Here is a 71,751-nt window from a genome sequence, read left to right as displayed (position 1 = left end):
TGCCACTAGATCATAGTCCCATGTGGCGACTTGAGCCTGCATCTCACCAACTTTATTTACAACGCTCCCTGTGTTTTTTTTATTTATTCGCTCATGGGATGTGGGCGACGCTGGCGAGGCAGGCATTTATTGCCCATCCCTAATTGCCCTTGAGAAGGTGGTGGTGAACCGCCATCTTGAAACACTGCAGTCCGTCTGGTGGAGGTTCCCCCACAGTGCTGTTAGGAAGGGAGTTCCAGGATTTCGACCCAGCGACGATGAAGGAACGGCGATATATTTCCAAGTCGGGGTGGTGTGTGACTTGGAGGGAAACGTGCAGGTGGTGTTATTCCCATGTACCTGCTGCTCTTGTCTTTCTAGTTGCTAGAGGTCGTGGGTTTGGGTGGTGCTGTCGAAGAAGCCTTGACGAGTTGCTGCAGTGCATCCTGTGGATGGTACACACTGCAGCCACAGTGCGCCGGTGGTGAAGGGAGTGAATGTTGAGGATGGTGGATGGGGTGCCAATCAAGCGGGCTGCTTTGTCCTGGATGGTGTCGAGCTTCGTGAGTGTTGTTGGAGCTGCACTCATCCAGGCAAGTGGAGAGTATTCCATCACACTCATGACTTGTGCCTTGTAGATGGTGGAAAGGCTATGGGGAGTCAGGAGGTTAGTCACCCGCTGCAGAATACCCAGTCTCTGACCTGCTCTTGTAGCCACAGTATTTATGTGGCTGGTCCATTTAAGTTTCTGGTCAATGGTGACCCCCAGGATGTTGATGGTGGGGGATTCGGCGATGGTAATGCCGTTGAATATCAAGGGGAGGTGGTTAGACTCTCTCTTGTTGGAGATGGTCATTGCCTGGCACTTGTCTGGCGTGAATGTTACTTGCCACTTATGAGTCCAAGCATGGATGTTGTCCACGTCTTGCTGCATACGGTCTCGGACTGTTTCATTATTTGAGGGGTTGCCAATGGAACTGAACACTGTGCAATCATCAGCGAACATCCCCATTTCTGACCTAATGATGGAAGGAAGATCATTGATGAAGCAGCTGAAGATGGTTGGGCCTAGCACACATCCCTGATGAACTCCTGCAGGAATGCCCTGGGGCTGAGACGACTCGCCTCCAACAACCACTACCATCTTCCTTTGTGCTAGGTATGACTGCAGCCACTGGAGAGTTTTCCCCCTGATTCCCATTTACTTCAATTTTACTCGGGCTCCTTGGTGCCACACTCAGTCAAATGCTGCCTTGATGTCAAGGGCAGTCACTCTCACCTCACCTCAGGAATTCAGCTCTTTTGTCCATGTTTGGGCCAAGGCTGTAATGAGGTCTGGAGCCGAGTGGTCCTGGCAGAACCAAAACTGAGCATCGGTGAGCAGGTTATTGGTGAGTAAGTGCCGCTTGATAGCACTGTCGACGACACCTTCCATCACTTTGCTGATGATTGAGAGTGGACTGATGGGGCAGTAATTGACCGGATTTGATTTGGCCTGCTTTTTGTGGACAGGACATACCTGGGCAATTTTCCACATTGTGGGGTAGATGCCAGTGTTGTAGCTGTACTGGAACAGCTTGGCTGGAGACGCAGCTAGTTCTGGAACACAAGTCTTCAGCGCTACAGCCGGGATGTTGTCGGGGCCCATAGCCTTTGCTGTATCCAGTGCACTCAGCCGTTTCTTAATATCACGTGGAGTGAATCGAGTTGGCTGAAGACTGGCTTCTGTGATGGTGGGGATATCGGGATGAGGCTGAGATGGATTATCCACTCGGCACTTCTGGCTGAAGATGGTTGCAAACGCTTCAGCCTTGTCTTTTGCACTCACGTGCTGGACTCCGCCATCATTAAGAATGGGGATGTTAACAGAGCCTCCTCCTCCCGTTAGTTGTTTAATTGTCCACCACCATTCACGACTGGATGTGGCAGGACTGCAGAGCTTTGATCTGATCCGTTGGTTGTGGAATCGCTTAGCTCTGTCTATAGCATGTTGCTTCCGCTGTTTAGCATGCATGTAGTCCTGAGTTGTAGCTTCACCAGGTTGGCACCTCATTTTTAGGTACGCCTGGTGCTGCTCCTGGCATGCTCTTCTACACTCCTCATTGAACCAGGGTTGATCCCCTGGCTTGTTGGTAATGGTAGAGTGAGGAATATGAAAGGCCATGAGGTTACAGATTGTGCTGGAATACAATTCTGCTGCTGCTGATGGCCCACAGCGCCTCATGGATGCCCAGTTTTGAGCTGCTAGATCTGTTCTGAATCTATCCCATTTAGCACGGTGGTAGTGCCACACAACACGTTGGATGGTGTCCTCAGTGCGAAGACGGGATTTCATCTCCACGAGGACTGTGCGGTGGTCACTCCTACCAATACTGTCATGGACAGATGCATTTGCGACAGGTAGATTGGTGAGGACGAGGTCAAGTAAGTTTTTCCCTCGTGTTGGTTCGCTCACCACCTGCCGCAGGCCCAGCCTGGCAGCTATGTCCTTCAGGACTCGGCCAGCTCGGTCAGTAGTGGCGCTACCCAGCCACTCTTGGTGATGGACATTGAAGTCGCCCACCCAGAGTACATTTTGTGCCCTTGCTACCCTCAGTGCTTCATCCAAGTGGTGCTCAACATGGAGGAGGACTGATTCATCAGCTGAGGGAGGACGGTAGATGGTAATCAGCAGGAGGTTTCCTTGCCCATGTTTGACCTGATGCCATGAGATTTCATGGATTCCAGAGTCAATGTTGAGGAATCCCAGGGCCACTCCCTGCTTGGATTCCAGTTGAAGGAGCTGTCCACGACCGACTGTTACCGAATGGCACATTCCAAGGTCCAGGAGTATGTTCTGAGGGACGCACTGAAGTGAGGTGCTGCCTCCGTAAAGGTTCTTTGAGGAAAGGCGACCATGTAAGGACATGTCACTTTGTATGGTACAGAATGTATTAGAAGATATGTACTGTGTTTTGAATTGTAATAATGAGGTCCTGGTTTGCACGATCTGTATTGTAATGTCTTGAACGGTAATTGTGACATTTTCATTGAAATGTGTGTATCATTAAATTTTATGAAATAAAGCATATTTTGAAATTTTAATAAAATCTTGTGGCACAAATAGACCAATCACTAAAAGTAGCGACGCAGGTTTACAAAAAGGCGAGTCAAGCACTGAGGTTCAATTCTAGAGGGATAGAATTGATAAACAAAGAAGTTATGTTCAACTTGTGTGGAGCCTTGGTTCGGCCGCACATGGATAATTGTGCACAGTCTCGTCTCCATATTATAGAAAGGATATACAGGGATTGGAGAGGGTGCAAAAAAGATTCACAGGGATGATACCAGAACTGAGGGGATACCCTTATTCGGAAAGGCTGAACAGGCTGGGACACTTTTCTTTTGAAAAGAGAAGGCTGAGGGGTGACTTGATAGAGGTATTTAAGATAATGATAGAATTTTGTCGGGTAGATGTAGAGAAAATGCTTCCACTTGGGAGGGAGTATAAAATTAGAGGGAGTAAATATAAGACTGTCACTAATAAATCCAATATGGAATTCAGGTGAAACTTCTTTACCGAATGAGTGGTAAGAATGTGCAATGCGCTACCACAAGGGTAGTTGAGGGAAATAACGTAGATGTATTTAAGGGGAAGCTAGATAAGCACAAGAGGCATGATGGAATATCGCATCCTGATAGGGTTAGATGGAGTAGGGAGGGAGGAGGCTCGTATGGGGCATACATGCTGGCATAAACAAGTTGGGCCGAATGGCCAGTTTCTGTGCTGTGGTTTTGAAGTAACTCGATGGAACTCAATGTACTATTTCGAGGGTGGTGGAAGAGCAGAGGGACCTGGGGGCGCACATTCACAAATCTTTGAAGGTGGCAGGGCAAGTTGATAAGGTGGTTAAGCAAGCGGATGGGATACATGGGTTTGTAAAGAGGGGCATTGAATACACAAATATGGAAGTCATGTTAAACCTTTACAAAAGGCTGGTTAGGCCTCAGCTGGAGTATTGTGTACAGCACTGGGCACCACACTTTAAGAAGGATGTAAAGGCCTTGGAGAGGGTACAGAGGAGATTTACCAGTGTGATACCAGGGATGAGGGACTTCAGTTATGTGGAGAGACTGGAGAAGCTGGGCTTGTTCTCCTGAGAGCAGAAAAGGTTAAGGGGAGATCAAAAAGAGGTAATCAAAATAATGAGGCGTTTTTATAGAGCAAATAGGGGTAATTAAATATTTGGATTGATAACCAGAGGTTACAATAATTGGCAAAACAACTAGAGTGGAAATAAGGAGAACATTTTTCACACGGAGTGTTGTTAAGCACTGCCTGAAAAGATGGTGTCTCTTTTAGAGGCTGTCTTCGTGTCAACATTCATATTTTCACTGGGAAACTGCAGGAACAGAGTGAAACGGGTCAGCTTGTGTCCCTGGATTCAATGTATAATGTGGAGAAATCTATAAAATTTATAATTGAATCGGCAGCAGTGAACATGATCAATACAATTATATGAAAACTGTAAATGAAGCGCTCATTGTTGGACCAGTCCTTTCTGAGCACAGCTTTTAACTTTATTCCTGAGAGAAGTCTCATTAAGACAAGGTTCTGAACTTTGAGAAGTTTGTGATATATCCACGTCATCATTTACATCGGAGTCAAAGCTGCTGATGTGGCCTGTTTGTTCAAATGACTGTAACTAATAGCAATGATCAGGGGTATAACCGTGTCAGTGGAGATTTACCCCCTGTATAAATCAGGGATCGCTGTAATGAATCCACACAGAGTGCCTGCCGGAGCTGCGGTTTCCAGGCCAACAGAAATCATTGCTTCTCACAGAAATGGGATATTCAGTAATGTATCTGATAGAATGTATTTATTATCCAGTTCTCGCAGCCGTTGGAGTTCCAGGTAAGCCATTATCTCAGCTGTTCATGGTGTAAATCGGTATTAACTCTGCTGCTGTAGATGGCATTCTATTTTCTCCCGTCGTGTATTACACAGTGGACTGTTCTGTCCTAAGTCTCTGCTCGTTTGGTCTTGGAGCAGCTGCATTACTTGCATTACGATCTTGTATATCCAACCGTGGCATTGTTACTGGATTATTCTCTGTACTTAACTTATTAGAATCAGGTGTCTGGGCTCGGAGCTGGTCTCAGACCATCAGGAGTTGTTAACAGTTTCATGTTGTGGAATTAACCTGTCCTGGAATATTTTTTCATCAATGTGTTTTCTGTGATTGATAATGAGACAGCTCACGGTCTCGGTGTTACAAGGAGGCAGCGCAATGTCCTCCCTCCACAATAACATGGTTCAGTTTAACTGGGATTTCAACGTATTTATTGGTTATCACTGTTATGAAATATTATTTCATTCTGTTTGTATCTGACGCCGCATCAGATGTCTGGTTACTGAACTGTGTTTGCTGCTGATTCTTTCAATCTCATTCTCTGCTTCACTGTGGATGAATTTACTGTAAAATGCAATGTTTTGAGGTCATGTTGCACTTCATCTGTTGAAATAATGAGCATTTCTATTTATCTGCAGATTATAAGCAGCAGCGGTGATGTTGGTGTTTTGTTAATTGAACAATGCCGCCATCTAACGCTGTACTTTATAATTACAGGAGAATGAATTTCAATTATTGTGAGAGGTGTGTCTGGAAGAGGGATTCGATTGTCTTTATTCCACGCATTGTAGATGAAGTGAACAGTGTAGGTGAACAGGTGGAACCTTGGATGATCTGTAGAAACATTAAACTGTTCACAGAGGCTTCAACATTTAACAAACTGACACTGAGAATAGAATCGTTGGAACACGGGGCTGGTGAGGAGAAAACAGTCGCAGGGTGTAAGGATTTACTCGGAAATGAAAGGGGCATTGAGAAAGAGTAGAGACAGTGCGGAGAGATAGAGAGGAGCGATAGAGATCGCGACTGAGAAGGAAAACGAGAGGGACGGTGAGAAGGAAAGAGAGGAAGAGATAGACAGAGAGAGAGAAATGCACACACGGAGAACGAGAGAGGGGAGAGAGACAGAGCAGCAGCGGTGTGAATAATTAATCGGAATGAACTGCTGAAACTTCTAGTACAATTATGAAGAGGAAATGTGACTTGAAGGTTTTATTAGGATGTTGTCAGATTGTGAGAGTTTTATTGTACTCGCGTCTCGTGTGTTTATCACTATCAGATCCTCAGTCTGTTTATTTGAATGTTCCTTTCACTTGTTTACTGATTGAAAACATAAACATAATTGAAATGTATTTAAAGAATAGGATCATTGATTTCTTTATCGCATTGAATTATGGGGATATTGCAATCCAGAAGCTATGTGTCAGTTTTATTTAATAAAGAATGAGGCGAATTCAATGATTGTATTTTCATGTAATTTTAGTTGAATATGCAAAGTAAATTTATTGAACACGTTATGTAACCAACGAGCGGTTCATTGTCACCAATAACCACAGAAATTAATGGTTGAATTCATTAATTGGATTGTGTGAGCTGGACCTATAGATTAGATTTCCTCCAACACCCTCCTGCAGTCTCTCCCTGTGAATCCCAGCCTCTCCTCCCACGGCATTGACTCCTCCGTCTCCTCATCCGTTCCTTCACTTCATTCGCTTTCCCAAACTATCTGCTACTGATTCCCCTCCAGCTCATACATGCCCTCTTCCTTGGTCTCCCTCCAAAACGCACTCGTTCGCTCGGCCTCCAGTTGCCTCTTCTAATCCAATCCGAAGCCTCAAACTCACCCCCACGGATCACGGTCTTTCCCGTTTTGTGCCAGCCCCAGTCGGCTCTCTCCACCCAGAGCAACAAACCTCCCCCTGTCCCCTCACCTTCTCGTCCCTCGCTCACTTTCCCGTCCATCTGGAGCCCAAATCCGGATTTAATCTGTTGGATTCCCGGTGTTTATTTCCCTCCTCCCTTCCCCACCGGCACGGCCCCCTTCCAGTGGATCTGGTGCTCACTTTATTCACTCTCAGTATCAATTTCCTAATTCATTATTGATCATTGTGTTTAAAAACATTTCTCTGTCCGAAAACGCTGCCCAGGTCAGTGAACCAGTTTCCACCGTTTGATTCAGCATCAAAGCTGGAAATTTCACCCCAGATCCTGTCAAACTGCCGCTTTGTCTCCAGGTCTGATCATTAATTTCTCTCCTTCCGTTTCTCTCTCTTACAGTTAACTTGGTGGCGATTGTGATCCTGTCCCGAGGAAAGTGCGGACTCTCCAAATGTATCACTCGCTACCTGGTGGGAATGGCGGCGGCCGATCTCCTGGTCGTTATCACTGATGTCATAATGTGGCGCATTGTTGAGATTTATTTCCCAGTTTCATTCTTGACCATTACCCCCGTGTGTCGTTTCATTCTCAACCTGAGTTTTGCAGTCACAGTGGCCTCTGTCTGGTTTACAGTGATTTTCACCTTTGATCGATTTGTGGCCATTTGTTGTCAGAAGCTGAAAACAAAATATTGCACCGAGAAAACGGCGGCTGTTGTTATCGGGGTGGTGAGTGCGCTGAGCTGTTTACTAAACATTCCCTGGTACTTTGTAATTGACCCGGAATATATAATGGACAATGTACCCCGGGGTTGTGTCGTGAAACCGACCTTTTTCACTTCACCCGCATGGGCAGCGTTTGACTTGTTTAATCTTGTGTTAATGCCATGTCTTCCATTCATTCTGATTTTGCTGTTCAATGTTCTCACCGCCAGGCACATTTTAACGGCCAGTGAAGTCCGCAGGGGACTCCGGGGCCGCAGCAATGGAGAGAATCACAAGGATCCAGAGATGGAGAACAGAAGGAAATCCATCGTTTTACTCTTCAGTATATCAGGCAGTTTTATATTGTTATGGAGCGCAGAAGTTTTTTATTTTATCTCTCTGCGTATAACAGACGCCCAGTTCTATACGGTCAGTGACATTGAGTCAGCCGGATTCATGCTTCAACTTCTCAGTTCCTGCACCAACACGTGTATTTATGCTGTGACCCAGACTAAATTCAGAGAGGAGCTGAAGAACGGTGTGAAATACCCACTGAATCTAATTGTTACATTAGTTAAATCATAGAAACGTCTCAAGACTTTCCATCCGAAATTACATAAAAAGTCAATTAGAGTTTCACGTTTGGCGGTGGCCTAAGACGGGCGGTAGCGGATCGGGCGCCCGTTATTCACCGCGCCTGATTTTACTATCTATTGACATCAATGAGTTCACTAAAGTAACTGATATCAACCGAATACTTTAAATAAATTTGGAAATAGCAGACAGGAATTATATTTTACCGGACAAATGCGGTGTTGTGAAATGATACAAGATGTGAATCTAACATGAAATGGTTCGCTGTTACTAGTCTGGAAATAATATGATTTCAATATTAAATGTTTAATCCTGAAATGTATAAAAACAAATCCTCCTTTTCGGTTGATGATTATTTCCCATCACACACACTGCCCGGTGGGATGGACTGAGGTTGAGCTGTCAGGGTCAGACAGCGTCCTGTTCATTGGGACATTTGTTTTGACCATAACAGAATAATAATGGACCAACACCCGGACCGTTACTAACCGGTAAAATATTAATGTAATTTCAAACTCCAGTGGGGAGTTGCGGAGATCGTTTCCTCTCTGAGCTGCTGTGCAGCAATTTTTCCTGAACATGGAGTTTAATGGGACGTGAGGGTGTGCCTGGTTACACCGATCTATAAGGAGATCTTTCTGAGATGATCAGGAGGCGGGAGATTTGTCATGGCCGCAGCAGGCCAAGGGAAAGCTCTCCCGCTCCTCCTTGCCCCACAAAATATAAGTTAAAAAGAAACTATTCAGTGTTCCGGACCACTCAATGCCCATCGATAGGGCGGCTCCTCCTCCCATTTGTAACTAACATTATGTGGTGTCCCGTGTACGTCATAATACACTGATTTACATGTTACACGTGGTCTGACCCGGAAACAGGTGGGTGTTGTTCCAGCCGCTCTCCTCAGGACCCGACCCCCGGTGACGGAGGCAGGAACTCCAACGTTAAAGGGGCGGTAAGTGACCTGACACCATTTACGAGCCTCGACCAACCCATTTCCGCCAGGCTGGGATGCTTAAAATCGGCCACACCTTCCCTGACCTCCGCCTTAGTTTCAATCTTCGAAGCCCACAGGCTGGTCCATTTTCTCAAACTGCACCGGTTCACAACACGTGGAGGGAAATTTTCACCATCGCAGAACTGGTGGAGCGGATCAACCGCCCCTAATAGAACCAGCCCGATTTTAATTTCTGCTCTTTCAGTTTACCGCCCAGGCAGTGAAGTTGAAATTACCCCCGATGTCGCTGATCCCAATGTTCGACAGGTGCGTCAAAGAAATCAGACAGTGTTTGCCAAACATTAACATGAATGTGGGTTCATGAATCAGTATATTCGGGTAAAAGGTGATAACCCCCCTCCATAGAGACAAGACCCCTATACCATTGAGGTGAAGAGGGGTTCACCCCAACATCCCGGATAGACAGGACGCTGTTCTCTCCGGGCATTTCCCAGGGACGAACAGCAAGACAGATATCAACTGCTACTGGAAGACCATCAACTCGGCGAAGGAGGCCCTTTGTTCCGCCCGAAACCAACTGGTCTTCAAGCTGAAGGAGCTGTTCACGACCGAGTATTGCCACCTGGCACACTCCAAGGAGTACATGCTGTGGGACGCACTGAAGCGAGGTGCAAAGGATCTCTGGGGAAAGGCCACCGTGTAAGGCTATTTTACCTTGTATTGTGCAGCATGTATTAGAAAATATGTTCTGTGTTTTCAATTGTAATAATGGAATCGTAGCGTGTACGATATCTCTTCTATTGCTTTGAATTGCAACTGTGATATTTACATTGAGCTGTGTGCTTTCATGAATTTTATGAAATAAAGTATATCTTGAAATATTAAGAACATGTTCCTGTCTCACCGTGCCTGTTATTATTGGACAGTGAACAGTGGAAATATTGACGGGCAGTAAAGATGTGGGAGCTGTACAAAGAACATCTATTGCAGGCAACATGTGAGAAATAGGAGTATTTTCTTAATGGTGAGAAACTAGGGACTGCAGAGGAGCAAAGTGGTTTGGGTGTCCAGGGACACCAATCACTAAGAGTTCGCGCACATCCACAAAAAAAAAATCCCAATTTCTCGTCTGTCATATCCCAAGGTATCGCTATCAGATACTGAGCCAACTCTCTGGAGTTTGCTGATACAATCAGGCCCCACTGCCTCCCTTGCTGGTCCATTCCATACATCCAGCACCATCTGCCTTAAAATGCATTCAAGCACTGTGCTCATCCTGTGTCTCAGGGAGAGAAGACTAATAAATCAGGAGGACCCAGATCATCAGCCTAATGTGAGTTTGGACATTTCAGTTTTAATTCAGCTTATTGCATTTGCAATTTTTTCTCTTTTTTGTACATTTCTATTTTTATTTCATGGTTGCAGATTTTGCATTTTTGAACAAATTCTCCAAAACCTGTGCGCAGTGAGTGCTGACTCCGGGCCCTTTGATTGACAGCTCTCTCCTTCACCCCCCCGCCCGCCCCCCCACCCCCGCACCCGGCCATCACTCCACCCCCGCCAAACGCCTCCTGGGCTGACTCCTCCCATCACGTGACACGCGGCAGCGTCTCTCATCTTTGCGCGTTGATGTCACGACGCGTACGTGCCGCATGCGCAGCGCGGTCCCTCTGCCGCGTTCCCTGCGGGCGGTGCTGTGGGCGGGGGCGAAGCCCACAGAGGGAGGGCCGGCACCGGGAGTGGCCTGAGAGGGGAGAGCGGGGTGGTGGGAGGGGGGGGGGTGACGGGGGAAGTTACTCGGGGCCTCCTGCGGGCCCCGTGAATCTCCACTCTGTCAGCGGCCGGTGTCGAGCTGGGCTCGGGGGGGAGTCACTCTCCCGCCTCCCCGTCAAACGGGCCGTGGGTCGGAGCCCAAAAGTGAGCGAGAATCAAACAGCACAGAGAGAGGCCGCTCGGCCCATCGCGCCTGTGCCGGCTCTGTGAAAGAGGCCGCTCGGCCCATCGCGCCTGTGCCGGCTCTGTGAAAGAGCGATCCCATTAGTCCCACTCCCCCCTGCTCTTTCCCCACAGTCCCGCAAATTTCCCCCCTTCAAGGATTGACCCGATTCCCTTTTGAAAGTTATTATTGAATCTGCTCCCACCGCCCTTTCAGGCAGTGAATTCCAGATCAGAACAACTCGCTGCCAAAAAACATTCTCCTCATCTCCCTCTGGCTCTTTTCCCAATTCCCTTCAATCTGTGTCCTCTGGTTACCGACCCTCCCGCCAGTGGCAACAGTTTCTCCCCATCGACTCCATCAAAACCCCTCCTCATTTTGAACCTCTCTATTAAATCTCCCCTTAACCGTCTCTGCTCCAAGGAGAACAATCCCAGCTTCTCCAGTCTCTCCCGGTAACTGAAGTCCCTCATCCCCGGTACCATTCCGGTAAATCTCCACCTGAACCTTCTCTGCTCCAAAGAGAGTAATCGCAGCTTCTCTATTCTCTCCACATAATTATTATGATTTATTAAGTGGGTTGTGCTGGGTATCTGGAAGCTGTAATTCGGTGAGTAGAAAGCAGTGGGAGGATAAGTCTGCAGATTGATTTTAGGAGATGGTGAAGATGGTGATCGTGGATTCAGACAAGGGAGGGAGGTGGTCTTTGAGACCGTCCGTGCTCTGTTGTAAGATCTCACTGTGTGTCTTGTTCCAGCCGTTCCCATTTGAACCTGTGACCTGACTGGCGGAGTCTGCGAACTCGACTGCTGCTGTGAACCTGACTGTTCCTCCGCGGACATCAATGTCTTCTCCACCTGTCTGCCGGGCAGTGAACCGTAAGTTTCTGTTCGTGTGTTACGACATTGGCTCCCGGTCCGGCAAAGCCTCGATTTTAAAATCCTCATACTCGTGTTCAAGTCCCACCATTGTCCTCTCCCCCTCCCTATCTCTGTAATCTCTTCCAACCGATTTGATCTCCACGGACAACCCCATGCTATTCCACCCTATCATGGATCCTAACCCACCCATTTATCTCCTCCACAGCCCATGTATACTGGAAGAACAGTCAGTGCTGTGACACTCAGTCCTGTTATGTGCACAGGCGGTGCTGGGACACTCAGTCCTTTAAGACACATACTCAGTGCTGGAACAGTCAGTCCTCTCACACACACACAGTGCTGGGACACTCAGTTCTCTGATACACACAGTCAATGCTGGGATACAGATTCCTGTTATATCGTCAAAGCTGGGACACTCAGTCCTGTTATACACACAGTCAGTGCTGGGACACTCAGTCCTGTTCTTCACAGTCAGTGCTGGGACACTCAGTCCTGTTATGCACACAGCCAGTGCTGGGACACTCAGTCCTGTTATGCACACAGTCAGTGCTGGGACACTCAGTCCTGTTACAAACACAGTCAGTGCTGGGACATTTAGAACTTTTCCATATACAGTCAGTGCTGGGACACTCAGTCTTGTTGGACACAATCGGGTGAATAAATAACTGCAAACAATGAATGAAATCTCCAGGACCTGATGGTTTCCACCCCAGGATATTAAAGGAAACGGGGGGGAAATTGCAGATACATGAGTCATAATTTTCCAAATCTCTCTAGACTGAAGAATTGTGCCTTTGGAGATGAAAATTGAAAACCTCACTCCGTTATTTCAGAAAGGCGGGATGAAGAAACCAGGAAAATACAGATCTGTCAGTTTAAGGTCAGTTGTGGGGAAGTTACTGGAATCTATCATCAGAGAAAAAACGATTGAGCACTTGAACAAGTCTTAGCTGATTCAAGAGAGTCAACATGGATTTGTGAAGGGCAGGTCATGTCTGACTAATCTAGTTGGATTTTTGAGGTAACTAACAAGGTGGACAGGGGAGCGTCTATGGATGTTGTCTGTATGGACTTCCAGAAGGCATTTGATAACGTTCAGCACAAGAGATTAATAGAATCAATAAAAATGCACAGAATTGAAAGTGACCTTGTGACTTGGGTTGCAATTGGTTGGGAGGTCGGAGAAGAGAGTAGGGATAAAGGGAACGTTCGTTGATTGGTGGGATGTGAGAAGTGGTGTCCCCAGGGATCTGGACTGGAGCCTCAGCTTTTCCCCATATTCATCAATAACTTGGATGAAGGAATAGAGAGTTGTAGATCCAAGTTTCCAGGTGACACTAAGTTAGGAGGCACAGTAAGTGGTGTAGATGGGAGCAGGAAGTTACAAAGAGACAGTTTAAGTGAATGGACAAACTGTGGCAGGTGGAGTTCAATGTGGGGAAGAGTGAGATCATTCACTTTGGAAGCAAGAAGGAAACATTGGAGTATTTTCATAAACTGAGAGATTGGGAACGGTGGAGGAGCAAAGGGATTTGTGTGTCCATGTACACAAATCACTAAAAGCTAGTGCACAGATAAAAAAATCACAGACTAATGGAATGATGGCCTTTATCTCGAGGGCTGGAATACAAAGGGGAGGAAGTGATGCTTCAGTTCGACAGAGCCTTGGTCAGAGCCCATCTGGAGTATTGATCCTCACCAATGATATATTGGTCTTGGAGGGGGGACAGTGCAGATTCACCAGAATGGGACTGGGGCTTGAATGGTTCAATTATGAGGACCGGTTGCATAAACTTGGTTTGCATTCCCTTGAGTTTAGAAGGTTGAGGGGTGATCTGATCCAGATATTTAAAATTATAAAGGGATTCAAAAGGGTAGAAATAGAAACTATTTTCTCTGGTGGGGCAATCCAGAACAAGAGGACATAAAGTTAAATTTAGAGCTTGGGCATCTAGCATTGAAATCAGGAATCTCTTTTTCACACAAGGGTAGTGGAAATCTGCTCAGGCTAATTGAAGTGGACCCTGTGATATAATAGAATTTTCTGTCCTGTCAGACTTGGACATCTTGTAGATCCATCTTTTAAAAAGGTGGAGGAACTCAGGTCTAAGATGGATTCCACTCACTTCATCATAAGTCCTCAATCACCTTGTCTTATCATCGAGATATCAAGGACAAGAAATACTGTGTTTAAAAGAAAGCTGATTTATTTGACACTTGTACAGAATTCTAATACTGCAGTCCAGTGAAATGGGTTATTAACATCAGAAACAACCCCCAACTGCCAGAATGAACACGGTTCAGTCCTGGATCTGATTAACAGCAGTAATAACAGCAGAATCCGACCCCTGCAGTCACATGTGAACCCACTGGTGTATAAGTAGACTGGATGACAGAGTGAATCCCTTCCCACACACGGAGCAGGTGAACGGCCTCTCCCCAGTGTGAATACGTTGGTGTCTCAGTAAATCCCTTGTTCTTTTAAAGTTCTTCTCACAGTCAGAACATTCAAAGGGTCTCTTATCAATGTGAACATGTTGATGTTCAATGAGGTAGGATGACCGAGTGAATCTCTTCCCACACACGGAGCAGGTGAACAGCCTCTCCACATTGTGAATATGTTGGTGTGTTTGCAGGTTGGATGACTGACTGAATCTCTTCCCACACTCAGTGCAGGTGAACGGCCTCTCCCCAGTGTGAGTACGTTGGTGTGTCAGTAGATCCTTTTTTCTTTTAAAGCTCTTCTCACAGTCTAAACATTTAAAAGGTCTCTTATCAGTGTGAACGAGTTGATGTGTCAGAAGGATGGATGAATGAGTGAATCCCTTCCCACATACGGAGCAGGTGAACGGCCTCTCGCCAGTGTGAATTCTCTGGTGTCTCAGCCGGTGGGATGATCGAGTGAATCCCTTCCCACACACGGAGCAGGTGACTGGCTTCTCCCCAGTGTGAATTCGCTGGTGTATCAGTAGGCTGGATGACTGAGTGAATCCCTTCCCACAAACAGAGCAGGTGAACGGCCTCTCCCCAGTGTGAGTGCGTTGGTGTGTCAGGAGATCACTTTTTCTTTTAAAGCTCTTCTCACAGACGGAACATTCGAAAAGTCTCTTATCAGTGTGAACAAGCTGATGTTCAATAAGGCTGGATGATTGAGTGAATCCCTTCCCACACACGGAGCAGGTGAACGGCCTCTCCCCAGTGTGAACTCGCTGGTGTGTCAGCAGGTTGGATGACTGAGTGAATCCCTTCCCACACTCATTGCAGGTGAACGGCCTCTCCCCAGTGTGTCTGCGTCGATGAGTTTCCAACTGGGACGGGTAATTGAATCCCTTCCCACAGTCCCCAGATTTCCACGGTTTCTCCATTGTTCGGGTGTCCTTGTGTCTCTCCAGGTTGGACGATCAGTTGCAGCCTCGTCCACACACAGAACACGTGTACGGTTTCTCCCCGCTGTGAATGGTGCGATGTTTTTTCAGGTTGTTGAACTGGTTAAAGCTCTTTCCACAATCAGTGCACTGGAGTTTACAGAAGTCCTCACTGTGAATAAGGAAAATAAATTCAGAACAGGCAATTCCAGTTCCTATGGAACATTCTTCCTGCTCATTCCCCCAGACTGTAAATCCCAGTCTGACACACTCACCCTCCTCCCTCTGCTGAAACCCAAACCTATCGCACCATCGCCAACATTTGGGTTGGGTTGGAGGCCTTGAATCTGAGTTGTGAAATATAATTGGAGAAACATGATTCAATTTAGAAAGTAAACTATTCAAAATCAAACAACATGGATTATTGTAATTGTTATAGTCCTTTCACGCCAAGTGGGAAACAGGTGATGTCTGGGCTGTGGCTGAGTGTTTGTGCCTGGTTACACAGCGTGTCCCTCTCTCTCCGCTTCAAATTCGCTTCCTTTGTCTCACGGCCTCATTCACACATCCAACTGACTGGAGCCCTTTAAAGCTCCTCTGAAGCCGTCGTTTGTTTCTTTACTTGACCCATTACCACCCTCCTTGCCTTGCACCATCATCCCTTTTTTTGCTTTATCACTCCTGCCCTCCACACGATCACAGACCTTCCCTATTGTTCTTTCCCTCACCGCCCCCTCTTTCCCTGCCTCTCTCCTTGCTTAAAAACTGTTAATTCTTACACTTCTTCAAGTTCTGACAAAACAATAACATTAATCTGAAACGTTAACTCTGTTTCATTCTCCGCGGATGCTGCCCGACTTGCTGAGGATGTCCAGCATTTTCTCTTTATATTTCACATTTCCAGCATCCGCAGTATTTTGCTTTTGATTGGTGAAACCTCGCCCTTCGAAACCCCATCACAGAAATATCGGCGTGAGTTATACAATGGCGGATAACCTTACCCAAAATGCCCCGCGCGGTAGAATACGGTCTATCTCAATTCGAAGGGGAGCAGCGCGCAGGAGCAAGAAGGCCCAATGACCGGAGCATGCGCGGTGCTGGTCCCGGACACTGAGCTGGGCCGAGCGGAGTCTGAGCAACTCTGAGTGCGGCTCAGACGCTGAATCACAGCCGGGGTGCCCGGCGGACGGGCGGGCGGGGAGCCCCTGGCAACATTAAAACCCTCACCCAGCGCCTCCCCCTTCATACCCGCCGCTTCCCGGTTTCTTCTCCCGTTTCCACCGAGTCCGACTCGCAACAAACTCCAGGAGCAACGCGCTCCCAGAATGCAGGCGGGCCTGGGGAGCATGCGCAGTCTGAACGGAAATATTGGCGCCTTGGAGATAGAGGGGTATCTGGGGCGCGGGGGATTGTGGTGCCTTCGGCCGCCATTAGTCGCCGGGCTTCGGTGAGTGTTTTTTTGCCCGTGTCGCGCACAGAACCGTGTTGAGAAATACGGACTGAGGAGTTCAGAGCCGGTTTGCTGAACAGACACTGATCGTACAATGTGGAACAGTGTTTCTCAAAGCTTTTTCCTCCTGACCCGTTGGAAGAAAAGCCCTTCCCTCAGGGACCCAAAACAATAATATCTTCTGACTGGAGTTTTCATCAAATCTCAATAAAGGTCAGGACATGCTAGCTCTTCTCTTCACTTCACTTCAAGTATTAACTAAAATTAGACATCGACGTTACTTGAAAAACATTTTAAATACAGTATAAATACAGTAAAAGATCAGGATCAGTTTTACTTACTTAATATGAGAGGTGAGTCTGCCTGTTGTTCATGATCTCGTTCCAATCTGGATCAAGAGATGAAAGCGCTCCACGCATATCAGATGCGCTGTTGAGTCGGTTTCTTTCTCTTGTTTTTAACCTTCTCAAAGTTGAAAATCCCAGTTCGCACATGTCGGTTGTTGTGAACGGCAGCAACAACAGAACACTAATCTTACGTAATAGTGGATAATCTTTGAAAGCATTGATCCAAAAAGAAGACAAACTGAATGACTTGTGGCGTGTTTTCAGTGTGCTCACAGGTGAGTCGCACCAACTCGTTTTCTTGCTCAGGCATCAAGTTTAGCTTCAATATTGATTCAGGATTTTCGAAAGCAAAAGTATCTTTCACCCAACGCTTTTCCATCAAATTTTCAAAACCCTCTGCAGGGAAGTAGCGACCAAAATGGTCAGACAGAGCAGCGAGATTTAACTGTATGACACATTTAATTTCATTCCTTTTATCTTCATTGATGCTGTTCTCTCCACCCCAAAGGGCTGTGGATGTTCAGTCGTTTAGTGTATTCAAGATTGAGTTTGATAGATTTTTGGACAAGGCAATCAAGGGATATGGGGACAGGGCGGTAAAGTGGAGATGAGGTTGAAGATCAGCCATGATCTGTTGAATGGTGGAGTAGGCTCGAGGGGCCGAATGGCCTACACCTACTCATATTTCATGTGTTATTATCCTGCAAGAGGTGCGGTGCCCAGAGCTGAACACAGTACTCTATAAATGAGGTCTAACCAGAGTTCTGTGTAACTGTGACATGACTTCTACTCCTTTTTATTTTATGTCCTTTGAGACAAAGATCAAAATTCTATTACCATATTAACTTATTTTTGCACCTTTTAGTGAATTCTGTACTTGGTCTCATAAATCCCTCTGCTCTTCCACAGTTCCTACTTTCTTGCCAATTAGAAAATACTCTGATCTATCTTTTTATGGTCCAAAGTGGATGACCTCACACTTCCCCACGTTGAACTCCATCTGGCACAGTTTCACCCACTCACTGAATCCATCAATGTCCCTTTGCAACTTTTTGCTCCCATCTATAATGCTTACTGTGCCTCACAACTTAGTGTCGTCAGCACATTTGGATATAAGGCTCGCTACATAAGAACGTAAGAAATAGGAGCAGGAGTAGGCCATAAGGTCCCACGAGCCCTCTCTGCCATTCAATCAGATCAGGGCTGATCTTGACCTCAACTCCACTCTCCCTCCCTATCCCCATATCTTTTGATTCCCTAGAGTCCAAAAATCTATCGATCCCAGCTTTGAATATACTCAACGACTGAGCATCCACAGCCCTCTGGGGTAGAGAATTCCAAAGATTCACAAATATTTGAGTGCAGAAATCTTTCCTCATGTCGGTCCAAAATGGCCGATCCCTTATCTTGAGACTATGAGCTCCAGTTCTTGACTCTCCAGTCAGGGGAATCAGCCTGTCAGCATCTACCCTGTCAAGCCGTCTAAGAATGCTATACATTTCAATGCGCTCACCTCTCATTCTTCTAAACTGCACAGAATATAGGCCAATTTTACACAATATTTCCTCATACTACAATTGCAGCAAGAACTCCTTACTCTTATATTCCAACACACTTGCAATAAAGGCTAACATATCATTTCCCTTCCTCACTCTCATTGGACCCTTTGTAGCTCACTATTTCCAGCATGTTTTTCCTCTATTCCGTCGATAGGGAAAAGAAATGAACGTTGAAAACATTTTAATATCATTACACCCGTTTATGTTTTGGAAGCAATATCCCACGGAACTGCATCCAATTCGATTGCAAACTTCGAGTTTCTGAAGGAAATAAACTAATAAGAATAATTAATTGCGATGGCCGGGAATCGAACCCGGGTCAACTGCGTGGAAGGCAGCTATGCTCACCACTATACCACCATCGCTACGCATTAATGGTAATAAAAGAGTTCCCAAATATCAGAGCCTGAACAGAAACTGCAGACTGTTGGATTTTGTTCTTCATTTTTCCTGGTTTCTGACGGATCCTTTCTCGCTCTGTTGCAGTTCCCGTCTCCGCCCAGTAGATGTCGCCAACTCCCAATCAACGGAAATTACACAACAGCCAGTAATTCTTCACCTGATATCGGCCGCATCACCCATTCAGTGAGGTTAAATAATTACATTAAATCATTACGGAGACCGGACTACCAGCTGGGCACGAATGGCTGCTTAATATTCAAGTCTATAAGATCTTTAGAAAGGACAGAGAAGTCGGGAAAGGAGGGGGAGCAGCAATATTACTAAAGGACAATATTACAGCAGTTGAAAGATAGAATATCAGTGAGGGTGAGCGGGCAGTGAAAACACTCTGAGAGAGACCCATCACAATTGCCCCCACTGTACTCCTCCAGAAGGTATAAGAAGGGCGAGTGCGGGAGGATTTCTTCATTCGTTGTGAAAGTGTTTGTGAGATTGTGGAAATGTCTGGAAGAGGAAAAACCGGCGGTAAAGCTCGGCCAAGGCCAAGTCTCGCTCATCCAGGGCCGGACTGTAATTCCCTGTGGGCCGTGTTCACAGGCTCCTGCGAAAGGGGAACTGCGCTGAACGTGTGGGTGCCGGAGCCCCGGTCTATCTGGCTGCTGTGCTCGAGTATCTGACGGCTGAAATCCTCGAGCTGGCCGGCAACGCGGCCCGGGACAACAAGAAGACCCGCATCATCCCCAGACACCTGCAGCTGGCCATCCGCAACGACGAGGAGCTCAACAAGCTGCTGGGACGGGTGACCATCGTTCAGGGCGGGGTGCTGCCTAATATCCAGGCCGTGCTACTGCCGAAGAAAACCAGCAATGTGAGCACCAAGAGCAAGTGAAGCGGCCAAGATTTAATCTGATAACCCAAAGTACAGGACCAGCCTTATGGATATCTTTGAAGAAGGAACAGAACGTGTGGACAAGTTGAATGCAGTAGATGCAATATATTTGGATTTTCCGAAGGCCTTCGATAAGGTACCGCATTGCAGACTCATGGCTAAGTTCAGAGCACGTGGAGTCAGGGGACAGGTGGTCGAATGGATAGCAAGTTGGCTACAAAACAGAAAACTATGAATAGAGGTTAAGGGTCGCTACTGAGACTGGCAAAAGGTGGGAAGTGATGTTCCAGTTGCTGGGACCACTGTTCTTCACAATTTACATTAACAATTTGGATTTGGGAATCGGAAGTAGAATTCCAAAATTTGTGGACGACAACAAATTGGGGGATGTAGTAAAGACAAAGGGAGAATGCATCAAAATGCAAGAGGACATTAATAAACTTACAGAATGAAGAATAAGGAGGTCACACACTGCTTGGATAATAAGAGTCTAAACGGGATAGAGGAGCAAAGGGATCTGGTGGTACAGATATACAAATTACAAGAAGTAGCGACGCAGGTCAATAAGTTCATAAAAAGGAAACTCAAACACTCGGATTCACTTCGTGAGAAATAAAATTGAGAAGTAAAGAAGTTATCTTAAACTTGTATGGAAACTTGGTTAGACCAAACTTGGAGTATTGTGCACAGTTCTGTTCTCCATATTATAGAAAGGACGGAGAGGGATTGGAGAAGGTGCAAAAATGAATCTCATGATACGAGAAATGAGAGGATATTCTTAATCAGGAAATGCTGATCAGACTGGGGGTGCTTTCTCTGGAAAAGAGAAGGCTGAGGGTTGACCTGATGGAGGTCTTACGTTAGGGTTTCATAGGGTAGACATAGAGAAAATGTTTCCACTTGTGGGGAGTCCAAAACTAAAGGTAATTTATATAAAATAGTCGCTAATGAATCCAATAGGGAATTCAGGAGAAACTGATTTACCCAAAGAGTGGTTTGAATGTGGAAAACGCTGCCACAAGGTTCAGACAAATAGCACAGATCCATTCAAGGGGAAGCTAGATTAACACACGAGGAAGAAAAGAATCGAGGGGTATTCTGATAGAGTTCGATGAATTAGGGAGGGAGGAGGCTCGTGAGGAGCATAAACGCTGGCACAGACCAGTTTTGCCGAATGGCCTGTTTCGGTGCCTTAGCTTCGATGTAACTCGATGTAAAGGCTCTTTTCAGAGCGACCCACCGTATGTGTGAAAGGGCTGGTTACTGTCTGAAGGGAGACGCTGATATCATGACACCAGTGTTGCTTTGAGCTGATTTTGTCTCGTTGTGGAAGAGATGAGGTATTAATGGGACTGGAGTCAGGGCACCGACCACAGTCCGGTACTTTAAGCGGTGACTTATGGACCCCAGTCCACATATCACCAGATTTCTTGTATTTATTTAAACTACTTGCCATGCTGGGCTCGTAAAGCATCACCAGAACTGATCAACTAACCTTTCTGCATCTGTGGGATTCAGCGCTTCGCTCCATTTCTGTTCTATTTTGTTGGACTATTTACATAACGCATCAAACTTACTGGAGAATCATTGAAATGTCACTCTGTACAGAAACAATTAACAGTGAATTGCCTGGTGCCCAGGAGATCAGAAACATTACTCGCCTTTCGTTCTGTTAACAAGTAAACCGTGTTTGGAGTCCACCGACCCGCGTTGGTTCCATGTGGGGGATTAAACAGATAAAGCGTGAGGGGAGGAGTCAGAGTGACGGACAGAGCGGAGAGCGGCCTCTGATCTTCCAGCTCCACCTCCAGCTTTTTCCATCCGCCAATTTCAAACCGTTTATCGATAATAGAATCGAAACACAGCGCTCCTCACAAACCCTTACAGACTCGGGCTTCATATTCGAGTATTTCCAGAAACCCGGAGCTTTTAACTAAGCCCCGTTACAATTAACAGTCAGTAATATTCCTGCCTAAATACAGTCCCTTCTTTAACAATTCAACCCGTCTCCTTCCATTTCAGTCCCAGACCCGATTCTATCTCCCCACACATCCCCTCCCAGACGGGTTCAGCTGATTTGAAGAATCTCGTGTGCTGGGATTTGAGTTGTGACGCGGAGTTTCTCCGCCAGTGTTACTGTCTCACAGAGACTCTCGCCCTGAATCTGTGAAAAGAGAATGAACATGAACTGGGACTGGAGCCGAACACATCCCCAGTTACAGTGAGGCCCGGCCCGGACATCTCATTCTCTCTGTTTTATATCAGACAGTATCCCATCTTCATGTCCAGCATTCCAGAGAGACAAACACACACTGACAGTCGTACACTTCCTATCAGTGTGTTCATATCAAGCTCAATAGCAGCATCACACATTCATATCGAGCACCGGAGAGAGACTGAGAGAGAGGGCGACAGACACGGTGAGAGAGCGGAGAGACAAAGTGACACAGTATCAGTTGCAGACTGAACTGTAAAGTTTCGTTTTATCCAGAAAGATCCCATTGGAGAGACAGAAGATGCAATCTCATCTCTCACTGATATTGTACAAGAGGCAGACACACTATTAATCCCGCACAAAGAATGACAAAAACATTGGGCCACTTTTAACCCTCTCTTGCCTGTTGTACTATATTCTGTTTTGCAGCAAAAGGACGTTTGGTATTACTCTCAGTAATCGAGAGTTTCAATCTGATTAAATTAATCTGGGACCGGTGCTGTTGGATATTATTCCTACACGGTCCCAACAAACATACCGACTCACTCTTTCCTCCCATGTTTCTCCAGGATTGGTTTGAGAAATCCTCCCTCCAGTTTCTTCCTCACGCGTCAGTTTTATCAGTAAAGGGACTAAGAATGAACAGAACCCATTGGCTCATTTCAGAGCCGCCCACTTTATCTCTGAAAGGCTCTTTACCATCAAAAGATACCGAGAGAAACAGCAGGGATGGAAACATCTAGTTTAATAGTTAGAGATTGTAAAGTCAGTCTGGATTCCAGCGTTAGGCACTGGTGGAATCCCATCTGTTTTCCATTCTGGTGCCTGCTCCTGCACTGCCTGTGGACCCCATTCCCTCTGACCTTTCCCCCAGACTCACTTCCTTTGCTCAGACTCTGAAAAATTCCAATTGGGGAAAGTTTCCATCGATTTTTGTATTGGGAATTCAACCAGATATCTGCGCATGCGTGACTCAGCCCCGCCCCCAGCGCTGATTGTTGGTGAGCAGAAGAGCGCATGCGCGCTGCCCTCCCCCAGCTCGGCCTGTGGGCGCCATTCCCTCAGTGAGCGGAAGAAGATGGTTTAAAACAGCCGGGAATGGAGAGATCACGGCCCCCGGGGGAAGGGAGCAAAGAGCAGCCTCGTTACAGCAGCTCATCGCTTCGGGACCGTGTCCGCAGATGGGCTCAGAGATCGGCATTGAGTCCGGGGGAAGGTCAGGGGGAGTCCGGGGGCTGTTTGTAAGAGGCGGAGTGGATCAGGAACTGGTCCCGGAACATGGAGTGAGCGGGAGAAGGGAGAGGTCATTCTCGGGCTGTGTGTGTCCAGGGTGTGTCCAGGGGAAGGGAGACAGAATGGGAAGAACGTGCTATTTAAAATCATTGCTGCTTTCTCTCCCCAAACCAGTAGTGAATGTTCCTGGTTTAGTTCCAGTCTCACCCTGTTTATTGTTATTGTAAACAATTTTACAACACCAAGTTATAGTCCAGCAATTTTATTTTAAATTCACAAGCTTTCGGAGACTTCCTCCTTCCTCAGGTAAATGTTTCAGGAGCTCCTTGAAGCCTATGCATTTATACATATAGAACAATACATGGTGTTTACAGACTGCCCCTGCAACTGCCCGTTGCCAAGGCAATCACCGTGTTCAGACAGAGAGGTGTCACCTGCAGAACCCCCGAATACACATTCAACAAAAAAACAAACAGGGAAAAAAAACAGAGAAAAAAAACAGAGAGAGGCAGAAACATCCGGAAGGCAGAGAGAGCCAGCAAATGACCCATTATATTAAAAACAGATAACATTTGTTCGCTGGTGGGGTAACGTGTAGCGTGACATGAACCCAAGATCCCGGTTGAGGCCGTCCTCATGGGTTCGGAACTTGGCTATCAATTTCTGCTCGACGATTTTGCGTTGTCGTGTGTCTCGAAGGCCGCCTTGGAGTACGCTTCCCCGAAGGTCGGTGGATGAATGTCCATGACTGCTGAAGTGTTCCCCGACAGGGGGAGAACCCTCCTGTTTGGCGATTGTTGCGCGGTGTCCGTTCATCCGTTGTCACCGCGTCTGCATGGTCTCGCCAATGTACCATGCTCTGGGGCATCCTTTCCTGCAACGTATGAGGTAGACAACGTTGGCTGAGTCACAGGAGTATGAACCATGCACCTGGTGGGTGGTGTCCTCTCGTGTGATGGTCGTATCTGTGTCGATGATCTGGCATGTCTTGCAGAGGTTACCGTGGCAGGGTTGTGTGGCGTCGTGGACGCTGTTCTCTTGAAAGCTAGGTAGTTTGCTGCGAACGATGGTCTGTTTGAGGTTGGGTGGCTGTTTAAAGGCGAGTAGTGGAGGTGTGGGGATGGCCATAGCGAGGTGTTTGTCCTCATTGATGACATGTTGAAGGCTGCGGAGAACATGGCGTAGTTTCTCCGCTCCGGGGAAGTACTGGACGACAAAGGGTACTCTGTTGGTTGCGTCCCGTGTTAGTCTCCTGAGGAGGTCTATGCGATTTTTTGCTGTGGCCCGTCGGAACTGTCGATCGATGAGTCGAGCGTCATATCCCGTTCTTACTAGGGCGTCTTTCAGCGTCTGTAGGTGTCCATCGCGTTCCTCCTCGTCTGAGCAGACCCTGTGTATTCGCAGGGCCTGTCCATAGGGGATGGCCTCTTTGACGTGGTTAGGGTGGAAGCTGGAAAAGTGGAGCATCGTGAGGTTGTCCGTGGGCTTGCGGTAGAGTGAGGTGCTGAGGTGCCCGTCTTTGATGGAGATTCGTGTGTCCAAGAAAGAAACTGATTCTGAGGAGTAGTCCATGGTGAGCTTGATGGTGGGATGGAACTTGTTGATGTTATCGTGTCGTCTCTTTAGTGATTCCTTGCCGTGGGTCCATAGAAAGAAAATGTCGTCGATGTATCTGGTGTATAGTGTTGGTTGGAGGTCTTGTGCAGTGAAGAAGTCCTGCTCGAACTTGTGCATGAAAATGTTGGCGTATTGGGGTGCGAATTTGGTCCCCATGGCTGTTCCGTGTGTTTGGGTAAAGAACTGGTTATCGAAGGTGAAGACATTGTGATCCAGGATGAAGCGGATGAGTTGTAGGATGGCTTCCGGAGATTGGCTGTTTTTGGTGTTGAGTATTGATACTGTCGCAGCGATGCCGTCATCGTGGGGGATACTGGTGTAGAGTGCCGAGACATCCATCGTGGTGAGAAGTGTTCCTGGTTCAACTGGTCCGTGGGTACTGAGTTTTTGTAGGAAGTCTGTAGTGTCGCGACAGAAGCTGGGGGTTCCCTGTACGATGGGTTTCAGGATGCCCTCGATGTATCCAGAGAGGTTCTCACACAGGGTTCCGTTGCCTGATACGATGGGACGTCCGGGTGTGTTGGCTTTGTGTATCTTTGGGAGGCAGTGGAAGTCTCCCACGCGGGGATTACGTGGGATGAGAATGCGAAGGATGCTTTGAAGGTCTGGATCGAAGGTCTTGATCAGTTTGTTGAGCTGGTGGGTGTGTTCTTTGGTCGGATCTGCGGGTAACCGTCTGTAGTGTTCCTGGTTGTCCAGTTGTCGGTATGCTTCTTTGCAATAGTCTGTTCTGTTCTGTATGACTATGGCTCCTCCTTTGTCCGCTGGTTTGATGACGATGTTGCGGTTGGTCTTGAGAGCGTTGATGGCGTTGCGTTGTGCTCGGGTGACATTCTGGACTGTCTTCTGAGTGCGGCTGATGAATCTGGCATTGACGCATTTCCTGACAGCTTGAGCATACATGTCCAGCTGAGGGCAGCGACCCTCCGGAGGAGTCCAGTTTGACTCTTTCCTCTTCGGTTGCTGTACCGCGGATCCCTCTGTCTGCTGTTCCGGATCGTCGATTGTCTCATTGGGTTCGCTGCTGAAATCTTGGGGTTTGTGGTAGAATTCCCGGAGCCTCATTCTCCTGATGAATTCCTCTGTGTCCGCCGCGAGACTAGTGGGGTCCATTTTGGTAGTGGGGCAGAAATTGAGCCCTCGGCTGAGAACTTCGATTTCGTCTGGTTGAAGGGTGTGGTCGGATAAATTGACAATAGACTTCCCTGTGGTTGCAACCGTGGTACCAGGGGAAGCTTGGTCGTTGCTGGTGGTGATGCCGAGTTTCTCAAGCTTCCTGCTCTTGGTTTTCATGTAGGCAGCGTAGTTCCGTTGCCTCGTCTGTTTGGCGGTATAACGTAGCTGGTCTGCTGTGTCCTGAGTACAGGTTGAGAGTATGGACTCTATCTTGGTTTCGAGGTTGTGGCGTCTGCTGTAGAGTTGGTGTATGAGATGGTTGCGGAGTGTGCGAGAGGTACGGCGGCAGAGTCTCTCAGCGTAATCCGAGTTGTATGTGGACTTGAGTGGGTTCGTGATCTGGAGTCCTTTCGGGATCTTGTCTGCTTTCTTGCAGCTCTGTAAAAACTTGATGTCTGTGTCTAAATGCGCAATCTTCTTGGATATCCTTTCCACTGTGAGCCGGCAGTTTGTGGTGTCGATGGTAGTCATGATGTGGAGATGCCGGTGATGGACTGGGGTTGACAATTGTAAACAATTTTACAACACCAAGTTATAGTCCAGCAATTTTATTTTAAATTCACAAGCTTTCGGAGATTTTCTCCTTCCTCAGGCAAATGTTTCAAGATCTCCTTGAAGCCTACGCATTTATACATATTGAACAATAATAAATGGTGTTTACAGACTGCCCCTGCAACTGCCCGTTGCCAAGGCAATCACCGTGTTCAGACAGAGAGGTGTTACCTGCAGAACCTCCGAATACACATTCAATAAAAAAACAAACAGGGAAAAAAAACAGAGAAAAAAAAACAGAGAGAGAGGCAGAAACATCCGGAAGGCAGAGAGAGCCAGCAAATGACCCATTATATTAAAAACAGATAACATTTGTTCGCTGGTGGGGTAACGTGTAGCGTGACATGAACCCAAGATCCCGGTTAAACTGGATGTTTCCATCCCTGCTGTTTCTCTCGGTATCTTTTGATGGTAAAGAGCCTTTCAGAGATAAAGTGGGCAGCTGTGAAATGAGCCAATGGGTTCTGTTCATTCTTGGACTCTTTACTGATAAAACTGATGCAAGAGGAAGAAACTGGAGGGAGGATTTCTCAATCCAATCTTGGAAAAAATAAGAGGAAAGATTGAGTCGGTGTGTCTGTTGGGAGCGTGTGGGATTAATATCAGTCAGCACCAGTCCTAGATTAATTTAATCAGAGTGAAACTCTCGGTCACTGAGAGGAATACTGAACGGCCCTGAGCTGCAAAACCGAATATTGTGCAACAGGCAAAAGAGGGTTCAATGTGGCCCGTTGTTTTTGTCACTCTCTGCACTGGCCCTAAGTTTGGGATTAATAGTGTTTCTGTCTGTGGCACAATATCAGTGAGAGATGAGATTGCATCTTCTGTCTCTCCAATCGTTATTTTCTGGATAAAACCGAACTTTACAGGTCAGTCTGCAACTGATATTGTGGCACTGTGTCTCTCCGCTCTCTCTCACCGTGTCTGTCGCCCCCTCTCTCTCTGGTGCTGTATATTAAGGTGGATACTGCTATTGAGCGTGATATCAACACACTGATAGGAAGTGTTAGACTGACAGAGTGTGTGTCTCTCTCGCTCTTGTGCTGGGCATGAAGGTGGGATAAAGTCTGATATAAAACAGAGAGAATTAGATGTCCGGGCCGGGCCTCAATGTAACTGGGGATGTGTTCGGCTCCAGTCCCAGTTCATGGTTATTTTCTTTTCACAGATTCAGGGTAAGAGTCTCTCTGAGACGGTAACACTGGCGAAGAAACTCCGTTTGACAACTCAAACCCCATCACACGAGAGCCTCCAAATCAGCTGGAATAAGGTGTTTGTAAACTGCTGAACCCGTCTGGGAGGGAATGTGTGGGGAGATCGAATCGGGTCTGGGACTGAAATGGAAGGAGGCGGGTTGACTTGTTATAGAAGGGACTGTATTTAGGCAGGAATATTACTGACTGTTAATTGTAACGGGGCTTATTTAAAAGCTCCGGGTTTGTGGAAATCCTTGAATATGAATCCCGAGTCTGTAAGGGTTTGTGCGGAGCGCTGTTTTTCGGTTCTATTATCGATAAACGGTTTGAAATTGGCGGGTGGAGAAAGCTGGAGGTGGAGCTGGAAGATCAGAGGCCGCTCTCCGCTCTGTCCGTCACTCTGACTGTCTCCTCCCCTCCCACTTTCTCTGTTTAATCCCCCATATGGAACCAAAGCGGGTCGGTGGACTGTAAACACGGTTTACTTGTTATCAGGAAAGGCGAGTAATGTTTCTGATCTCCTGGGCACCAGGCAATTCACTGTTAATTGTTTTTGTGCAAAGTTACATTTCAGTGATTCCCCAGTGTGTTTGATGCGTTATGTAAATAATCCAACAAAATAGAACAGAAACGGAGCGAAGCGCTGAATCCCACAGATGTAGAAAGGTTAGTCGAGCAGTTCTGGTGATGCTTTACGAGCCCAGCATGGCAAGTAGTTCAAATAAATACAAGAAATCTGGTGATATGTGGACTGGGGTCCATAAGTTACCGTTTAAAGTACCGGACTGTGGTCGGTGCCCTGACTCCAGTCCCATTAATACCCCATCTCGTCTACAACGAGACAAAAGCAGCTCAAAGCAACACTGGTGTCATGATATCAGCGTTTCCCTTCACACAGTAACCAGCCCCTTCACACATACGGTGGGTGGCTCTGAAAAGAGCCTTTACATCGAGTTACATCGAAGCTAAGGCACCGAAACAGGCCATTCGGCCCAACTGGTCTGTGCCGGCGTTTATGCTCCTCACGAGCCTCCTCCCTCCCTAATTCATCGAACTCTATCAGAATACCCCTCGATTCTTTTCTTCCTCGTGTGTTTATCGAGCTTCCCCTTGAATGGATCTTTGCTATTTGTCTCAACTATTCCTTGTGGTAGCGTTTTCCACATTCAAACCACTCTTTGGGTAAATCAGTTTCTCCTGAATTCCCTATTGGATTCATTAGAGACTATTTTATATTTATTACCTTTAGTTTTGGACTCCCCACAAGTGGAAACATTTTCTCCATGTCTACACTATGAAACCCTACAATAAGACCTCTATCAGGTCAACCCTCAGCCTTCTCTTTTCCAGAGAAAGCACCCCCAGTCTGATCAGCATTTCCTGATTAAGAATATCCTCTCATTTCTCGTATCATGATATTCATTTTTGCACCTTCTCCAATCCCTCTCCGTCCTTTCTATAATACGGAGAACAGAACTGTGCACAATACTCCAAGTTTGGTCGAACCAAGTTTCCATACAAGTTTAACATAACTTCTTTACTTCTCAATTCTATCTCTCACGAAGTGAATCCGAGTGTTTGAGTTTCCTTTTTATGAACTTATTGACCTGCGTCGCTACTTCTTGTAATTTGTATATCTGTACCACCAGATCCCTTTGCTCCTCTATCCCGTTTAGACTCTTATTATCCAAGCAGTGTGTGACTTCCTTATTCTTCATTCTGTAAGTTTATTAATGTCCTCTTGCATTTTGATGCATTCTCCCTTTGTCTTTACGACATCCCCCAATCTGTTGTCGTCCACAAATTTTGGAATTCTACTTCCGATTCCCAAATCCAAATTGTTAATGTAAATTGTGAAGAACAGTGGTCCCAGCAACTGGAACATCACTTCCCACCTTTTGCCAGTCTCAGTAGCGACCCTTAACCTCTATTCTTAGTTTTCTGTTTTGTCGCCAGCTTGCTATCCATTCGACCACCTGTCCCCTGACTCCACGTGCTCTGAACTTAGCCATGAGTCTACAATGCGGGACCTTATCGAAGGCCTTCGGAAAATCCAAATATATTGCATCTACTGCATTGAACTTGTCCACACGTTCTGTTCCTTCTTCAAAGATATCCATAAGGCTGGTCCTGTACTCTGGGTTATCAGATTAAATCTTGGCCGCTTTACTTACTCTTGGTGCTCACATTGCTGGTTTTCTTCGGCAGTAGCACGGCCTGGATATTAGGCAGCACCCCGCCCTGAGCGATGGTCACCCGTCCCAGCAGCTTGTTGAGCTCCTCGTCGTTGCGGATGGCCAGCTGCAGGTGTCTGGGGATGATGCGGGTCTTCTTGTTGTCCCGGGCCGCGTTGCCGGCCAGCTCGAGGATTTCAGCCGTCAGATACTCGAGCACAGCAGCCAGATAGACCGGGGCTCCGGCACCCACACGTTCAGCGTCGTTCCCCTTTCGCAGGAGCATGTGAACACGGCCCAAAGGGAATTACAGTCCGGCCCTGGATGAGCTAGACTTGGCCTTGACCGAGCTTTACCGCCGGTTTTTCCTCTTCCAGACATTTCCACAATCTCACAAACACTTTCACAACGAATGAAGAAATCCTCCCGCACTCGCCCTTCTTATACCTTCTGGAGGAGTACAGTGGGGGCAATTGTGATGGGTCTCTCTCAGAGTGTTTTCACTGCCCGCTCACCCTCACTGATATTCTATCTTTCAACTGCTGTAATATTGTCCTTTCGTAATATTGCTGCTCCCCCTCCTTTCCCGACTTCTCTGTCCTCTCTGAAGATCTTATAGACTTGAATATTAAGCAGCCATTCGTGCCCAGCTGGTAGTCAGGTCTCCGTAATGATTGAATGTAATTATTTAACCTCACTGAATGGGTGATGCGGCCGATATCAGGTGAAGGATGACTGGCTGTTGTGTAATTTCCGTTGATTGGGAGTTGGCGACATCGACTGGGCGGAAACGGGAACTGCAACAAAGCGAGAAAGGATCCGTCAGAAACCAGTAAAAATGAAGAACAAAATCCAACAGTCTGCAGTTTCTGTTCAGGCTCTGATATTTGGGAACTCTTTTATTACCACCAATGCGTAGCGATGGTGGTATAGTGGTGAGCATAGCTGCTTTCCAAGCAGTTGACCCGGGTTCGATTCCCAGCCATCGCAATTAATCATTCTTATTAGTTTATTTCCTTCAGAAACTCGAAGTTTGCAATCGAATTTGATGCAGTTCCGTGGGATATTGCTTCCAAAACATAAACGGGTGTAATTATAGTGAAATGTTTTCAACGTTCATTTCTTTTCCCTATCGAAGGAATAGAGGAAAAACATGCTGGAAATAGTGAGCTACAAAGGGTCTAATGAGAGTGAGGAAGGCAAATGATATGTTCGCCTTTATTGCAAGGGTGTTGGAATATAAGAGTAAGGAGTTCTTGCTGCAATTGTAGTATGAGGAAATATTGTGTAAAATTGGCCTATATTCGGTGCAGTTTAGAAGAATGAGAGTTGAGCGCATTGAAATGTATAGCATTCTTAGACGGCTTGACAGGGTAGATGCTGACAGGCTGATTCCCCTGACTGGAGAGTCAAGACTGGAGCTCATTGTCTCAAGATAAGGGATCGGCCATTTTGGACCGACATGAGGAAAGATTTCTGCACTCAAATATTTGTGAATCTTTGGAATTCTCTACCCCAGAGGGCTGTGGATGCTCAGTCGTTGAGTATATTCAAAGCTGAGATCGATAGATTTTTGGACTCTCGGGAATCAAAAGATATGGGGATAGGGAGGGAGAGTGGAGTTGAGGTCCAGATCAGCCCTGATCTGATTGAATGGCAGAGAGGGCTCGTGGGATCTTATGGCCTACTCCTGCTCCTATTTCTTACGTTCTTATGAAGCGAGCCTTATATCCAAATGTGCTGACGACACTAGGTTGTGAGGCACAGTAAGCATTATAGATGGGAGCAGAAAGTTGCAAAGGGACATTGATAGATTCAGTGAGTGGGTGAAACTGTGCCAGATGGAGTTCAACGTGGGGAAGTGTGAGGTCATCCACTTTGGACCATAAAAAGATAGATTAGAGTATTTTCTAATTGGCAAGAAAGTAGGAACTGTGGAAGAGCAGAGGGATTTATGAGACCAAGTACAGAATTCATTAAAGGTGCAAAAATAAGTTAATATGGTAATAGAATTTTGATCTTTGTCTCAAAGGACATAACATAAAAAGGAGTGGAAGTCATGTCACAGTTACACAGAGCTCTGGTTAGACCTCATTTATAGAGTACTGTGTTCAGCTCTGGGCACCGCACCTCTTGCAGGATAATAACACATGAAATATGAGTAGGTGTAGGCCATTCGGCCCCTCGAGCCTACTCCACCATTCAACAGATCATGGCTGATCTTCAACCTCATCTCCACTTTACCGCCCTATCCCCATATCCCTTGATTGCCTTGTCCAAAAATCTATCAAACTCAATCTTGAATACACTAAACGACTGAGCGTCCACAACCCTCTGGGGTGGAGAGAACAGCATCAATGAAGATAAAAGGAATGAAATGAAATGTGTCATACAGTTACATCTCGCTGCTCTGTGACCATTTTGATCGCTACTTCCCTGCAGAGGGTTTTGAAAATTTGATGGAAAAGCGTTGGGTGAAAGATACTTTTGCTTTCGAAAATCCTGAATCAATATTGAAGCTAAACTTGATGCCTGAGCAAGAAAACGAGCTGGTGCGACTCACCTTTGAGCACACTGAAAACACGCCACAAGTCATTCAGTTTGTCTTCTTTTTGGATCAATGCTTTCAAAGATTATCCACTATTACGTAAGATTAGTGTTCTGTTGTTGCTGCCGTTCACAACAACCGACATGTGCGAACTGGGATTTTCAACTTTGAGAAGGTTAAAAACAAGAGAAAGAAACCGACTCAACAGCGCATCTGATATGCGTGGAGCGCTTTCATCTCTTGATCCAGATTGGAACGAGATCATGAACAACAGGCAGACTCACCTGTCATATTAAGTAAGTAAAACTGATCCTGATCTTTTACTGTATTTATACTGTATTTAAAATGTTTTTCAAGTAACGTCGATGTCTAATTTTAGTTAATACTTGAAGTGAAGTGAAGAGAAGAGCTAGCATGTCCTGACCTTTATAGAGATTTGAAGAAAACTCCAGTCAGAAGATATTATTGTTTTGGGTCCCTGAGGGAAGTGCTTTTCTTCCATCGCGTCACGAGGAAAAAGGTTTGAGAAACACTGTTCTACATTGTACGATCAGTGTCTGTTCAGCAAACCGGCTCTGAACTCCTCAGTCCGCATTTCTCGACACGGTTCTGTGCGCGACACGGGCAAAAAAACACTCACCGAAGCCCGGCGACTAATGGCGGCCGAAGGCACCACAATCCCCCGCGCCCCAGATACCCCTCTATCTCCAAGGCGCTGATATTTCCGTTCAGACTGCGCATGCTCCCCAGGCCCGCCTGCATTCTGGGAGCGCGTTGCTCCTGGAGTTTGTCGCGAGTCGGACTCGGTGGAAACGGGAGAAGAAACCGGGAAGCGGCGGGTATGAAGGGGGAGGCGCTGAGTGAGGTTTTTAATGTTGCCAGGAGCTCCCCGCCCGCCCGTCCGCCGGGCACCCCGGCTGTGATTCAGCGTCTGAGCCGCACTCAGAGTTGCTCAGACTCCGCTCGGCCCAGCTCAGTGTCCGGGACCAGCACCGCGCATGCTCCGGTCATTGGGCCTTCTTGCTCCTGCGCGCTGCTCCCCTTCGAATTGAGATAGACCGTATTCTACCGCGCGGGGCATTTTGGGTAAGGTTATCCGCCATTGTATAACTCACGCCGATATTTCTGCGATGGGGTTTCGAAGGGCGACGTTTAACCAATCAAAAGCAAAATACTGCGGATGCTGGAAATGTGAAATATAAAGAGAAAATGCTGGACATCCTCAGCAAGTCGGGCAGCATCCGTGGAGAATGAAACAGAGTTAACGTTTCAGATTAGTGTTAAGGTTTTGTCAGAACTTGAAGAAGTGTAAGAATTAACAGTTTTTAAGCAAGGAGAGAGGCAGGGAAAGAGGGGGCGGTGAGGGAAAGAACAATAGGGAAGGTCTGTGATCGTGTGGAGGGCAGGAGTGAGAAAGCAAAAAAAGGGATGATGGTGCAAGGCAAGGAGGGTGGTAATGGGTCAAGTAAAGAAACAAACGACGGCTTCAGAGGAGCTTTAAAGGGCTTCAGTCAGTTGGATGTGTGAATGAGGCCGTGAGACAAAAGAAGCGCATTTGAAGCGGAGAGAGAGGGACACGCTGTGTAACCAGGCACAAACACTCAGCCACAGCCCAGGCATCACCTGTTTCCCACTTGGCGTGAAAGGACTATAATAATTACAGTAATCCATGTTGTTTGATTTTGAATAGTTTACTTTCTAAATTGAATGATGTTTCTCCAATTATATTTCCCAACTCAGATTCAAGGCCTCCAACCCAACCCAAATGTTGGCGATGGTGCGATAGGTTTGGGTTTCAGCAGAGGGAGGAGGGTGAGTGTGTGAGACGGGAATTTACAGTCTGGGGGAATGAGCAGGAAGAATGTTCCATAGGAACTGGAATTGCCTGTTCTGAATTTCTATTCTGTATTCACTGTGAGGACTTCTGTAAACTCCAGTGCACTGATTGTGGAAAGAGCTTTAACCAGTTCCACAACCTGAAAAAACATCGCACCATTCACAGCGGGGAGAAACCGGACACATGTTCTGTGTGTGAACGAGGCTTCACCTGATCGTCCAACCTGGAGAGACACAAGGACACCCGTAGGATGGAGAAACCGTGGAAATGTGGGGACTGTGGGAAGGGATTCAATTACCCGTCCCAGCTGGAAACTCATCGACGCAGACACACTGGGGAGAGGCCGTTTACCTGCACTGAGTGTGGGAAGGGATTCACTCAGTCATCCCACCTGCTGACGCACCAGCGAGTTCACACTGGGGAGAGGCCGTTCACCTGCTCCATGTGTGGGAAGAGATTCACTCAGTCATCCAGCCTCATTGAACATCAACTTGTTCACACTGATAAGAGACCTATCAAATATTTTCACTGTGACAAGAGTTTTAAAAGCAGAAATGAGCTGCTGACACACCAACGCACTCACACTGGGGAGAGGCCGTTTACCTGCACTGAGTGTGGGAAGGGATTCACTCAGTCATCCAACCTGCTGACACACCAGCGAGTTCACACTGGGGAGAGGCCGTTCACCTGCTCCGTGTGTGGGAAGGGATTCACTCAGTCATCCAGCCTTATTGAACATCAGCTTGTTCACACTGATAAGAGACTTTTTAAATGTTCTGTCTGTGAGAAGAGCTTTAAAAGAAAAAGTGATCTGCTGACACACCAACGCACTCACACTGGGGAGAGGCCGTTCACCTGCTCCATTTGTGGGAAGGGATTCACTCGGTCATCCAGTCTACTGATACACCAGCGAGTTCACACTGGGGAGAGGCCATTCACCTGCTCCGTGTGTGGGAAGAGATTCACTCGATCATCCCACCGGCTGAGACACCAGCGAATTCACACTGGCCAGATGCCGTTCACCTGCTCCGTGTGTGGGAAGGGATTCACTCAGTCATCCAGCCTTCTGACACATCAACTCGTTCACACTGATAAGAGACCTTTTAAATGTTCTGACTGTGAGAAGAGCTTTAAAAGAAAAAGGATCTACTGACACACCAACGTACTCACACTGGGGAGAGGCCGTTCACCTGCACTGAGTGTGGGAAGAGATTCAGTCAGTCATCCAACCTGCAAACACACCAACATATTCACAATGGGGAGAGGCCGTTCACCTGCTCTGTGTGTGGGAAGGGATTCACTCGGTCATCCTACCTCATTGAACATCAACATGTTCACACTGATAAGAGACCCTTTGAATGTTCTGACTGTGGGAAGAACTTTAAAAGAACAAGGGATCTACTGAGACACCAACATATTCACACTGGGGAGAGGCCGTTCACCTGCTCTGTGTGTGGGAAAGGATTCACTCTGTCATCCAGCCTACTAATACACCAGCGAGTTCACATCTGACTGCAGGGTTCTGCTGTTATTACTGCTGTTAATCACATGCAGGACTCAACCCTGTTCATTCTGGCAGTTGGGGATTGTTTCTGATGTTAATAATCCATTTAACAGGATTGCAGTATTAGAATTCTGTAAAAGTGTCAAATAAATCAGCTTTCTTTTAAACACAGTCTTTCTCTTTCTTGATATCTCGATGATAAGACAAGGTGATTGAGGACTTATGATGAAGTAAGTGGAATCCATCTTAGAACTGAGTTCCTCCACCTTTTTGAAAGATGGATCTACAAGATGTCCAAGGCTGACAGGACAGAAAATTCTATTATATCACAGGGTCCACTTCAATCAGCCTGCGCAGATTTCCACTACCCTTGTGTGGGAAAGAGATTCCTGATTTCACTCCTGGACGCCCTAACTCTAAATTTAAGTTTATGCCCTCTTGTTATGGATTCCCCTACCAGAGAAAATAGTTTGTATTTCTACCCTATCGAATCCCTTTATAATTTTAAATATCTGGATCAGATCACCTCTCAACCTTCTAAACTCAAGGGAATGCAAACCAAGGGAATACAACCGGTCCTCATTAATTTGACCCTTCAAGCCTCAGTGTCATTCTGGTGAATCCGCACTGTCCCCCCTCCAAGGCCAATATATCCTTGGTGAGGATCAGTACTCCAGATGGGCTCTGACCATGGCTCTGCAGAACTGAAGCGTCACTTCCTCCCCTTTGTATTTCAGGCCTCGAGATAAAGGCCAACATTCCTTTAGTCTGTGATTATTTTTGTATTTGTGCACTAGCTTTTAGTGATTTGTGTACATGGACACACAAATCCCTTTGCTCCTCCACCGTTCCCAATCTCTCACTTCAAGAAAATACTCCAATGTTTCCTTCTTGCTTCCAAAGTGAATGATTTCACTCTTCCCCACATTGAACTCCATCTGCCACAGTTTGTCCATTCACTTAAACTGTCTCTTTGTAACTTCCTGCTCCCATCTGCACCACTTACTGTGCCTCCTAACTTCGTGTCACCTGGAAACTTGGATCTACAACTCTCTATTCCTTCATCCAAGTTATTGGTAAATATGATGAAAAGCTGAGGCTCCAGTTCAGATCCCTGGGGTCACCACTTGTCACATCCCACCAATCAACGAACGTTCCCTTTATCCCTACTCTCTTCTCCGACCTCCCAACCAATTCCAACACAAGTCACAAGGTCACTTTCAATTCTGTGCATTTTTATTGATTCTATTAATCTCTTGTGCTGAACGTTATCAAATGCCTTCTGGAAGTCCATACAGACAACATCCATAGACGCTCCCCTGTCCACCTTGTTAATCACCTCAAAAAATCCAACTGGATTAGTCAGACATGACCTGCCCTTCACAAATCCATGTTGACTCTCTTTGATCAGCTCAGACTTGATGAAGTGCTCAACCATTTTGTCTCTGATGATTGTTTCCAGTAACTTCCCCACAACTGACCTTAAATGGACAGGTCTGTATTTTTCTGGTTTCTTCCTCCCTCCTTTCTTAGATAACGGAGTGACGTTTTCAATTTTCATCTCCAAGGGCACAATTTCTGACGAAGGAGGAAGCCTCCGAAAGCTTGTGAATTTAAAATAAAATTGCTGGACTATAACTTGGTGTTGTAAAATTGTTTACAATTGTCAACCCCAGTCCATCACCGGCATCTCCACATCATATATAACAGGACTGAGCGTCCCAGCTCTGACGATATAACAGGAATCTGTATCCCAGCATTGACTGTGAGGATCAGAGGACTGAGTGTCCCAGCACTGACTGTGTGTGTATCAGAGGACCGACTGTCCCAGCACTGATTATGTGTCTTACAGGACTGACTGTCCCGGCACCGACTCTGTAGATAACAGGATTGACTGTCCCAGCACTGTCTATTCTTCCAGTCTACATGGGCTGTGGAGGAGATAAATGGGTGGGTTAGAATCCATAATAGGGTGGAATGACATGGGGTTGTCCGTGGAGATCAAATCGGTTGGAAGAGATTACAGAGATATGGAGGGGGTGAGGACAATGGTGGGACTTGAACACGAGGATGAGGATTTTAAAATCGAGGCTTTGCCGGACCGGGAGCCAATGTAGTAACACACGAACAGAAACTTACGGTTCACTGCCAGGCAGACAGGTGGAGAAGACATTGATGTCCACGGGGGAACAGTCAGGTTCACAGCAGCAGTCGAGTTCGGAGAAACCGCCAGTCAGGTCACAGGTTCAAATGGGAACTGCTGGAAGCAGACACACACAGTGAGATCTTACAACAGAGCACGGACGCTCTCAAAGACCACCTCCCTCCCTTGTCTGAATCCACGATCACCGTCTTCACCATCTCCCAAAATCAATCTGCAGACTTATCCTCCCACTGCTTTCTACTCACCGAATTACAGCTTCCAGATACCCAGCACAACCCACTTAATAAATAATAATAATTATACGGAGAGAATAGAGAAGCTGGGATTACTCCCTTTGGAGCAGAGAATGTTCAGGGGAGATTTACCAGAATGGTTCCGGGGATGAGAGACTTCAGTTACCGGGAGAGACTGGAGAAACTGGGGTTGTTCTCCTTCGAGCAGAGAGGGTTAAGGGAAGATTTAATAGAGGGGTTGAAAATGAGGTGGGGTTTTGATGGAGTCGATGGGGAGAAACTGTTGCCACTGGCGGGAGGATCGGTAACCAGAGGACACAAATTGAAGGGAATTGGGAAAAGAGCCAGAGGGAGATGAGGAGAATGTTTTTAGGCAGCGAGTTGTTCTGATCTGGAATTCACTGCCTGAAAGGGCGGTGGGAGCAGATTCAATAATAACTTTCAAAAGGGAATCGGGTCAATCCTTGAAGGGGGGAAATTTTCGGGACTGTGGGGAAAGAGCAGGGGGAGTGGGACTAATGGGATCGCTCTTTCACAGGGCCGGCACAGGCGCGATGGGCCAAGCGGTCTCTTCCACAGAGCCGGCACAGGCGCGATGGGCCGAGCGGCCTCTCTCTGTGCTGTTTGATTCTCGCTCACTTTTGGGCTCCGACCCACGGCCCGTTTGACGGGGAGGCGGGAGAGTGACTCCCCCCCGAGCCCAGCTCGACACCGGGCGCTGCCAGAGTGGAGATTCACGGGGCCCGCAGGAGGCCCCGAGTAACTTCCCCCGTCACCCCCCCCCATCCCCTCCCACCACCCCGCTCTCCCCTCTCAGGCCACTCCCGGTGCCGGCCCTCCCTCTGTGGGCTTCGCCCCCGCCCACAGCAGCACCCGCAGGGAACGCGGCAGAGGGACCGCGCTGCGCATGCGGCACGTACGCGTCGTGACATCAACGCGCAAAGATGAGAGACGCTGCCGCGTGTCACGTGATGGGAGGAGTCAGCCCAGGAGGCGTTTGGCGGGGGTGGAGTGATGGCCGGGTGCGGGGTTGGGTGGGGGGTCGGGCGGGGGGTGAAGGTGAGAGCTGTCAATCAAAGGGCCCGGAGTCAGCACTCACTGCGCACAGGTTTTGGAGAATTTGTTCAAAAATGCAAAATCTGCAACCATGAAATAAAAATAGAAATGTACAAAGAAGAGAAAAAATTGCAAATGCAATCAGCTGAATTAAAACTGAAATGTCCAAACTCACATCAGGCTGATGATCTGGGTCCTCCTGATTTATTAGTCTTCTCTCCCTGAGGCACAGGATGAGCACAGTGCTTGAATGCATCTTAAGGCAGATGGTGCTGGATGTATGGAATGGACCAGCAAGGGAGGCAGTGGGGCCTGATTGTATCAGCAAACTCCAGAGAGTTGGCTCAGAATCTGATAGCGATACCTTGGGATATGACAGACTAGAAATTGGGATTTTTTTTTTGTGCATGTGCACTAACTCTTAGTGATTGCTGTACCTGGACACCCAAATCCCTTTGCTCCTCTGCAGTCCCTAGTTTCTCACCATTAAGAAAATACTCCTATTTCTCACATGTTGCCTGCAATAGATGTTCTTTGTACAGCTCCCACATCTTTACTGTCCGTCAATATTTCCACTGTTCACTGTCAAATAACAACAGTCACGTCGAGACTGGAACATGTTTTTAATATTTCAAGATATACTTTATTTCATAAAATTCATGAAAGCACACAGCTCAATGTAAATATCACAGTTGCAATTCAAAGCAATAGAAGAGATATCGTACACGCTACGATTCCATTATTACAATTGAAAACACAGAACATATTTTCTAATACATGCTGCATAATACAAGGTAAAATGGCCTGACACGGTGGCCTTTCCCCAGAGATCCTTTGCACCTCGCTTCAGTGCGTCCCACAGCATGTACCCCTGGACCTTGGAGTGTGCCAGGTGGCAATACTCGGTCGTGAACAGCTCCTTCAGCTGGAAGACCAGTTGGTTTCGGGTGGACCATAGGGCGTCCTTCACCGAGTTGATGGTCTTCCAGTAGCAGTTGATATCTGTCTTGCTGTTCGTCCCTGGGAACTGCCCGTAGAGAACAGCGTCCTGTCTATCCGGGATGTTGGGGTGAACCCCTCTTCACCTCAATGGTATAGGGGTCTTGTCTCTATGGAGGGGGGTTATCAACTTTTACCCGAATATTCTGATTCATGAACCCACATTCATGTTAATGTTTGGCAAACACTGTCTGATTTCTTTGACACACCTTTCGAACATTGGGATCAGCGACATAGGGGGTAATTTCAACTTCACTGCCTGGGCGGTAAACTGAAAGAGCAGAAATTAAAATCGGGCTGGTTCCATTAGGGGCGGTTGATCCGCTCTACCAGTTCTGCGATAGTGAAAATTTCCCTTCATGTGTTGTGAACCGGTGCAGTTTGAGAAAATGGACCAGCCTGTGGGCTTCGAAGATTGATACTAAGGCGTAGGTCAGGGAAGGTGTGGCCGATTTTAAGCATCCCAGCCTGGCGGAAATGGGTTTGTAGAGGCGAGTAAATGGTGTCAGGTCACTTACCGCCCCTTTAACGTTGGAGTTCCTGCCTCCGCCATCGGCGGTCGGGTCCTGAGAAGAGCGGCCGGAGCAACACCCACCTGTTTCCGGTCAGGTCACGTGTAATATGTAAATCAGAGTATCATGACGTACACGGGACACCATTTAATGTTAGTTACAAATGGGAGGAGGAGCCGCCCTTTCGATGGGCATTGAGTGGTCCGGAACACTGAGAAGTTTCTTTTTAACTTATATTTTGTGGGGCAAGGAGGAGCAGGAGAGCTTTCCCTTGGCCTGCTGCGGCCATGACAATTCTCCCGCCTCCTGATCAACTCAGAAAGATCTCCTTATAGATCGGTGCAACCAGGCAAACCCTAACTTCCCATTAAACTCCATGCTGAGGAAAAATTGCTGCCCAGCAGCTCAGAGAGGAAACGATCTCCGGAACTCCCCACTGGAGTTTGAAATTACATTAATATTTTACCAGTCAGTAACGGTCCGGGTGTTGGTCCATTATTATTCTGTTCTGGTCAAAACAAATGTCCCAATGAACAGGACGCTGTCTGACCCTGACAGCTCACCCTCAGTCCATCACACTGGGCAGTGTGTGTGATGGGAAATAATCATCAACCGAAAAGGAAGATTTGTTTTTATACATTTCAGGATTAAACATTTAATATTGAAATCATATTATTTCCAGACTAATAACAGCGAACCATTTCATGTTAGAATCACATCTTGTATCATTTCACAACACCGCATTTGTCGGGTAAAATATAATTCCTGTCTGCTATTTCCAAATTTATTTAAAGTATTCGATTGATATCAGTTACTTTAGTGAACTCATTGATGTCAATAGATAGTAAAATCAGGCGCGGTGAATAACGGGCGCCCGATCCGCTACCGCCCGTCTTAGGCCACCGCCAAACGTGAAACTCTAATTGACTTTTTATGTAATTTCGGATGGAAAGTCTTGAGACGTTTCTATGATTTAACTAATGTAACAATTAGATTCAGTGGGTATTTCACACCGTTCTTCAGCTCCTCTCTGAATTTAGTCTGGGTCACAGCATAAATACACGTGTTGGTGCAGGAACTGAGAAGTTGAAGCATGAATCCGGCTGACTCGATGTCACTGGCCGGATAGTACTGGGCGTTTGTTACACGCAGAGAGATAACATAAAAAACTTCTGCGCTCCATAACAATATAAAACTGCCTGATATACTGAAGAGTAAAATGATGGATTTCCTTCTGTTCTCCATCTCTGGATCCTTGTGATTCTCTCCATTGCTGCGGCCCCGGAGTCCCGTGCGGACTTCAATGGCCGTTAAAATGTGCCTGGCGGTGAGAACATTGAACAGCAAAATCAGAATGAATGGAAGACACGGCATTAACACAAGATTAAACAAGTCAAACGCTGCCCATGCGGGTGAAGTGAAAAAGATCGGTTTCACGACACAACCCCGGGGTACCTTCTCCATTATATATTCCGGGTCAATTACAAAGTACCAGGGAATGTTTTGTAAACAGCTCAGCGCACTCACCACCCCGATAACAACAGCCGCCGTTTTCTCGGTGCAATATTTTGTTTTCAGCTTCTGACAACAAATGGCCACAAATCGATCAAAGGTGAAAATCACTGTAAACCAGACAGAGGCCGCTGTGACTGCAAAACTCAGGGTGACAATGAGACGGCACACGGGGGTAATGGTCAAGAATGAAACTGGGAAATAAATATCAACAATGCGCCACATTATGACATCAGTGATAACGACGAGGAGATCGGCCGCCGCCATTCCCACCAGGTAGCGAGTGATACATTTGGAGAGTCCGCACTTTCCTCGGGACAGGATCACAATCGCCACCAAGTTAACTGTAAGAGAGAGAAACGGAAGGAGAGAAATTACTGATCAGACCTGGAGACAAAGCGGCAGTTTGACAGGATCTGGGGTGAAATTTCCAGCTTTGATGCTGAATCAAACGGTGGAAACTGATTCACTGACCTGGGCAGCGCTTTCGGACAGAGAAATGTTTTTAAACACAATGATCAATAATGAATTGGGAAATTGATACTGAGAGTGAATAAAGTGAGCACCAGATCCACTGGAAGGGGGCCGTGCCGGTGGGGAAGGGAGGAGGGAAATAAACACCGGGAATCCAACAGATTAAATCCGGATTTGGGCTCCAGATGGACGGGAAAGTGAGCGAGGGACGAGAAGGTGAGGGGACAGGGGGAGGTTTGTTGCTCTGGGTGGAGAGAGCCGACTGGGGCTGGCACAAAACGGGAAAGACCGTGATCCGTGGGGGTGAGTTTGAGGCTTCGGATTGGATTAGAAGAGGCAACTGGAGGCCGAGCGAACGAGTGCGTTTTGGAGGGAGACCAAGGAAGAGGGCATGTATGAGCTGGAGGGGAATCAGTAGCAGATAGTTTGGGAAAGCGAATGAAGTGAAGGAACGGATGAGGAGACGGAGGATTCGATGCCGTGGGAGGAGAGGCTGGGATTCACAGGGAGAGACTGCAGGAGGGTGTTGGAGGAAATCTAATCTATAGGTCCAGCTCACACAATCCAATTAATGAATTCAACCATTAATTTCTGTGGTTATTGGTGACAATGAACCGCTCGTTGGTTACATAACGTGTTCAATAAATTTACTTTGCATATTCAACTAAAATTACATGAAAATACAATCATTGAATTCGCCTCATTCTTTATTAAATAAAACTGACACATAGCTTCTGGATTGCAATATCCCCATAATTCAATGCGATAAAGAAATCACTGATCCTATTCTTTAAATACATTTCAATCATGTTTATGTTTTCAATCAGTAAACAAGTGAAAGGAACATTCAAATAAACAGACTAAGGATCTGATAGTGATAAACACACCAGACGCGAGTACAATAAAACTCTCACAATCTGACAACATCCTAATAAAACCTTCAAGTCACATTTCCTCTTCATAATTGTACTAGAAGTTTCAGCAGTTCATTCCGATTAATTATTCACACCGCTGCTGCTCTGTCTCTCTCCCCTCTCTCGTTCTCCGTGTGTGCATTTTTCTCTCTCTGTCAATCTCTTCCTCTCTTTCCTCCTCACCGTCCCTCTCGTTTTCCTTCTCAGTCGCGATCTCTATCGCTCCTCTCTATCTCTCCGCACTGTCTCTACTCTTTCTCAATGCCCCTTTCATTTCCGAGTAAATCCTTACATCCTGCGACTGTTTTCTCCTCACCAGCCCCGTGTTCCAACGATTCTATTCTCAGTGTCAGTTTGTTAAATGTTGAAGCCTCTGTGAACAGTTTAATGTTTCTACAGATCATCCAAGGTTCCACCTGTTCACCTACACTGTTCACTTCATCTACAATGCGTGGAATAAAGACAATCGAATCCCTCTTCCAGACACACCTCACAATAATTGAAATTCATTCTCCTGTAATTATAAAGTACAGCGTTAGATGGCGGCATTGTTCAATTAACAAAACACCAACATCACCGCTGCTGCTTATAATCTGCAGATAAATAGAAATGCTCATTATTTCAACAGATGAAGTGCAACATGACCTCAAAACATTGCATTTTACAGTAAATTCATCCACAGTGAAGCAGAGAATGAGATTGAAAGAATCAGCAGCAAACACAGTTCAGTAACCAGACATCTGATGCGGCGTCAGATACAAACAGAATGAAATAATATTTCATAACAGTGATAACCAATAAATACGTTGAAATCCCAGTTAAACTGAACCATGTTATTGTGGAGGGAGGACATTGCGCTGCCTCCTTGTAACACCGAGACCGTGAGCTGTCTCATTATCAATCACAGAAAACACATTGATGAAAAAATATTCCAGGACAGGTTAATTCCACAACATGAAACTGTTAACAACTCCTGATGGTCTGAGACCAGCTCCGAGCCCAGACACCTGATTCTAATAAGTTAAGTACAGAGAATAATCCAGTAACAATGCCACGGTTGGATATACAAGATCGTAATGCAAGTAATGCAGCTGCTCCAAGACCAAACGAGCAGAGACTTAGGACAGAACATTCCACTGTGTAATACACGACGGGAGAAAATAGAGTGCCATCTACAGCAGCAGAGTTAATACCGATTTACACCATGAACAGCTGAGATAATGGCTTACCTGGAACTCCAACGGCTGAGAGAACTGGATAATAAATACATTCTATCAGATACATTACTGAATATCCCATTTCTGTGAGAAGCAATGATTTCTGTTGGCCTGGAAACCGCAGCTCCGGCAGGCACTCTGTGTGGATTCATTACAGCGATCCCTGATTTATACAGGGGGTAAATCTCCACTGACACGGTTATACCCCTGATCATTGCTATTAGTTACAGTCATTTGAACAAACAGGCCACATCAGCAGCTTTGACTCCGATGTAAATGATGACGTGGATATATCACAAACTTCTCAAAGTTCAGAACCTTGTCTTAATGAGACCTCTCTCAGGAATAAAGTTAAAAGCTGTGCTCAGAAAGGACTGGTCCAACAATGAGCGCTTCATTTACAGTTTTCATATAATTGTATTGATCATGTTCACTGCTGCCGATTCAATTATAAATTTTATAGATTTCTCCACATTATACATTGAATCCAGGGACACAAGCTGACCCGTTTCACTCTGTTCCTGCAGTTTCCCAGTGAAAATATGAATGTTGACACGAAGACAGCCTCTAAAAGAGACACCATCTTTTCAGGCAGTGCTTAACAACACTCCGTGTGAAAAATGTTCTCCTTATTTCCACTCTAGTTGTTTTGCCAATTATTGTAACCTCTGGTTATCAATCCAAATGTTTAATTACCCCTATTTGCTCTATAAAAACGCCTCATTATTTTGATTACATCTTTTTGATCTCCAATTCACCTTTTCTGCTCTCAGGAGAACAAGCCCAGCTTCTCCAGTCTCTCCACATAACTGAAGTCCCTCATCCCTGGTATCACACTGGTAAATCTCCTCTGTACCCTCTCCAAGGCCTTTACATCCTTCTTAAAGTGTGGTGCCCAGTGCTGTACACAATACTCTAGCTGAGGCCTAACCAGCCTTTTGTAAAGGTTTAACATGACTTCCATATTTGTGTATTCAATGCCCCTCTTTACAAACCCATGTATCGCATGCGCTGGCTTAACCACCTTATCAACTTGCCCTGCCACCTTCAAAGATTTGTGAATATGCGTCCCCAGGTCCCTCTGCTCTTCCACCACCCTCAAAATAGTACATTGAGTTCCATCGAGTTACTTCAAAACCACAGCACAGAAACTGGCCATTCGGCCCAACTTGTTTATGCCAGCATGTATGCCCCATACGAGCCTCCTCCCTCCCTACTCCATCTAACCCTATCAGGATGCGATATTCCATCATGCCTCTTGTGCTAATCGAGCTTCCCCTTAAATACATCTACGTTATTTCCCTCAACTACCCTTGTGGTAGCGCATTGCACATTCTTACCACTCATTCGGTAAAGAAGTTTCACCTGAATTCCATATTGGATTTATTAGTGACAGTCTTATAATTATTCCCTCTAATTTTATACTCCCTCCCAAGTGGAAGCATTTTCTCCACATCTACCCGACAAAATTCTATCATTATCTTAAATACCTCTATCAAGTCACCCCTCAGCCTTCTCTTTTCAAAAGAAAAGTGTCCCAGCCTGTTCAGCCTTTCCGAATAAGGGTATCCCCTCAGTTCTGGTATCATCCCTGTGAATCTTTTTTGCACCCTCTCCAATCCCTGTATATCCTTTCTATAATATGGAGACCAGACTGTGCACAATTATCCAAGTGCGGCCGAACCAAGGCTCCACACAAGTTGAACATAACTTCTTTGTTTATCAATTCTATCCCTCTAGAATTGAACCTCAGTGCTTGACTCGCCTTTTTGTAAACCTGCGTCGCTACTTTTAGTGATTGGTCTATTTGTGCCACAAGATTTTATTAACATTTCAAAATATGCTTTATTTCATAAAATTTAATGATACACACATTTCAATGAAAATGTCACAATTACCGTTCAAGACATTACAATACAGATCGTGCAAACCAGGACCTCATTATTACAATTCAAAACACAGTACATATCTTCTAATACATTCTGTACCATACAAAGTGACATGTCCTTACATGGTCGCCTTTCCTCAAAGAACCTTTACGTAGGCAGACCCTCACTTCAGTGCGTCCCTCAGAACATACTCCTGGACCTTGGAATGTGCCATTCGGTAACAGTCGGTCGTGGACAGCTCCTTCAACTGGAATCCAAGCAGGGAGTGGCCCTGGGATTCCTCAACATTGACTCTGGAATCCATGAAATCTCATGGCATCAGGTCAAACATGGGCATGGAAACCTCCTGCTGATTACCATCCACCGTCCTCCCTCAGCTGATGAATCAGTCCTCCTCCATGTTGAGCACCACTTGGATGAAGCACTGAGGGTAGCAAGGGCACAAAATGTACTCTGGGTGGGCGACTTCAATGTCCATCACCAAGAGTGGCTGGGTAGCGCCACTACTGACCGAGCTGGCCGAGTCCTGAAGGACATAGCTGCCAGGCTGGGCCTGCGGCAGGTGGTGAGCGAACCAACACGAGGGAAAAACTTACTTGACATCGTCCTCACCAATCTACCTGTCGCAAATGCATCTGTCCATGACAGTATTGGGAGGAGTGACCACCGCACAGTCCTCGTGGAGATGAAATCCCGTCTTCGCACTGAGGACACCATCCAACGTGTTGTGTGGCACTACCACCGTGCTAAATGGGATAGATTCAGAACAGATCTAGCAGCTCAAAACTGGGCATCCATGAGGCGCTGTGGGCCATCAGCAGCAGCAGAATTGTATTCCAGCACAATCTGTAACCTCATGGCCTGGCATATTCCTCACTCTACCATTACCAACAAGCCAGGGGATCAACCCTGGTTCAATGAGGAGTGTAGAAGAGCATGCCAGGAGCAGCACCAGGCGTACCTAAAAATGAGGTGCCAACCTGGTGAAGCTACAACTCAGGACTACATGCATGCTAAACAGCGGAAGCAACATGCTATCGACAGAGCTAAGCGATTCCACAACCAACGGATCAGATCAAAGCTCTGCAGTCCTGCCACATCCAGTCGTGAATGGTGGTGGACAATTAAACAACTAACGGGAGGAGGAGGCTCTGTTAACATCCCCATTCTTAATGATGGCGGAGTCCAGCACGTGAGTGCAAAAGACAAGGCTGAAGCGTTTGCAACCATCTTCAGCCAGAAGTGCCGAGTGGATAATCCATCTCAGCCTCCTCCCGATATCCCCACCATCACGGAAGCCAGTCATCGGCCAATTCGATTCACTCCACGTGATATCAAGAAACGGCTGAGTGCACTGGATACAGCAAAGGCTATGGGCCCCGACAACATCCCAGCTGTAGTGCTGAAGACTTGTGCTCCAGAACTAGCTGCGCCTCCAGCCAAGCTGTTCCAGTACAGCTACAACACTGGCATCCACCCGACAATGTGGAAAATTGCACAGGTATGTCCTGTCCACAAAAAGCAGGACAAATCCAATCCGGCCAATTACCGCCCCATCAGTCTACTCTCAATCATCAGCAAAGTGATGGAAGGTGTCGTCGACAGTGCTATCAAGCGGCACTTACTCACCAATAACCTGCTCACCGATGCTCAGTTTGGGTTCCGCCAGGACCACTCGGCTCCAGACCTCATTACAGCCTTGGTCCAAACATGGACAAAAGAGCTGAATTCCAGAGGTGAGGTGAGAGTGACTGCCCTTGACATCAAGGCAGCATTTGACCGAGTGTGGCACCAAGGAGCCCTAGTAAAATTGAAGTCAATGGGAATCAGGGGGAAAACTCTCCAGTGGCTGGAGTCATACCTAGCACAAAGGAAGATGGTAGTGGTTGTTGGAGGCCAATCATCTCAGCCCCAGGGCATTGCTGCAGGAGTTCCTCAGGGCAGTGTCCTAGGCCCAACCATCTTCAGTTGCTTCAGCAATGACCTTCCCTCCATCATAAGGTCAGAAATGGGGATGTTCGCTGATGACTGCACAGTGTTCAGTTCCATTCGCAACCCCTCAGATAATGAAGCAGTCCGAGCCTGCATGCAGCAAGACCTGGACAACATCCAGGCTTGGGCTGATAAGTGGAAAGTAACATTCGCGCCAGATAAGTGCCAGGCAATGACCATCTCCAACAAGAGAGAGTCTAACCACCTCCCCTTGACATTCAACGGCATTACCATCGCCGAATCCCCCACCATCAACATCCTGGGGGTCACCATTGACCAGAAACTTAACTGGACCAGCCATATAAATACCGTGGCTGCGAGAGCAGGTCAGAGGCTGGGTATTCTGCGGCGAGTGACTCACCTCCTGACTCCCCAAAGCCTTTCCACCATCTACATGCACAAGTCAGGAGTGTGATGGAATACTCTCCACTTGCCTGTATGAGTGCAGCTCCAACAACACTCAAGAAGCTCGACACCATCCAAGATAAAGCAGCCCGCTTGATTGGCACCCCATCCACCACCCTAAACATTCACTCCCTTCACCACCGGCGCACTGTGGCTGCAGTGTGCACCATCCACAGGATGCACAGCAGCAACTCGCCAAGGCTTCTTCGACAGCACCTCCCAAACCCGCGACCTCTACCACCTAGAAGGACAAGGGCAGCAGGCGCATGGGAACAACACCACCTGCACGTTCCCCTCCAAGTCACACACCATCCCGACTTGGAAATATATCGCCGTTCCTTCATTGTCGCTGGGTCAAAATCCTGGAACTCCCTTCCTAACAGCACTGTGGGAGAACCGTCACCACACGGACTGCAGCGGTTCAAGAAGGCGGCTCACCACCACCTTCTCGAGGGCAATTAGGGATGGGCAATAAATGCCGGCCTTGCCAGCGACGCCCACATCCCGTGAACGAATAAAAAAAAACTGTTTGGAAGGCAGCTCTGCTCACCATTGTAGCACTTTGTTCACTACGAGGGACAAATAGAATGTTTCTGTGGAGTTTGGGTTTTGAGTTTCTGGTACTTTAATCACAGACAATAAATAGTTCCCAAACACCAGCCCCTGAACAGACACGACAAGCTGGTGGAATTGCTCATTTATAAATATTAAATTAGAGGATGACAAAAGAGAATAGGAAACGGTCAGGAAGATTTCACAAGAACAATTGGGGAAGCAAAGAGGAACGACGAAATTAAATTATCAAGGAATATCAAAAGAAACATAAATTATTCTACAGATGCATAAATAATACAAGGACAATCAGAATAGCTTCAGTGCCACAAAGTGTTCACAAAATAAACTCATAGGTAACGTCAGTGAAATGCCAGAAATATTGAATTATTACTTTGCCTCAGTATTTACCCGGGAGATTAACAGGGTGAACATGATATTAGAGGAAGGGGTCAATAAAGATATCAAGACATTTAAGTTAGAAAGGGTGGTTAAACTCCTGGTCCAGATGGATTGCATCTGCACTTATTAAATGAAGCAAGGGAAAAGATAGCAGAGGCACTGTTACATACATAGAAAAAAATAATCACAAAAAGGAATAGTGCCAGAGGACTGGATGACAGTTAATGTGATTCTTATAATTTAAAACAGGAGATAGAACAATTCCAGGGAACTATAGACCAGTTAACTAAAGGTCGGTGGTAGGAATGATCATGGAATCTTTTACTCAATGAAGCAATAGAAAAACATCTAGAAACCGAAAATATAACAAAGAATAGTCAGCACGGATTTCAGAAAGGGAAGGTTTAACAGTTTGGCAGAAGGTTTGACAGTTTAAATTACAGTTCAACATAACTTATCTGCTTATCAATTCTATTCCTCTAGAAATAAACCCCAGTGTTGTGTTTGCTTTCTGTGGCCTCATCAACCTGTGTTGCTACTTTTAACGATTTGTCAATCTGTACCCCTAAATCACTTTGCTCTTCTACACCATTTAGACTCTTACTTTCCAAGCAGTGTTTGGCCTCCTTATTACCCCGAGCAAAATGCACCACCTCACATCTTTCTATTTGGTAACTGAATGTCCATTTCCTCCGCCTTTCAGCAAGCTTATTAAATCTTCTTGTATTTTGTTGCATTCTTCCTCAGTTTAGGCTATGCCCCCAAAATTAATTACAAGCATTTAATACAGCATTCCAACTCATATTTGGTCCAACAAAATGTTCTCCATTCCCAGTTTCTCCAAATCCCACCCGTGCAATATAATGTGAAGAATGAGTTTATCTTCTGTCCCTCTCTCATCTGTAAACTTCAATGACCCGGGGTTTGGGGACATCTACTGGCCGGAAGCAGAACTGCAACAGTTCGGAACAAATTGCTGAAACCGGACAATGTGCAGTGTGAGCGTGTTTGTGATTGGTGGCAGATACTAAATGTGATTGGATATCTGAAGAAACCAATCAGAGAGTGAAAGTAAATGTTTTGTGTCCTCACGCCCAATCGTCCAATCACAATCATTGCCTTCCCCCATCCCTCATTACCATAGGGCTGTGGGGCTGCCTATTTAATCCGAGCTCGGAGCGGATTTGGGTCATTTCTGGGTCTGAAATTGAGTTTGAAAATGCCTGAGGACAAGAAAGCAGCTCCCAAGAAGGGCGCCAAGAAAACCTTGAATAAAGCACCAGCCAAGGGCGGCAAGAAGCGGAGAAAGTCGAGGAAGGAGAGTTACTCCATTTACGTCTACAAAGTGATGAAGCAGGTTCACCCCGACACCGGCATCTCCTCCAAGGCCATGAGCATCATGAACTCCTTTGTGAACGATATTTTCGAGCGCATCGCGGGTGAGGCTTCCCGCCTGGCTCATTATAATAAACGGGCGACCATCAGCTCCCGGGAGATCCAGACCGCCGTGCGCCTGCTGCTGCCCGGGGAACTGGCCAAGCACGCCGTGTCGGAAGGGACAAAGGCGGTGACCAAGTACACCAGCTCCAAGTAAAACTCCACAATGTACTGAAAAAAAAATAAACACAAAGGCTCTTTTAAGAGCCACCCACAGTCTCTCTGAAGACGCTGTACCGACACCTCTGTATGGAATCATTTTACTGTCGATAGTTTGATACTAACTGTCTTTCTATAACTCTTGTGCTTTTGTAATTACTTTTGAAATCTGGAAGATTCTCATAATCACTGCCCGGTATATTCTGTGTGTCGCTTTTTTATTTAGTCCCAATAACCAAAAACATGTCCCTGATCCTCTCATTCCCGTTCATTTTCCACCCCTTCCCCCGCATCTGCCCCTTCAGAGCCGTTTTAAGGCGGTGGATTAGACTTCAGTCATTTCTTTCTCCTTTTCACGTTTCTTTGTTCATTTTTCGGGAATATCACTTTCAGAACCGCAATCCTTTGTAAAACAGCAACCCTGAAAGGGACTTCACACCGAGTACAGAATAGTCTAAAGGCTCTGTCACTGTTCGACTTCTTACACCAGGAGTCTCGGCTCCGGTTTCGATCGCGCTGCAGCTCCTGTGAACAGGGATCAATCCACAATCTGTGGTTTGTTACTTTTACAAAGATTGAGCTGGAATCTGTCCCGTTACAAAATGGGACTTTATTCCCGCCCGATTAAAAGCGAACGGTGAATGAAGCCGGATTTTAACCGGATTGTAAAAGATTCTGGAAGTTGTGACGGGAAATGTGGAATAAAGAGTAAAAGGAGAGAGATTTTTAAATCTTTGTCTTTACGCGACATTATTTACTAAATCCGCTTCTTGTGTTACAAATATATTGGCGGGCATTTCAAATTTGAAAAAACGGTTCAGTTCGGTTTTTTCCGCCCTTTTCTCATTGCCGGCTATTGATTGGTGAATAAAACAGCTCTCTGATTGGGCTGTTCATTGAACCAATGAGTTTGAGAACAGATGAACCAATCACAAGTGCCCCCACTGCACTCCTCCAGAGCGTATAAGAAGGGCGAGTGCGGGAGGATTTCTTCATTCTTTGTGAAGTGTTTGTGAGATTGTGGAAATGTCTGGAAGAGGAAAAACCGGCGGTAAAGCTCGGGCCAAGGCCAAGTCTCGCTCATCCCGGGCCGGACTGCAATTCCCTGTGGGCCGTGTTCACAGGCTCCTGCGAAAGGGGAACTACGCTGAACGTGTGGGTGCCGGAGCCCCGGTCTATCTGGCTGCTGTGCTCGAGTATCTGACGGCTGAAATTCTCGAGCTGGCCGGCAACGCGGCCCGGGACAACAAGAAGACCCGCATCATCCCCAGACACCTGCAGCTGGCCATCCGCAACGACGAGGAGCTCAACAAGCTGCTGGGACGGGTGACCATCGCTCAGGGCGGGGTGCTGCCTAATATCCAGGCCGTGCTGCTGCCGAAGAAAACCAGCACTGTGAGCTCCAAGAGCAAGTAACGCGGCCAAGATTTAATCTGATAACCCAAAGGCCACCCACTGTATCGATGGAAGGGCTGGTTACTGTCTGAAGAGACTGACCTATTGATTACAGTTTTCCCCGGTCTACGTTAATACATTACATCGCTACAGCGGTTAAACTAATGGGAGCCAATGTGAGTCACCGAGCACATGGGTGACAGGTGAACGGTACCCAGTGGGATTTGGAATAGGGCAACCGAGTTTTGGAGGTGTTCAAGTTTACAGAGGGCGGAAGATAGGAGGCTGACCAGGAGAGCATTGGAATCGCCAAGTCTGGAGGTAACAAGGTCAGGGTGAAGATTTCAGCACCAGATCAGTTGAGGCGGAGACGCGCGATGTTTCGGGGGTGGATGTTGGCGGTCTTGGTGGTGGTTCGGATATGGGGCCGGATGCTCATCTCAGGGTCAAATTGGACGCTAAGGTTGCGAAGTTTTATGATTCCGCTTCACACAGTGGCCAGGGAGAAGTCTCTGTCCATCCCGCTCCTTGAATCCAGTCCCCACACAGGACCTGGGTCCATCCATAACGATCTATTCAGTCCCCACACAGGACCTGGGTCTGTTCATCCCGGTCCCTGAATCTATCCAATTTTGCACTGACTCCAGCTCTAATTCAACTCATTATACCCACAGAGGACCAATCTCCATCCATCCATGTCCCTGAATCGATCCAGTCCCACACAGGATCTGTCACCATCCATTCCGTTCCCATAATCTATCCAGTCCCCAATGACCTCAGCTCGAATTAAACTCATTTTACTCACACAGGACCAGTCTCCATCCATCCCGGTGCCTGAATCGATCCAGTCCCCAAATAGGACAAGTCTCCATCCATCCCCGGTCCCTCAATCTATCCAGTCCCATACTGACCCAAGCACGGAAAGGTATCGGGTGCCTTCCACACCGATTTATGTTTATTGAACTATTGGGCGCCTTCTGTCAGCGACAAATCTGAAAACTAAAACTCCCTCTTCCAACGGTCCCGTAGCGGCACTGATTGATTCTGTTATGATAGTGATTGTATTGGAACTGTAGTGTGCCTCATTTATTGAATTTAAATTGTATTTTCCGCCTTTTTTTCTGGAAATCCTTGAATATTAAGCCGGAGTCTGTAAGGATTGTGTCTGAATTTATATTTCGCATTTGATGCTGGTGAAAATTTTATAAAGGACGGTCACGAATTCCTGGAGGCGGAGCTTGAAGTTTCACGTCCGCTTGTCCGTCATTCCGAGCCAGTCTCCTCCCCTCCCGCACTTCATGCTCTGTCTGTCATTCAAACACTCCTCCCCGGCCTCTCCGATAATGTGCCTTTCTCAACCAGGTCGGGGCGGGCTTTATAAATAGTAGAGAAAGGTGAGAGTTTTTCATTCAGCAGCCGTCTGAGTGAAGTATCATCATGTCTGGCAGAGGTAAAGGAGGCAAAGGACTGGGCAAAGGCGGAGCCAAGCGGCACCGGAAAGTGCTTCGTGATAACATCCAGGGGATCACCAAACCAGCCATCCGCCGCCTGGCTCGCCGTGGCGGTGTCAAGCGGATCTCGGGTCTGATCTACGAGGAAACCCGCGGGGTGCTGAAGGTTTTCCTGGAGAATGTGATCAGGGACGCGGTCACCTACACTGAACACGCCAAGCGCAAGACGGTCACTGCCATGGATGTGGTGTACGCTCTGAAACGGCAGGGCCGCACTCTCTATGGATTCGGCGGCTGAACAACTCGACCCTTTCAAACCGAACACAAAACAAAGGCTCTTCTAAGAGCCACCCACCGCCTCACAGAGAGAGTTGTAAACAATTTTACAACACCAAGTTATAGTCCAGCAATTTTATTTTAAATTCACAAGCTTTCGGAGATTTTCTCCTTCCTCAGGCAAATGTTTCTGAGGAAGGAGAAAATCTCCGAAAGCTTGTGAATTTAAAATAAAATTGCTGGACTATAACTTGGTGTTGTAAAATTGTTTACAATTGTCAACCCCAGTCCATCACCGGCATCTCCACATCATCACAGAGAGAGCACTGACCTGGGAACTGGTGCGGGATATATGGGGCTCGGGAATAGTTTTATAATTAAGGAGTTTTCAGGAACACAATACGGTGACGTGGGATCGGCGGCGTGCTGCACCGGTTACTGAGAGGAAAATTTCCCTGAATGAGTGCACTGAATTGTCCAGGGAACGTTACAAGTGAGTTTACCCGGACCTGCATTTCCCCCCTCAGTGAAATGCTCCTTCACTCCATTCGCTCTGTTTTGGTTCTATTTATCAGTCAGATGTTGTGATGTGGGACCGGGGATTTCCATGGGAGAACAGGTTGAGCTGAGCCGCTGTGATAAGGGCCCAGCTTGTGATATGGACTTTCCCTCTGACGGTTGTTTCTGACACTGATACTGAGAGGGTTTGTGAAATTGAACCGTTTGAGCTCAGTCATTGGGGACCTGGAATTACCACAGGCCCAACTCTCAAAGCCCGCTCCAAACTGAGGCTACTTCTCATTGGTTGCTTTGCTTGAAAACTAATTTCCTTAACCAATTGGAGAGACGTCAATACGAAAACAGAGCAAATTATTGGCCAGAATTGACCGATTTTTTAAAATTTGAAAAAGGCCGCCAATTTCAGTGTATGAAATCAGTGAATTACTCGGACATGTCGTTTTCAGACAAAGACTTAAAATCTCTTTGTAATAATGTTATTCCGTATTACACGTCCCAGATTCCTAGCGCTGTTTAAAAACACATTGTCCATAACTTGCGGAATAAAACCCCATTCATAGATTGCTGATATGGACAAATTTCACTTCTACCTGTAATAATAACAAATTACAGGTTATCGATTGATTCCGTTGCAGGGACTGAACAGGAGCCGTGTGTCCTGAAAACGGAATCATTGACGAAGCCTGAAAATGAGCCTGTTCTTTTCCCCGAGGCGTTCATTCTGGATTGTTACACTGCGGGGAACGTGCTGCTAATATGCGGGATATTAACATCAGTAATTAATTATTTCTGAGATTGGCTCCGCAGTGAGAAAGAGGAAGGAACTGAATTCTGATTCTTAGCCCTGAAAGTGGTGGTTAACGGGAAAACCGGGGGCGGTGTAAATCTGAATGAAAGGGGAGCAAAGCAAAAGGGAATTGAACGGACCCAGGGCCCGTGTTCACTTTATTGGGTAGTAAATTCTACAGAGACAAACATTAAAATGGGGCAGTTTCACTGACTTTCTTTAAATTTCCCCACCAGATTCAAAGGATGAAGACCGAGTAAAGCAGCAATTCTGAATCTGTCACTCTTTGGTCCTGTGTGTGTGTGGGATTCATTCTGTATCTCTCAGTCTCTGATACTGTGTGTGAGCGTGGGATTCATTCAGTATCTGTCAGTCTCTGGTACTGTGTGTGAGTGTGGGATTCATTCTGTATCTGTCAGTCTCTGGTACTGTGTGTGAGTGTGGGATTCATTCTGTATCTGTCAGTCTCTGGTACTGTGTGTGAGTGTGGGATTCATTCTGTGTCTGTCAGTCTCTGGTGCTGTGTGTGAGTGTGGGATTCATTCTGTATCTGTCAGTCTCAGGTACTGTGTGTGAGTGTGGGATTCATTCTGTATCTGTCAGTCTCTGGTGCTGTGTGTGAGTGTGGGATTCATTCTGTATCTGTCAGTCTCTGGTACTGTGTGTGAGTGTGAAATTCATTCTGTATCTGTCAGTCTCTGGGACTGTGTGTGAGTGTGAGATTCGTTCTGTATCTGTCAGTCTCTGGTACTGTGTGAGTGTGGGATTCATTCTGTATTTGTCAGTCTCTGGTCCTGTTTGTCAGTGTGGGATTCATTCTGTATCTGTCACTGTCTGGTACAGTCTGTGAGTGTGGGATTCATTCTCTATCTGTCAGCCTCTGGTCCTGTATATGAGTGTGGGATTCATTCTGTATCTTTCAGTCTCTGGTGCTGTGTGTGAGTCTGGGATTCATTCTGTATCTGTCAGTCTCTGGTACTGTGTGTGATTGTGGGATTCATTCTGTATCTGTCAGTCTCTGGTACTGTGTGTGAGTGTTGGATTCATTCTGTATCTGTCAGTCTCTGGTCCTGTGTGTGAGTGTGGGATTCATTCTGTATCTTTCAGTCTCTGGTCCTGTTTGTCAGTGTGGGATTCATTCTGTATCTGTCACTGTCTGGTACAGTCTGTGAGTGTGGGATTCATTCTGTATTTGTCAGTCTCTGGTCCTGTTTGTCAGTGTGGGATTCATTCTGTATCTGTCACTGTCTGGTACAGTCTGTGAGTGTGGGATTCATTGTGTATTTGTCAGTCTCTGGTCCTGTATATGAGTGAGGGATTCATTCTGTATCTGTCAGTCTCTGGTCCTGTATATGAGTGAGGGATTCATTCTGTATCTGTCAGTCTCTGGTCCTGTGTGTGAGTGTGGGATTTATTCTGTATCTGTCAGTCTCTGATACTGTGTGTGAGTTTGGGATTCATTGTGTAGCTGTCACCATCTGGTACAGTGTGAGAATCTGGGATTCATTGGGGATCTGTCAGTCTCTGGATCAGTGCACAAGTCAGGATTAATTCCTTGTCTGTATTTTAATTGGAACTCAGTTCACAGTTTGGTGTTTGAAACTCTATCTTTTATATATAAACCTATAAATAGTATTCCCCATAGGAGTTAATTTTGTAAATATTGTGCACATTAGAATTACTTGCCACAGGTTTTAATGAGAAAAGCTGTCTGCCCTTTTGTATCAATATTAAACCTGTATCACAGCGAACACTAATGGAATTGATACTGGATCTCAGTTTCACACTATGAGATTTTTGGATTGCTCTGTGATGTGTCGTTCAGTCTGCACTAATGGAATTGATACTGTATCTTTCAGTCTAATACTGTGAGAGATTTTTGGATTGCTATGTAATGTGTAGCTCAGTCTGCACTAATGGAATTGATACTGTATCATTCAGGGTGTCACTGTACGAGACTTTAGCACTTCTATGTAATGTGTTGCTCTGGGTCTAATCGAATTGAAATTGTAACTTTCAGTTTCATAAAATGGGTGAGTTCTGAACTGGTATCTGATTTTGTTTCTCAGGTCATAATATCTTTCAGCATCTCTCACTCTGATACTGTGTGTGAGTTTTGGACTTGTCTGTAATTTGTATCTCACGTTACAGAATTGGGATGGATACTGCATCTTTTGCTCGTTATTTGAGATGAATCTTGGTTTACATTATTGGGGCTAATGTTGTATCTTTCAATCGGGCACCGTGTGTCAGTTCTATCAGTTATTCAATTTCTAGCTTAGGCTGCACTGTTGTGAAATTGACACAGTGCCTTTCAATCTGATGGTGGTGTGATATTGGACTGGGATTTATGGATCTAACTGGCAGTTCTACTGAGTTGGGGTGAAATGTAAACAATATGTGCCTCTCCTCCGACTGTTCAATTGAAAGTGTGTCTGTGGTACTTGGGATCAGTGTGGGACTGACTACTTCTACTGTCTGAGACTGAGGAACTGATGACCTGTCTGTGTCTCTGTGCTCTGTGAGTGATAATGTACCTACTCTTCCTTGTGCCTCGAGTGGAGGAAACATCACATTTATTCTGGGTCCTTCAAGGTTTTGCCTGTCGAAAGAAAAAGTATGTCTTGTAACTCAAGAACAGGTGAGGTGGAAAATACAAAAGTGATCAATTTAATTTCTCTGTTAATAATCATTATGAAACCAAGCCGTACAAACAGTGTCAGTATCTGACTCCACTGCAGTACTGCAGCACTCAGCTTCTGCATACCAGGTGTGTTGGGCTGTTTTACAACAATTGAGTGACATCCAGACACAACCCAACCCCTGCACTGGTCCATGAATGGGACTACCCGATGGGACAGGGACCTTTGTACAGGTCAAATTTCTAATCCCCTCTCCCATGGGACTAACCGTTTAACTTAAACAAAGCAGGCGCAGTTTAAAATGTGTCCTTCACACTTCTCACCTGATGCCTGCAATAGATGCTCTTTGTATAACTCCCCACATCCTTACTGTCCGGCTCTGTTTCCACTCTTCACTGTCCAATAACAATAAACAGGGTGAGACTGGAACTAAACCAGGACCATTCACTACTGGTTTGGAGAGAGAAAGCGGCAATGATTTTAAATAGCAGGTTCTTCCCATTCTGTCTCCCTTACCCGGGACACACCCTGGACACACACAGCCCGAGAATGACCTCTCCCTTCCCCCGCTCACTCCATGTTCCGGGACCAGTTCCTGATCCACTCCGCCTCTTACAAACAGCCCCCGGACTCCCCCTGACCTTCCCCCGGACTCAATGCCGATCTCTGAGCCCATCTGCGGACACGGTCCCGAAGCGATGAGCTGCTGTAACGAGGCTGCTCTTTGCTCCCTTCCTCGGGGGCCGTGATCTCTCCATTCCCGGCTGTTTTAAACCATCTTCTTCCGCTCACTGAGGGAATGGCGCCCACAGGCCGAGCTGGGGGAGGGCAGCGCGCATGCGCTCTTCCGCTCACCGACAACCAGGGCTGGGGGCGGGGCTGAGTCGCGCATGCGCAGATATTTGGTTTAATTCCCAATACAAAAATCGATGGAAACTTTCCCCAATTGGAATTTTTCCGAGTCTGAGCAAAGGAAGTGGGTCTGGGGGAAAGGTCAGAGGGAATGGGGTCCACAGGCAGTGCAGGAACAGGCCCCAGAATGGAAAACAGATGGGATTCCACCAGTGCCTAACGCTGGAATCCAGACTGACTTTACAATCTCTAACTATTAAACTAGATGTTTCCATCCCTGCTGTTTCTCTCGGTATCTTTTGATGGTAAAGGGGCTTTCATAGATAAAGTGAGCGGTTGTGAAATGGGTTCTGATCATTCTTGGCCCCTTTCCTGATAAAGCAACGCGTGACTCCGAAACTGGAGGGAGGATTTCTCAAACCAATCCTGGAGAAACAGGGGAGGAAAGTGGGAGTCGGTGTATTTGTATTTGCTGGGACCGAGTAGGATTAATATCTGACAGCAACAAACCCAATTTATTTCAATCGGAGTGAAACTCTTGGTCACTGAGAGTAAGACCGAACGGCCCTGAGCTGCAAGATTGCTGAGGGTACAACACACAAGAGAGGGTTAAATGTGTGACACTGTCCCTGAAAGTGGGATTAATAATGAGTCTGCCTCTGAAATAATATCAGTGAGAGATGAGACTGCATCTTCTGTCACTCTTCTGTGGAATAAAAATTGGAATGGAATATTTCCCTGTTTGTTACTGGGTGAAAACGGGAAATTACAGGTCAGTTTCTCTCTCTCTCTCTCTCTCTTGTTCAGTATATGAAGGCGGGATACTGTTCCTGAGCGTGAAACGGACATACTGATCGGAAGCGTAAGGCTGACAATATGCCTGTCTCTCTCTGTCTCTCTCTCTCTAGCGTTGAACTTGAAGATGGAATACAATTAACTGAGCGTGAAACAGACACACTGGTGGGAAGTTTGAGACTGATATTGTGTCTGTCTGTCTTTGTATCTCCGTATGTCTGTCTGTCTTTCTCTGTCTCTAGTGCTGCACATGAAGACGGGATACTGTTACTGACCGTTATATGGACACACTAATAGAAAGGGAAAGACTGATTCTGTGTCTGTGAACAGACCTCCGGTGCTGTTGGTGAGACGGTCACTGTCGTTTTATTACGCATAAACCGGATTGACGGTGCATTTATCAGTCTCCAGTCCAGTAAGGAAAGGTGGAGAGAAACAGACTGTAATTGTTTAGCTGGACTGCCTGTTAGTGTTGAATTTATTCAGTAACTCGCCGTCTCTGGGTGTTGAGATTGGGATTCATATGACACCTGTTACTATTGTCTGTCAGTCAGTTGAGGAGGAGAGAGAAACACAGAGAGACTGGAGGAGCCCACAGCTGTGATTGTCTCCTGCCCCTGAATCTGGGGACCAGACACTGTGAGGAGCGCCGGCCTCAGAGTGTTTAACAGTTACTGAGCTGGGAAGCTACAACTAACCCCCGAGAATCTGCAGCACAGGCCGAGCGGGGAGGAAAGCCTGTCCCGGGAATTGTCAATCTGGCGAACAGTTTGTCCTGTGAATGTGAAGATGTGAACATTGTGTCAGAGAGAGTGTGTTAAAGGGGCGGGCGGGTTAGATTAATGTCACTGTGTTTGTGTGGCCGGTCTCATCGCCGGATTTCCAAGTCTATTTTGAGTAAAATAAAAAAAAATCCCTGTCAAAGGAACGTCCTCCTCCCCTGCCGATCTCCCAAGTGGAAATTTAAGGTAAAGTGTGAATTCAATTCAAGATTTCAGCCGAAAAACGGAGATCATGTCGGCGATCGGGTGAGAGAGCGCGATCAGTGCAGCAATGAAACGGGTTAAAATCGAAACTGGTGCTTTTAATTCGGGTGAAAGTTTTTCGACAGCAAACATACCGGTGTTAGAGATAGGAAGGGGCTAGTCTGGGACTCTGGAGTGCCCGATTTGAATTGGAATCGGGGAGTTTAAGAGGAGAGAGAAACACAGAGAGGCTGGAGGGGCCGGGAGCTGACAGCAGGATGTCTCCGCCCCGTCCGCTCTGTGCCTTTAAGTTGCTCTGTGCCGCCGCCTCTCGTTTCATTTCTGACCCAGCTCTGACTGTCAGAGAGGTTTTCGACAGAGTCCCGGACATGACAGACACTGCAGCCGCAGAAACGGCACCTCCTGCCGCCGCCGCTCCACCCAAGGCTCCCAAGAAGAAGAAGGCGGTTCCCAGACCCAAGTCCACGGGTCTCCCGTTGGGCGAACAGATCCTCAAGATTGTGGCGGATTGCAAGGATCGCAAGGGGATATCCCTGGCCGCGATAAAGAAGGTTCTGGCTACCAAAGGCCTGGATGTGGAGAAGCTCCGGTCCCAGATCAAATTAAGTATCAAGAGAAATGTGGAAAAAGGCTCCCTGGTGCAGATCAAGGGCACGGGCGCCTCGGGCTCCTTCAGAGTCGCTAAGAAGGAAACCCAGGCAAAAGTGGTAAAGAAGGTGAAGAAACAAGTGACCAAGAAATCTCCCGGAAAGAAACCAGCGGCCAAAAAAACAGCCGTCAAGAAATTAACGGCCAAGAAACCAGCGGTCAAGAAATCGACCACGAAAAAGGCGGCGAAATCACCAATTAAGAAGAAAGCGGCGGCGAAGAAGCCCAAGACCCCCAAGACAGTGAAGGCGAAGGCGAAGAAGGTGGAAAAACCGAGGGCCAAGCCCAAGCCGAAGTCAGCAAAGCCCAAGAAAGCAGCGGGCAAAAAGAAGTAAAAAATCAAGTGCAACTTTTGACCATCTGAACCCAACGGCTCTTCTCAGAGCCATCCACGTCTCTCAGAAAAGAGCTGATCCCGGAATCAGATGATTCCTGTCCCGGGGCCGGGCTCAGATTTCAGATAGAAATCATTTCAAATAAACCCAGGGTCCTGGTGCCTCGCTGACATTCGCTATTCTCGCCACACCCCCACTGTCTGAAATAAAATAGAGAGAATGGGATGTCCGGGCCGGGCCTCACTGGAACTGGCGTGTGTTCGGCTCCAGTCCCAGTTCATTTATTCTCACAGATTCAGGGCGAGAGTCGGTGACAGGGTAAAACTGGCGGAGATCCGCCGCTATCACAATTCAAACCCCAACACATGAGATTCTCCAAATCAGCTGGAATAAAGTGTTTGTAAACTGCTGAACCCGTCTGGGAGGGGATGTGTGGGGAGATCGAATCGGGTCTGGGACTAAAATCGATGGAGGCGGGTTGACTTGTTAAAGAAGGGACTGTATTTAGGCAGGAATATTACTGACTGTTAATTGTAACGGGGCTCATTTAAAAGCTCCTGGTTTCTGGGAATCCTTGAATATGAAGCCCGAGTCTGTCAGGGTTTGTGCGGAGCGCTGTGTTTCGGTTCTATTATCGAGAAACTGTTTGAAATTGGCGGGTGGAGAAAGCTGGAGGTGGAGCTGGAAGATCAGAGGCCGCTCTCCGCTCTGTCCGTCACTCTGACTGTCTCCTCCCCTCTCTGTTTAATATCTCACTCTGTCTCCTCCCCTCTCTGTTTAATATCTCACTCTGTCTCCTCCCCTCCCTCTCTCACCCCTGTGTCTGTTTCAGTCAGGTCGGGGCAGGCTGTATAAAAACGGAACCAGCATACGTTCGCTATTCAGTCAGCAGCGATTGGAGTGAAGATTCATCATGTCTGGCAGAGGTAAAGGTGACACCTCTCTGTCTGAACACGGTGATTGCCTTGGCAACGGGCAGTTGCAGGGGCATTCTGTAAACACCATGTATTGCTCTATATGTATAAATGCGTCGGCTTCAAGGAGCTCCTGAAACATTTACCTGAGGAAGGAGGAAGTCTCCGAAAGCTTGTGAGTTTAAAATAAAATTGCTGGACTATAACTTGGTGTTGTAAAATTGTTTACAATTGTCAAACCCCAGTCCATCACCGGCATCTCAGAGGTAAAGGAGGCAAAGGACTGGGTAAAGGCGGAGCAAAGCGCCACCGTAAAGTGCTTCGTGATAACATCCAGGGGATCACCAAATCAGCCATCCGCCGCCTGGCTCGCCGTGGCGGTGTCAAGCGGATCTCGGGTCTGATCAACGAGGAAACCCGCGGGGTGTTGAAGGTTTTCCTGGAGAATGTGATCAGGGACGCGGTCACCAACACTGAACACGCCAAGCGCAAGACGGTCACTGCCATGGATGTGGTGTACGCTCTGAAACGGCAGGGCCGCACTCTTTATGGATTCGGCGGCTGAACAACTCGACCCTTTCAAACCGGACACAAAACAAAGGCTCTTCTAAGAGCCGCCCACCGCCTCACAGAGAGAGCACTGACCTGGGAACGGGGAGAGGAATGATCTCGGGATGGGGAATTAGTTTCTGATATTTAATTAGTATGGGGAGATTCCCCAACACTCGGTACAGGGAGATCAGAAACAACGGCCGGGGTTCTCGGCCATCCCGAGAGAAGGAGCGGAATTTCCGGTTTCACGGTATAAATGAACAGGCGGTGATACAGACTCTTTCCCCAGACATGGCATTCTCCGCTCAGAGTAAAATCCCGCCTCACTCCCTCTCCCGCTGTGTCGTTTGAGGAGCGGTTCACCGGGCCGGAACTGGCGGGATTTTTGAAATTGAAGCTGGACTTTGTCTCGTTACGGAAAACAATGACCGGGGCTTTATTCCCGCCCGTTTACAGACAGATCAGGACCGGAATGTGAAACAGCCTGAGGTTTGAGCTGACGAGTAGGAAATAATTGAGATTATAAAGAGAGAGATTCTTAAATTGCTGGAAGGAAATGAGATTTTCTTGAAACTGTTATTTGATGCTCTGAAATTGGCGGGCTTTTTGAAATTGAAGATTAATTTCAGCTCAGCCAATTGGGGCCCAATAACTCCCGCCGTTTCGGTCTGACTGACAGAGCTCGGATCAATCATCGTCCAGGGGCGATCCCTCCCTGACTGGGTGTGGGACTGAAGCCAATCAGAGGCCAGGGGCGGATCCCCTTAGACCCTTTATAAGGCGGCCCCAGAGCGCAGTCCGTATTAACAGTCTTTGTGTCTCAGGTTGTGTTGAGATCTGTGCAGAAAATGGCCAGGACCAAGCAGACAGCGCGTAAATCGACCGGCGGGAAAGCTCCTCGCAAACAGTTGGCGACCAAAGCGGCGAGGAAGAGCGCTCCAGCCACGGGCGGAGTGAAGAAGCCTCATCGCTACAGACCCGGCACTGTGGCTCTGAGGGAGATCCGGCGCTACCAGAAATCCACCGAGCTGCTGATCCGCAAACTGCCCTTCCAGCGCCTGGTGCGAGAGATCGCTCAGGACTTCAAGACAGACCTGCGCTTCCAGAGCTCGGCCGTCATGGCCCTGCAGGAGGCCAGCGAGGCTTACCTGGTGGGGCTGTTTGAGGACACCAACCTGTGCGCCATCCACGCCAAGCGAGTCACCATCATGCCCAAAGACATCCAGCTGGCCCGCCGCATCCGCGGGGAGCGCGCCTAAACCCGACCCGGCATCAGCACCAAGTGCAACAAAGGCTCTTTTCAGAGCCACCAAATCGGCGATGGAAAGAGCTGTGATCTCCTGGGTTGAAATGGCAGGGCCGTGAGAAATTTGCTTAAATGGGAAATGTATAAAGGGGAGGCAGCAGATGTCAGACGGGCAGGGACAGAATTAATACCTCACTCATCCAAACACAAATATCACTCACATTCTTAATTCAGTAATCGCTGATACAATAACAGCACATCAGTCGGCATCTGTTGTACAAATCTGGGTAAAATAACACAGACTGAACCAGTGTTGTCCGAGGATTGGACGGTAAATAATATTAAGCGTCCCTGTTATTTCTGCATCCCGCCCACCCAGTTAACAATTCTGACGGTTCTGGTATTTTGTCTCATTCACCAGACAAACTGCAAATTTCAATCTATTGGAGGTTGGCGACATCTGCGGTCCGGAAGCGAGTACTGCAACAGACCGATATGGATCATTTGTTCATAACAAGTTATTGTTAGTTTCTCGAATCGGAATCAAGTCTTTTTGAAGTTAATTCCTGAGCCCACAGACAGTGACCAGCCCTTTCACAGACACAGTGGGTGGCTCTGAAAAGAGCCTTTGGGTTATCAGATTAAATCTTGGTCGTTTTATTTGCTCTTGGAGCTCACAGTGCTGGTTTTCTTCGGCAGCAGCACGGCCTGGATATTAGGCAGCACCCCGCCCTGAGCGATGGTCACCCGTCCCAGCAGCTTGTTGAGCTCCTCGTCGTTGCGGATGGCCAGCTGCAGGTGTCTGGGGATGATGCGGGTCTTCTTGTTGTCCCGGGCCGCGTTGCCGGCCAGCTCGAGGATTTCAGCCGTCAGATACTCGAGCACAGCAGCCAGATAGACCGGGGCTCCAGCACCCACACGTTCAGCGTAGTTCCCCTTTCGCAGGTGCCTGTGAACACGGCCCACAGGGAACTGCAGTCCAGCACGGGATGAGCGAGACTTGGCCTTGGCCCGAGCTTTACCGCCGGTTTTTCCTCTTCCAGACATTTCCACAATCTCACAAACACTTTCACAAAGAATGAAGAATGATTTCCGTATTTACCCTTCTTATAGACTGAAAGATCATCTGATTGGTTGTTCTTTAATACACCTCATTTGCCTATTTCATTAACCAATCAGATAGCTGGGAATCAGAAGAGGGCGGGATTTTCCGGCCTCAACGGTCAGACAAGGAATTTGATGAATTTCAAAAAGCCCGCCAATTTCAGTGCAGTAAAGGACCGGATTTCGATCAATGTTCTCCCTGAGCACAAGATTTTAAACCCGTTCTTTTTATCGTGTCTTATTCAGCGCTACCCGTCACCAATCGCTGGCGCTGTTTAAAATCTGTTTTAAATTATGGCTCATTCTCACATCGCTTTCAAACTGTGCCGTTCGGGACTAAATCCCCATTCACAGCATTCCGTGAAGGGACACGTTTCAATTTAGTCTTTATAAAAGTGACACGTTATAGATTGGTCCCTTCTCACAGAGCCGGGAGTGTTTCTGTGAAAATTGGGACCCGGACGGAGCTCTCATTCTGACCCGATTCCGCTGTGTTTCTGCAAGGGGTGGGTTTGCTGTTAATGTGAGGATTTTCACATCAGCGAGGAAACATTCGGAGAATGGATTCTTACAGTTAAATGAAATACGAAGGGAGTGAGACAGAATTGTAACGCTTTAAGAGCGAAGCAAAGGGGAAGGAGCGGATCAGTTTATGGGTTAGGGATTTCAACGGGACAGTTACAGTATCACTTCATAATAAGATTGGAATAATATTACAGTATTAGAACAATCCTAAGTAAATATATAGGAAATGCAGCTCCTTCAGAGAGGTTGTGGGTGTCTCTTAAAAGAGCCGTTGTTTTTTTTCAGTACATTGTGGAGTTTTACTTGGAGCTGGTGTCCTTGGTCACCGCCTTTGTCCCTTCCGACACGGCGTGCTTGGCCAGTTCCCCGGGCAGCAGCAGGCGCACGGCAGTTTGGATCTCCCGGGAGCTGATGGTGCGCCGTTTATTATAATGGGCCAGGCGGGAAGCCTCACTCGCGATGCGCTCGAAAATATCGTTCACAAAGGAGTTCATGATGCTCATGGCCTTGGAGGAGATGCCGGTGTCGGGGTGAACCTGCTTCATCACTTTGTAGACGTAGATGGAGTAACTCTCCTTCCTCGACTTTCTCCGCTTCTTGCCGCCCTTGGCTGGTGCTTTACTCAAGGTTTTCTTGGCGCCCTTCTTGGGAGCTGCTTTCTTGTCCTCAGGCATTTTCAAACTCAATTTCAGACCCAGAAATGACCCAAATCTGCTCCGAGCTCGGATTAAATAGGCAGCCCCACAGCCCTATGGTAATGAGGGTATGGAGAAGGCAATGATTGTGATTGGACGATTGGGCGTGATGACACAACACATTTTCTTTCACGCTCTGATTGGTTTCTTCAGATATCCAATCAGATTTAGTATCTGCCACCAATCACAAACACGCTCACACTGCACATTGTCCGGTTTCAGCAATTTGTTCCAACTGTTGCAGTTCTGCTTCCGGCCAGTAGATGTCCCCAAACCTCAATATTTCTGCCATTTCGCTGACGTTTCCTGTCAGTTTATCTTGTGAATCCCCGGGTGACCCTCAAGATATTCTGATTTTCATTTTGTTATTTTTGTGTCTGTAGAATAATTTACTATTTCTTTTGATATTCCTTGATAATTTGATTTCGTGGTTCCTGTTTCCTTCCCTAATTGTTTTTGTGACTTCTTCCTAACCTCTTCCTATTCGCTTTTGTCATCCTCTTATTTAATGTCTATAAATGAGAAATTCCATCAGCTTGTTGTGTCTGTTCAGGGGCTGATGTTTGGGAAATATTTATTGTCTATGTTTATAGTGCCAGAAACCCAAAGGGAGCAATTCAGTCCCAAACTCCACAGAAACATTCCATTTCTCCCTCCTTGTAAAATAAGGCGCTATAATGGTGAGTATAGCTGCCTTCCAAGCAATTAATGACAACAGGTTTGAATCCCAGCACGCTGAATTCAGAAACACCAAGACTGGAACCGAATTTGATGATGTTCAGAGGGATAGTGTTTCCAAAACACAAACGGGTCTAATTTACATTAAAAAATGTTTTAAATTGATGTATTTCCCCCATAACGTTGAATTTAACTCTGATCCTTTGTATTATTATTTATGCTGATCTGTACAGTGGATGCGGGACACAATTGCCCAGATTCAGTGAAATTAATTGATTTTCTGCAGTCTTTTCCTCTGCTGATTCCCGTTCATTATTTAAATTATGTCGGATTAACCTTTCTGATCTATAGAAGGGTCATAGTCCTGAACCGTTAACCCGAGCTTCCCTTCTCCACAGATGCTGCCGGACCTGCTGAGTCTTTCCAGCATTTTCAGTTTTAATTTTTTCTATGTTTTATCCCTTTCACTTCTGACGGTCGTCATTGAAACTTCCAGATTTGCGCTCTGTCTTTATTTGTGTTTCAGTTCGGTTTATTTGAATTAATATAAATCGTGTCCTGAGAAATCAGACAGAAATATTGCGCAATGTAGAGTGAAACATAATGGGGCAACTTTCGAATGAGCAAAACAAATACTTTATTATGAATCAATTGTCTAATTTTTCACTAACAAAATATGAAAAAATACGAGAGTAGAAGTTACAGAGAGAAACTATTTCCTCACATTGCACATTGTCCTGAATCTGCAACAACGACAGATGATGTGAATTTGTTCCACTCTGTTACAGTTCTCACTTATGGCCAGTAGATGTCAGACTATACGTGAGTGTGGGATTAATTCTCTGCCTGTCAGTCTCTGGTACTGTATATGAGTGTGATATTCAATCTATATCCATCAGTCTCCAATACATTCTGTGAGTGTGGGATTCATTCTGCATCAGTCAATCTCTGGGAATGTGCATGAGTGGTGCATTCATTCTGTGACTGGCAGTCTCTGGTATTTTATCACAGTGTGAGATTCATTCTGAAACTCAGTCTCTGGGCAAAGTGCAAGTCTGGATTTCTTCTGTAATGTTATTTCAGTTTACAGTATGTTGCTTGAAACTGTATCTTTAATTCATTAATATATGCAAATCTTTCATCTACCATTAATTTGTAAATATAGATACACTTTTGGATTTTATTTTAATCAAACAACGTGTGTGAGTTTTGTTTTAGGATTACATCTTAATTTATGTGAAGATAATGTACATTTCAATCTTTTACTGTGAAATTATTGGACTGATATTTATTGTGTAGCTCAGTCTGGTCTAATGGAATTGTTATTGTATCTTTCAGTCTGACACTGTATGAGATTTTTGGACTGGTATGTAATGTGTGGTTCAGTCTGTACTAATGGAATTTACACTCTAACTTTCAGTCAGACACTGCGAGAGATTTTTGGACTGGTTTCTAATGTGTAGCTGAGTCTCCACTAATAGGACTCACACTGTCTGTTTCAGTATGATCATGTATGTGAATTTTGGACTGTATATAATGTGTAGCTCAGTCTGCACTTATGGAATTCATAATTTACCTTTCAGTCTGACACTGTGTAATATATTTAGACTGGTTTGGAAGGTGTAGCTCAGTCTGCACTAATGGAATTGATACTGTATCTTCCAGTCTGATACTGTGTGAGATTTGTGTACTGGTATGTAACGTGTCGGTCAGTCTGTACTAATCAAATCGATACTATATCTTTCAGTTTGATACTGTACGTGATTTTTGGACAGGTATCTAATGTGAACCTCTGTCTGCAGTAAAGGAATTGATATTTTATCTTCCAGTCTAATACTGCATGCGAATTTTGGACTGGTATATAATGTGTAGCTCAATCTGCACTAATGGGATTGATACTGTATCTTTCAACCTGACACTGAGATTTTTGGACTGGTATGTGATGTGTTGCTCAGTCTGCTCTAATGGGATTGATACTGTGTCTTTCAATCTGATACTGTATGAGAATTTTAGACTGGTATCGAATGTGTACCTCAGTCTGCAGTAAAGGAATTGAAAATGTAGATTTCATTCTGACACTATGAGGAATTTGGACATATATGTGAGTCAAATATGGGTGACATCTGAAATGGTATCTAATTTGTATCTCAGTGTACAATATTGTCATGAATACTGCATCTTTAAACTCATAATGTGTGTGAGTTGTGGGCTGGTATTTAATTTGAATCTTGGATTACACTATTGTGATTCATTCTGTACCTATCAATCGGTACAATGTGTCAGTTCTATCTGGTATTTAATTTGGCTGAAATAACGTGAAATTGACACAGTGCCTTTCAATCTGATAGTGGGTGTGATTTTGGACTGGGAATTATTTATCTGCCAGTCAGTGGTACTGAGTTGTTGTGAAATGGAAATTCCGTCTGTCTCTCCTGCTCTGTTTGACTGTTGGATTGGGATCAGTGTGGGACTGACTATTTCTGCTGTCTGAGACTGTGGGACTGATGACCTGTCTGTGTCTCTGTGCTCTGAGTGATAATGTACCTACTGTGTGTGAGAAGGAGCTGGCTGCACTGTTCCTTGTGCCTCGGGTGCAGGAAACATCACACGGATTCTGGGTCCTCCGAGGATTTAACTGAAGGAAGAAAAAGTATCTCTTGTAATTCAAGAACAGGTGAGGTAGAAAATACAAAAGTGATCAATTGAATCTCGGTTAATAATCATTTTAATATCCACAAATGAAAACCACCGATACAAACAGTGTCAGTGTCTGACTCCACTGCAGTACTGCAGCACTCAGCTTCTGCACACCAGGTGTGTTGGGCCGTTTTACAACAATTTAGTGACATCCAGACAAAACCCAACCCCTGCACTGATCCATGAATGGGACTACCCGATGGGGACGGGACCTTTGCACATATCAGATTGATATTTCCCTCTCCCTTGGGACTAACCGTTCAACCAAAACAAAACTGCCGCTGCTTAAAATGAGTCCTTCAAACTTCTCACCTGAGGCCTGCAATAAATGCTTTTTGTATAACTCCCCACATTCTTACTGTCCGGCTCTGTTTACTGTTCAATAACAAACACTAAAGTTTAATGGTTGGGTTTTAAAAAATCAGATTTAATACCTGCCACCAATCACAAACACGCTCACTCTGCACATTGTCCGGTTTCAGCAATTTGTTCCGAACTGTTGCAGTTCTGCTTCCGGCCAGTAGATGTCCCCAAACCCCGGGTCATTGAAGTTTACAGATGAGAGAGGGACAGAAGATAAACTCATTCTTCACATTATATTGCACGGGTGGGATTTAGAAAAACTGGGAATGGAGACGAGCTCCAAGTACATTTTGTTTGACCAAACACTACTTGTAATGCTGTGTTAAATTCTTGTAATTGAGTTCGGGGGTATTGTCAATACTGAGGAAGACTGGGACAAAATAAACTTGCAGAACGGCCGTGCAAATGGCCATTGAATTTCAATATAGAAAGGTGTGAGGTGGGGCATTTCGCTACGGGGAATAAGGAGGCCACATACTGTTTGGAAA

At 46.4% G+C, this 71,751-nt stretch overlaps 2 protein-coding genes, 1 long non-coding RNA gene, 2 other non-coding genes and 2 pseudogenes across 5 annotated transcripts in view; 3 read left to right on the top strand and 4 right to left on the bottom strand.

Annotated features, from left to right (window-relative positions):
- Window positions 1-14,040: 14,040 nt before the first annotated feature.
- LOC137316848 (zinc finger protein 623-like) lies at window positions 14,041-15,349 on the bottom strand. Its single transcript, XM_067980690.1, has one exon. It carries the CDS (start codon window positions 15,185-15,187, stop codon window positions 14,177-14,179), a length of 1,011 nt encoding a protein of 336 aa, XP_067836791.1. The 5' UTR covers window positions 15,188-15,349; the 3' UTR covers window positions 14,041-14,176.
- Window positions 15,350-18,836: 3,487 nt separating this feature from the next.
- trnag-ucc (transfer RNA glycine (anticodon UCC)) lies at window positions 18,837-18,908 on the bottom strand. Its single transcript has one exon. It is a non-coding gene; the product is annotated as a tRNA-Gly (tRNA).
- An 11,081-nt stretch (window positions 18,909-29,989) lies between these two features.
- On the bottom strand, window positions 29,990-30,378 carry LOC137316656 (histone H2A.J-like; annotated as a pseudogene).
- Window positions 30,379-30,915: 537 nt separating this feature from the next.
- Window positions 30,916-30,987, top strand: trnag-ucc (transfer RNA glycine (anticodon UCC)). Its single transcript has one exon. It is a non-coding gene; the product is annotated as a tRNA-Gly (tRNA).
- A 2,399-nt stretch (window positions 30,988-33,386) lies between these two features.
- On the top strand, window positions 33,387-36,037 carry LOC137316692 (zinc finger protein 271-like; annotated as a pseudogene).
- Window positions 36,038-52,775: 16,738 nt separating this feature from the next.
- LOC137316828 (histone H2A-like) lies at window positions 52,776-53,219 on the top strand. The gene has a single exon (XM_067980666.1). It carries the CDS (start codon window positions 52,830-52,832, stop codon window positions 53,217-53,219), a length of 390 nt encoding a protein of 129 aa, XP_067836767.1. The 5' UTR covers window positions 52,776-52,829.
- Window positions 53,220-68,816: 15,597 nt separating this feature from the next.
- Window positions 68,817-71,751, bottom strand: part of LOC137316832 (uncharacterized) — a 7,749-nt gene continuing 4,814 nt past the window's right edge. Inside the window, exon 3 of the long non-coding RNA XR_010961623.1 lies at window positions 68,817-70,838. This is a non-coding gene — a long non-coding RNA (uncharacterized lncRNA). The remainder of the gene's footprint in view (window positions 70,839-71,751) is intronic.

The sequence above is a fragment of the Heptranchias perlo genome, unplaced genomic scaffold (assembly GCF_035084215.1).
Source record: "Heptranchias perlo isolate sHepPer1 unplaced genomic scaffold, sHepPer1.hap1 HAP1_SCAFFOLD_60, whole genome shotgun sequence".
In the NCBI taxonomy this organism is placed as follows: domain Eukaryota; kingdom Metazoa; phylum Chordata; class Chondrichthyes; order Hexanchiformes; family Hexanchidae; genus Heptranchias; species Heptranchias perlo.
This window is presented reverse-complemented; position numbering and strand designations above follow the sequence as displayed.

Excerpts from the sequence above, each read along its gene's own strand:
- LOC137316848 (XM_067980690.1), bottom strand. The coding sequence starts at position 15,187 with ATGGAGAAACCGTGGAAATCTGGGGACTGTGGGAAGGGATTCAATTAC.
- LOC137316828 (XM_067980666.1), top strand. The coding sequence starts at position 52,830 with ATGTCTGGAAGAGGAAAAACCGGCGGTAAAGCTCGGGCCAAGGCCAAG.